Source organism: Grampus griseus (genome assembly GCF_964374135.1).
Source record: "Grampus griseus genome assembly, chromosome: 1".
Taxonomy (NCBI): domain Eukaryota; kingdom Metazoa; phylum Chordata; class Mammalia; order Artiodactyla; family Delphinidae; genus Grampus; species Grampus griseus.
In genome coordinates, this window is record NC_139017.1 from 109,141,084 (window position 1) to 109,213,172 (window position 72,089).

Genomic DNA, 72,089 nt, shown 5'->3' on the forward strand with positions numbered 1-72,089 from the left:
AAATAAAAAGTCATCTTAGGAGAATGAATATACACATGTCTGAAAGTTCCAGGTATATAGATGTGTACAGGTTCCAGAGTCAAGGGCCACCTCCGGTCTCCCCCAAGTGCGTTTGTATTAATTTACGAAGAGTAGAGGTGAGGAACGCTAGAATAAGATGAGACTGCTGGTGGAATAGAAATGAGTTTATTCCTGACCTCCCTCCCCCCAGTGCCTTGAGCCCCCATGCTTCTTTGTCTACTCAGTGACTAAGTCTAGCTTGTGTCCCCAGGGTCTAAAGGTCATCTGCCATTATAGCATCTCCACCTAGGTTGCAGTCTGCAGAGCTGCTTGGAGAGTAGCACTTATCCAGCATCTCCCACGGCTGGCCCTGCCACTGGAAATGCCACTGTGGAGGATGGATCAGTAGTGCCACCAAAAGGCAGTCCTCGTAGTGATGGCTGCATGGCCTTGCATCGGGCTGCAGTGTCCCCTTTGGCTCAGGTTGTCATTACCCTGACCCCCTCTGCCCTGCTCTCCTCACAGCACCTTAAGGAAAACTCTACTGCTTCTTTCTCTGCAGTGTCTAGATTCAAACCTGGCTAACCTTAGGTCCCAATAAACACTTCAACCCATGTCATTTATTTCCATGGTATACAAGAGCACAGAGTTGGAAGTGAACCTTGATTACACTGGAGGACACATCTGTGAGGTAGACTTCAACATGCAGGGATCTGTTGGAATCCAGTGCAATCATCTTTATTGTATATAATGCCTCTAACTATGGGCAAATCACTCATTGACTGAATCACTTACTGTGTGTAGTGAAATTTACTAGGGTTCTGGTACTCTAAGGGGACATAGGGGGCATCCAAAGAATTGTGATACTGGCCCATGCCTTTGGGAATACGGTTTATTCCTCTTTCCTTCTCTGAGAGTTGTTACACTTAGAGCCAGGAAATATTATGTGTACTATATCTTACTGAAAGATTTAAGAAAAATCTATAACATAGTAACACCTTACAAATAACACTGTTGTATTACAATGTCCTTGAAGATATCTGTATTGCTCAGAGTTCCACAGGAAACATGATATCGTTAATTTGGTATCTGGAGCAGGGGATGGTAACTTGGTAACTGGGGGAGGGCAGAATTCATGGAAACCAAGAGATGGTACAATGACCCAGAGCTAGAAACAGCAAGGAGCTTTTAACACCCCTCAACCTGGAAGCCAAGGGGAGGGAGAAGGAGAGGCTGCCTGCCAGGTACTAACCCAGCCAACCCGTAGCGACCTGGCAGGGAGGGAGCAGGGGAATCAATGTCTCAGCCTTGCCCCACCCACTCCTCCTCACCTCTCGCTGTACCTCTCAGGGCAGGAGCTGGAGGGCAAGGAAGCCGGTTGATTCAGTCCTGCAGGGAAAAGAGCAAGTGGAGGAGGTTGGAGAGGGAGCTGGAGGGACCAATGGATGAGATCAGGCACAGCGTTCAAATGCCTTTTATATGCATTTCCGTGACCTGGTTACCTTCATACAGATGTGCTGTTTTACTACGAGACATGCATAGGGTGGGAGAGGGGGGCAGGATGGGGATGGCTACGAGTTCCTTGCTTTAGTGATGAAACAGCAGTACCCTCCTTTGGAGCCTCTGAAGCCTTCATTAAAACAACCATTTCCCACTATAGCCACATGCTTTGAAAATATGACTGTCCTTCCTGTATAGAGTTTCAGAATTCAGTCAGGCACTAACCTGAGCTGGTGTGCTTTCCAGAAGCAAGGAGGGGTCACTGCAGATCACTATTCACCTATTGCTGGGAACAGCGGGGGATTATTTAGAACAAGAGGCTGTTGAACATCCTTCTCAGGACTGGTGGCAGGAGACTGAGTCACGAAACGGAGAGTGAGCCAAGGAATGAATGCAGTTCATGGTTAAGTCAGGACAAACAGTTTGGACCCAAATTTTCTCTGTTGTGAATTTTATAATGTAAAGAAATCTAAATTTCTTCTTATGGGAAGTCATTGGCTGTAAGTAGGAACTTTGAAATTTCTGAAAATATATTTGCACAGAATGACGAAGTTCCTTGTACAAGAAGAATACCTCTTTCAGAGATGAATGTCCGCACTTTAAATTTTGGCATTCTCTCCTCCTTCAAACATGTGATTACATGATGATCTAAGGATCATTTGGTATATAATAGAACATATGGGGTTATATTATATATAAATATTATTCATTTTAAGCATTTTGATTAGTGTCTTTACTTTTAAGAGGGTCAAAGGACAAAATGTGTCTGTCATCTTTCCAGCCTAATGAATTAGATGAGATTAAAATCATATACAATTGGTAAAGTAAACACAGTTAAAGATTTACATTACATTTGGATAAGCTGAGTCAGGGAGTTTGCTGATCGTATAAAATCGCTGTCTCACCTCGTTTATTTGGTTTAGTTCTGTATGTTTTCAAGTTTGCCTTCCTGTTTAACCAAGAGGTTTAAGAGGTCTTCAGTCATCAGTGGCATCTGAGGAACAATACATTTGATTATAGTTGTTTATTAAACAAGTCCTAGGGTAGCAGCTGTTTGTATATACCATGGCCTCTTGTAAATCCACCCACTCAATGGAGAGAGAGAAAGCAGTGGTTGAAACAGCTGACATGCAACAGGCTGTCCTCCCTACCTACAGGACTCAGAAACGTGCCCTGGCACAATAACCTGTTTATCCTGCTGAGCTCTGACTGCATTTGCCCCTGTGTGTCATTGAGCTGAAGATGACTTGAGGCATGGAAGTTTCTCATTTCCCAAGCGCACTGGGTGTGTGCCTGCTTCTCCTCTGTGGCTGCTGTCTTGGGAACTTTACTACCAGTAGAAGCACTCGGTGTGCCGTGGGACCTTGTTGCTGTGTGGCGAGCAGGGGGTCACAATCAGAACAATTTTATGTGCGTGAGTTTACTATTCGTTCTTAAGAAACAGAGTGATGAAACTTTAACAAAGTTGAGTTCAGCTTTCTTAAGAGAAATGGTCTAGTGTATTAAGATAGGGTAGCAGACCTGTAAAAGCCCTACACTTAACAGGTACCCCTAAAGTAAACGTATTAGCTTTACCCAAGAATATCGAGGATCTCAATACCCTGTCATAGATAATATCTGTTTAAGTTGAATCTCCAATAGGTGGCTACTCCTTTGTGTTATTTTACCACAGCAAAGAGTAAAATAACTGCTTATGAAACCTGCAGGCTTTATTTATTTTGAAATTACTGTGGTATAGTAGAATTGATAACATCCTCTCCCCTCTCTCTTTTTAAAATCTATTTTTAATATTTATTTATTTATAAGACCGTTTTATATTTACAGAAAAATTGAGCAGATAGAATAGAGAGTTCCCATGTTATGCTCCCACTCCTACACATGGTTTCCCCTCCTATTATTAACATCTTGCAGTAATATGGTACATTTGTTACAGCTAATGAAGTGATATAGATTCATCACTATTAACTAAAGTCCCACTTTATTCAGATTTTCTTACTTTCTACATAATGTTCCTTCTCTGTTCCAGGATCTGAGATACACATTATATTCAGATGTTATGTCTCCTTAGGTTCCTCTTAGCTGTGACAGTTTCTCAGATTTTCTTTGTTTTCGATGACCTTGATGGTTTTTGAGAATGTCTCCCAACTGGGATGTGTCTGAGGTTTTTCTCAGATTAGGCTGGGGTTATGGGTTTTGGGAAGGAAGATTACAGAGTAAAGTGCCATTCTTAACATATTTTATCAAGGTTACAGACTAGCAACATGACTTATCACTGTTGATGTTGACCTTGATCACCTGGCCGAAGTCATGTTTGTCAAGTTTCTCCACTGAAAAGTGAGCCCCGCCCCCTTTCATACTCTCCTCTTTGGGAGGCAGTCACCATGCACAGTCCACACTTATGGAGTGGGAGATATGTTCCCCTCCTTTAGAGTGGAATATCTACATAATTTATTTGGAATTTTTCTGTATGGGAGATATGTCTCTTCTTTTTCATTTATTATTTTTTTCAGTCATTTACTTCCAACAATATGGACTAATAGATTTTTAAAAATACATTGGGTTATATAGTCCAATCCTACTTTATTTATTTTGTTGCTCAAATTGTTCTACCTTGACCATTGGGTCTCCCTTTCTTTGGAAGTTATGTTCAAAGAGAAGTCATAATTTCTGATGTCCATACAGACAGGGGGTTGGGGGTCTGTACGGTGGGGCCGCCCTTCAGACCACCCTGTCTTGTCTGCTCTGGTAAAGCCCCTGTTCAAGGGTGGCAAACACCACTCCTCACACTTCTCAGCCAGCAGGGCTTGGATCCAAGTCTACAGAAGAAAATGAAAGAGTTCTGAGACCCAAATTAGAGAGTATGCAGCAGTAGAAGAAAGTAAGAATGCTCAGTTTGGGTAGGGGGCACGTGTGCCCAAGGCTACTTAATTTAATTCTACATTTAACTAGTATTTACTGAGTGCCTACTGTGTGCTGGGCATTGTTCCATGTGCTGTGGATGTGCTACAACAGCACAAAGGCCCTGACTTCCTAAGCACACGGTGGGGACAGACCATAACCCCAAGCAGATGGTGTCAGGTAGTGAGAAATGCTGTAGAGAAGAATAAAGCAGAGGAAAGGGCGCTAGTGCCTGAGGGCAGGGGTTTGGGTGAGGTGCTTTTTTTACAAAGGGGCAGGGAAGAGAATCTCTGGTGAAGTGACCTTTGGGCTGGAATGAGGTGGCAAAGTGAGCCCTGAAGGTATCTGGGGGAAGAGGCTCCTGGCAGGAGGAGCAGTTTAAGGGCCTTGAAACTAATGGCTAGAATGAACCTCGAGGATCATATGTGGACTTACATCTCCCATGCGATCCTAATTTTTCCGTTAACGTGAATTATTAAAAGAATTCAGTGAGCAAACGTGATTGCTTAGAAGGAGTGGTCTCTTCTGGTCGTTAGCCTACCAACTAACCTAATCTCCAACTCCCATCTGGCTGGAGTTTCCAGAGAGGGGAGGATAGTTCTACATTTGTAGACCACAGGAAAAGAAAATGTGCACAGCACCAAATGATCTTGTTTCGATGCACCCTGTTTCGTCCTAAGGGGAAAAAGAAAGTGTTATTGAAAGTCAACTAAAAGGCCAGCAGTAACTTGTCTCGTAAGATGTAGCTCGAAATAAGCTGCTTGAGTGGTCTGCACATGTCTTAATTTTCATAATTGTTTCCACATTATGGGCTGGCTGGACAGTTTTTCAGAGAATCAAGTTTGGGAGAGTCTAAATGAAAGCTTTGCTCCTGAAGTTTTCATTTGGATTCCACATATAGACTTTCTAAACCATCATTTTATGAAGTCTTAAATTACTGAAGTTTGAAGTTGTGGTAATACCTCCAAAGTTTAACATCTTTTGTTTCTGGGTCAGAACTATTCAAACCCTCTAAACCTTAAGTATAAAAAAAGAAAAAGAAAAAAGAAAACAGCTTGCGATTTGGCAGAATTAAAGTTTAGCAACGTTAAGTCTTGAAATTGTATTGTGTGCCCTGCTTACAGTAAAATTTGAAAACATATTTTCAGAAAAAAATGCCTTTTCTGTACTTCTCAGGGCTTTTAAAACAAAATAAAAAAACCCGAAGTGTATTTAGAATGCCCAACTTTTTTTATAGTGCATGACAGTCTTTGTACGTGATTTGATGGGATCCGTCTATTTTGGTAATCCCATGGTTATTGTTAAGTATGACTATAGTTCTTGTTCTGTCTGGTGTTTCATTTGTCTGTAGAGAGAAAATGTAGTGTTGTAGAGAAGCACACAAGCCTGGGAGCAGAGCTGCCTGAAGAGAAGCCAGGATCTTCTACTTACTAGTTGTGCAACCTTAGGCAAGGTTGCTTCAGTTTCCTCACCTGCAAAATGGATATGCTAGTAGTATCTACATCACTGTGGGGAGGATTAAATGAGATGACGTACATAAAATGCTTAGTCCAACACCAGGCACAAAGTAATCACTCAAATATTAGCAATTAAAAATAGTAATAATGAAGTCAAGATATTAAGTAACTAACCCAAGAACACATAGTTAATTAGTGAAGTTCTCTAATTCGCATATTTAATGGGTGATGTGTACGTTATCAAAGACATTTAACTGAACCTCTTCATTTTAGTGGGGGAAGAGATAGTGTCGGGTGCAGATTCATTTTTTTCCTTCCACACATGCTGATGCTATAGACATGAGCATAAAAGGCAAGGTCCCTGCTCTCCTGGAGCGAAATGGTCTAGCAGTGGGGGGTGAATAATAAAGGCAAACACACACACAAAAAAATACGTCACAACTGGTAGAGAAAATGAAGCTCTCTGATAGCGAGACCTGGGGGTTACTTTCGATTGGTCAGAGAGGGGTATCTCTGTGGAGGGGATGTTTAGGCTTAGATAATAGAATCATACTTTAAGGTTTGAGAGAGGTCGAGGAACTATGTTGATAATTTGTTATAAGCTCACTAAAGTTTTTGGTAATTTCCAGCTAAGAGAATATGGTGATCTGTAGTTAATATGTACTGGGGACTGTCAACAAGCTTGATAGCATATGGCAGAGAGAAAAAATCAAAAGTACTAATTCAGAAACTTCTAGTTATTCATATTTGGGGCTCTGGAGCAATTGTGTTAGGAAATGTTTTATAAGAGAGTTGGGGAAAGTGACGTCTTGATTTGATCAGTTGTCAGCATATAAGGTTTTGTGGTTACATGAAGTTTTAAGTAGAAAACCATTTTATTTTCATTAACACTGGAAAATGCTAAAGTGCGCTGTGCTGGTAAGAGTAGTAATAACGAACATAAGTGAATCCTTGAGGCTTTTCCTTTGAGCATTAATTTTGATTTTTCATTGTTGTAGTTGTCAAAGAAAGGTAGATGAAGTAGAATGTGTGCTCCTAAGACAGAATTTGTAGACTAGCATTTAAAAGTCTATTTATTTATTTATTACAGAAAATGTGGAACATAGAAAAAACTGGAAAGAATTTTTAAAAAATGACCCACAATTCTACCATTCTTAATTAACTATTTACACTTTGAGTTTTTTTCCTTATTTTCTTTTTATATCTTTTAAAAATCGTTAAGACATACAAACACAAGCACATTTGTCTGTGTTTATATGTATGTTATATATGTATGTATACCTAAATATCTGTATATGTATACATACGTATATATTTATAATTAAAATAATGGAATATGCTTTTCCTCATATCACTACAACTTCATAGTAAACATGGTTTTCAATGGCTGTATAATATGCCATCCCGTGGAATCTTTTTCATCAATTCCCTATATGAACTTTTAATATTCTCATTGTCTGTTCCTCCCAAAAGTAGAATTTGAGGCTTGGAGGTAGGGAACTGTGTGGTGGGAGTTCTGGTTAATCATGGTTTTCCTGTGGTTTTCAACTTTGGAAGACAAAACTGCTTCTCATTCCCAGGACGAATTTTGCTAAAATGTGTCGAAGAACATGCCATTTTGGTTTTGATGGGGGAAAGTTGAACTTGAAGATTTTTTTTTTTTAACATCTTTATTGGGGTATAATTGCTTTACAATGGTGTGTTAGTTTCTGCTTTATAACAAAGTGAATCAGTCATACATAAACATATGTTCCCATATGTCTTCCCTCTTGCATCTCCCTCCCTCCCACCCTCCCTATCCCACCCCTCCAGGCTGTCACTAAGCACCGAGCCAATATCCCTGTGCCATGTGGCTGCTTCCCACTAGCTATCTACCTTACTACGTTTTGAACTTGAAGATCTTTGAAGTAGAATCATTGAGGTTTTAGGGCATCATCTGATTACAAATTCAACCAAATTTATGAACCAAAATAAATGTTAAGACCCCTTTAAAAGGAAATTAGGATCCATAAAGAAGACGAAAAGACAACCCTCAGAATGGGAGAAAATATTTGCAAATGAAGCAACTGACAAAGGATTAATCTCCAAAATTTACAAGCAGCTCATGCAGCTCAATATCAAACAAACAACCCAATACAAAAATGCGCAGAAGACCTAAGTTGACATTTCTTCAAAGAAGATATACAGACTGCCAACAAACACATGAAAGGATGCTCAACATCACTAATCATTAGAGAAATGCAAATCAAAACTACAATGAGATGTCATCTCACACCAGTCAGAATGGCCATCATCAAAAAATCTAGAAACAATAAATGCTGGAGAGGGTGTGGAGAAAAGGGAACACTCTTGCACTGCTGGTGGGAATGTAAATTGATACAGCCACTATGGAGAACAGTATGGAGGTTCCTTAGAAAACTAAAAATAGAACTACCATATGACCCAGCAATCCCACTACTGGGCATATACACTGAGAAAACCATAATTCAAAAAGAGTCATGTACCAAAATGTTCACTGCAGCTCTATTTACAATAGCCAGGACATGGAAGCAACCTAAGTGTCCATCAACAGATGAATGGATAAAGAAGATGTGGCACATATATACAATGGAATATTACTCAGTCATGAAAAGGAACAAAATTGAGTTATTTGTAGTGAGGTGGATGGACCTAGAGTCTGTCATACAGAGTGAAGTAAGTCAGAAAGAGAAAAACAAATACCGTATGCTAACACATATATATGGAATCTAAAAAAAGAAAAAGGTCATGAAGAACCTAGGGGCAGGACGGGAATAAAGATACAGACCTACTAGAGAATAGACTTGAGGACACGGGGAGGGGGAAGGGTAAGCTGGAACAAAGTGAGAGAGTGGCATCGGCATATATACACTACCAAATGTAAAACTGATAGCTAGTGAGAAGCAGCTGCATAGCACAGGAAGATCAGCTCGATGCTTTGTGACCACCTAGAGGGGTGGGATAGGGAGAGTGGCAGGGAGGGAGACACAAGAGGGAAGAGATATGGAGATTCACTTTGTTATAAAGCAGAAACTAACACACCATTTTAAAGCAATTATACTCCAATAAAGATGTCTAAAAAAAAAAGGAAGTTAGGAAAATTTAAAGTTTTTTGGTAGTATGTTAATTCCTACATCTGTCTGACAATTTAATCTTGATTAAACTGATGAGTTAATCAAGAATAATATAATTTTAAAATTAGAAATGTGCTTCTCTTAGCTGTCTAAAACATATAGCAAAATAAAAAGGATTTTTCATTTGTGATAGGACACATAATAATTGCATACATAGGGACTTCCCTGGTGGCGCAGTGGTTAAGAATCCACCTACCAGTGCAGGGGACATGGGTTCGAGCCCTGGTCCGGGAAGATCCCACATGCCGCAGAGCAACTAAGCCTGTGTGCCACAGCTACTGAGCCTGTGCTCTAGAGCCGATGAGCCACAATTACTGAGCCTACGTGCTGCAACTACTGAAACCTGCAAACCTAGAGCCCATGCTCCGCAACAAGAGAAGCCACTGCAGTGAGAAGACCACACACCGCAACAAAGAGTAGCCCCCACTCGCTGCAACCAGAGAAAGCCCGTGCGCAGCAACGAAGACCCAGTGCAGCCAAAAATAAATAAATTTATTAAAAAAAAAATTGCACACATGAGAAGACACATAATCATTAAAATTTCTTATGTGGTTTTCGGATTTTTTTGTCTTGAATTTCTGTGTACTTTCAATACTGTTGAAAGCTACATTTTCTCCTTGGATATTAAAATTGAATTTCACTAGATTAGTATCTGCTATTCAACTCTTATATGTGCTGGTGGGATTAGAAATATGATCTGTCTCAAGGGCAGTTCAACAACATGTATCAGAAATCTTTAAATAAATTTATATTCTTTACTTTAAAAAAAGTAAAGAATAATTAAAAAAAATTATATTCTTTACTTCATCAACTTAGGATTAATCCATGGATTAATCCTAAGGAAATAATTGGCCAAATGTGTAAAGATTAATGCATAAGAATGTAGCCTTGCTTGTAAAAGTGAAATATTGGAAACAAGCTAAATATGCAACAGTTAGGGATTAGTTAAGTAAAGTGTGGTATGTTCATACTGGAATATTATGAAGCTATTAAAATTATCATGTAGATCTATAGTTTTAATTTGGGAAAATTATCAAGATGTAGTGTAGATATATTGCCCTGCTGTATCTTTGTTTTGTCCTTATTAAAATTGAATCCCCCTTCCTTGTAATTGAAAGGCACTAGAACCATTTGTCTCTTGAGACCACTCCCATTTTGTTTATTTTAAGCATATAAAATGATATTTTGCCTTTCATTATTTACAGCAGGGATGCATATATCTAATTCATTAAAAATATCATAATACCACTAAAATATGAATATATAAAAAGAAGACTGTCTATGATAAATTTCTATTTTGTACTACTTCAAGCTGATATTTGATCCACTTATCCTGATTCTGGATGTGGTATTGGACTGTAGAATTTATAAGAGCCTTAAGAGCTGGGGATTTCTAGTAAGCGTTTACTGTTAGAGCCACTTCATTCCCACCAGTGGACTGCTCAGTGCCTGGGCCTTCTGGATCTCCAGCTTTCCAGCAAAAAAGTTGTAGCCTTGTTTCTTGAGAGAGAGCCCGTGGTCATTCTCTCCTGAAGCTAGATTTTCTGGCCTTCAACCCCAGTCTCCATTGATTGGACACTTCATGGCTATAGCCAGACTACTGTGAGGCAGAACACCTGGTCTCCCTAATAAGCATAGATGGATGGGCATTGTTTGAGTCCTTGCCCAGCCCCTCCTTGGCCAGAATCCCTCACTTTTGGGCTGCAAGAGATCTTGTCCTGAGATTAGTGTCTTGCCTGTCTGTTTGATACCCCATTTTGGGGTCTACTTTCAGACATATGTCTGGAGGACTTTCCCCTCCTTGGCAGGAGTGTTCTCACACCCTTGGACTCCAGATCCTAGTCTTACCCATGGAGGCCTGGCCTTCTACTACCATCAGTGTTGAAGAGAGCCCAGGGAAGGAAACTGACTTGAAGTGATTGAGGTGGAAAATCCAATATGCAAACTCACACTGGTACAATTTGGATTAGGAGAATAAGAAAGAAGTGAACAAAAAGGTAAGGAAGGAGGATTGAGGCCAAAGTCGCCAGCCCTGCACCACATGCTTAACAAGTGTTGTCATTGTAGTTTGAAACTAAAAGATGGCAAAAGGAGATCAGGATTGGAATCAGAAGTGGTAGAAAATTAATCTCTTGGGGAAGCCATTTGGTCATGTGAAGAGTAACTCAACACCTGTTATCTGGGCAAGAATGTGCCTGGCATTACCAACCTGCCCTTGATTAATGAACAGAACCTATAAGTAAGAAATGAGCTGGAAACCACCAGGAGAAGCCTTAACGTGCTATGCTATAATCGTTACCAGTGCGGGGGGGATTATTGCAAGGCTCAGAATATTTGACCTATTCCTGCCTCCATGACCATTCATTCATTCAGCCAACCAGCCAGCCAGCCATTCAGCAAATACCTGTCTTGAGGCAGCCAGGGCAGATGGGTCCTGGGGTTATCATGGTGAACAAAATAGACACAGACCCTCCCTCACTGCGTTTGCACCTAACCTGGGAAACAGACAACGATGACTGATATGAGATAAATGCTGTGATAGGTGGTCGGGGGCCAGGGTCCTGGAGCAAAGGACATTTACACTGAGATTTGAAGGATGAACAGGGGTTGACTAGAACAAGGGGCTTAGCAATGGCACTTGGTGATTTAGTGATTGACTTTTCCAAAGAGTGATATTTGTTTCTTCTTTAAATTTCTTTCTAGGATGTTCAGTTCTTCTCCACAATGAATGAGTGCTACTATGATAAGCAGATGGACTTTTTTTATAATAGGAGCAACACTGACACTGCCGATGAGTGGACAGGAACGAAGCTTGTAATTGTTTTGTGTGTTGGAACATTTTTCTGCCTGTTTATCTTTTTTTCTAATTCTCTGGTCATCGCAGCAGTAATCAAAAACAGGAAGTTTCATTTCCCCTTCTACTACCTGTTGGCTAACCTCGCCGCTGCAGATTTCTTTGCTGGAATTGCCTATGTATACCTGATGTTTAACACTGGCCCAGTTTCAAAAACTCTGACTGTCAACCGCTGGTTTCTCCGCCAGGGGCTTCTGGACACTAGCTTAACAGCCTCCCTGACCAATTTGTTGGTTATTGCCGTGGAGAGGCACATGTCAATCATGAGGATGCGAGTCCACAGCAACCTGACCAAAAAGAGAGTGACGCTGCTCATCTTGTTCGTCTGGGCCATTGCCATCTTTATGGGGGCTGTCCCCACACTGGGCTGGAATTGCCTCTGTGACATCTCTGCCTGCTCTTCCCTGGCCCCCATTTATAGCAGGAGTTACCTCATTTTCTGGAGTGTGTCCAACCTCATGGCCTTCTTCATTATGGTCGTGGTGTACCTGCGGATCTACATGTACGTAAAGAGGAAAACCAACGTCTTATCTCCGCACACAAGTGGGTCCATCAGCCACCGGAGGACACCCATGAAGCTAATGAAGACGGTGATGACTGTCTTAGGTAAGAGGAACCAAGTCAGCCATTATTCCCCTTCATTCAGCAAATATTTGTTGAGCACCTGCCGTATACAAGGAACTTACTAGGTAGTAGGAATGCAGCAGTGAACATGAACAGACCTAAACCCTCACCTGTCTGGAGCTTATACTCTAATAGGGGAAGACAATATAAGTATTCTAATGGGGACAAGCAAAATAATTTTATAGTATATTTTATTATAAAATTTGTAAAATAAGATGTTGAGTGGTCTAATGGGGAAAAATAAAGCAGGGAAGAGAGATAAAGCGTGCACTAAGCTGGTATAGTTTGCAATTTTAAAAAGTGTTGTGAGGGACAGCTTCATCTAGAAGGTGACGTTTTAGCCGAGATGGGAAAGTGATGAGGGAGTGAACCATGTGGGTGTGGGGGGAAGGGTGTTCCAGGCAGGAGATTCAGTGAGCGTAGGAGGCTGAACAGCAAGGGGGCCAGTGTGGCTGGAGTGGAGTGGAGGGAGGGTGGGAGGTGATGAGGTCAGAGAGTTGAGGTGGTATAGGTGGAGTGACTCAGATTCAGTCAGGCTGCACAGTTAATCACAAAGCCTTTGCTTTTCTGAGGGAGAGGAGGAGAAGCCATTGGAAGGTTTTGAACGAGGGAGTGACGTGATCTGACTTGAATTTTTTTTTTTTAACATCTTTACTGGAGTATAATTGCTTTACAATGGTGTGTTAGTTTCTGCTTTATAACAAAGTGAATTAGCTATACGTATACATATATCCCCATATCTCTTCCCTCTTGCGTCTCCCTCCCTCCCACCCTCCTTATCCCACCCCTCTAGGTGGTCACAAAGCACTGAGCTGACCTTGTGCTATGCGGCTGCTTCCCATGACTTGAATTTTAATGGCATCTCTCTGGCTGCTGTTTTGAGGAAGTACTGTAGTGGGGCAAAGGTAAAAACAGAGAACTGCTTAAGAGGGTATTTCAGTACTCAAGAGAGATGGAAATGACTAGGACCAGAGGGCAGTCTAGAGGTGATGCAACAAGGTTGCATTCTGAATTTTTTTTTGCGGTACGCGGGCCCCGTTGCGGAGCACAGGCTCCGGATGCGCAGGCTCAGCAACCATGGCTCACGGGCCCAGGTGCTCCGCGGCATGTGGGATCTTCCCGGACCGGGGCACCAATCCGCGTCCCCTGCATCGGCAGGCGGACTCTCAACCACTGCGCTACCAGGGAAGCCCCTGAAATTTTTTTACATGGTAGAGTCAATAGGATTTGCTGAGCAGTAAGGTATGAAGAAAGGCGGGAGGAGGAGGGGAGGGTGGAGCACGTCATTTGTGGAGATGCGGAAGACGGAAGAGGAGATTTGGAGGGAAGGTTGGGAGTCTGGCTTTGGACTAGCTAAGTTTAGGATTTTATTAGACAGTGAATTGAATTTCTCCTATTGAATTGATCCTATTGAATCAAGAGTTGAGGATTTAGGTCTGGGCTGGAGATCTCTATTTGAGAGTCGTTTGGGGAAAAAAAATGATATTTTAAACCACAAGACTGGACGAGCCCACCATGGAGGTGAGTGTGGATGGAAGAGAGAAGAGGACCGAGGAACAAGTCCTGGGGTACTCCAACGTAGGGAGGGTGGGAAGGCGGGAAGCAATGTCACGAGAGCCCAGGAAAAGGAGAAGCCTGAAAACCCAGGAGAATACGGTGGCCTGGAAGCTGTGAGAAGGAAAGGGTGTATCAGCAATGCTAATACTCCTGAGAGGTGGAGCCAGATGCAGCCTTAGCAGAGTGGTAGTTGTTTGGTGACCTTGAGAAGATCAAAACTAGTGTAGCCAAGAGCCTGATGAGAAGGAAATGAAGAAACGGAGGGAGGAGAGTCTTTAAGACAGAGTTTAAACAGCTCTGAGGGGTTTTGCTCTCCACTGTGAGCCCTGGACCAAGAAGACACTTTTGGGGCAAAGAATTTTCCCTTCATTTTGTTTTCTCTGTGGCAGGTAGCCAGTTGTGCCCCAATTCCAGTCCCGGGTTACAGGTAGAATTTGTGATATGTGGGCAAACAAGAACTTCTGTGGCTTCACAGACCTTGTGTTCTACATTAGAGAGGTCATTTTCTCACCATGTGTGGTGACTGCAGCCATGGGGACCATTACTGAGAGAGAGCCAGGAGTATATTCCTTTTAATTCCCAATGTGAAGGAACTATAAAATGAATTCTTGGGGAACAATTCATAACGGAGGATGCAGGGTATATATGGTGTGGTATGGGAGCCATCGTGATATCTGTAGGTCCTGAAACTGCTAATAAGATTTGGAGGTCAGCAGACACATAGTGTGATAGTTAAAATAATTTCAAACTGAGGATTTATTTTCATTAACAAATATTTATGTAGGGTTTAATATGTGTCAAACATTGTCCTAAGTGTTTTACAGATATTAACTTATTTAATTCCCATGGCAACCCTGTGAGATAGGTGCTACTGTCATCCCCCTACCAGATGAAGAAACTGAGTGGAGAGTTTAAGCAAGTATGCCCAAGGTCATTTGTTGTTAATGGTGGAAGTAAGACTGACCAGTTGGCCTTTGGAGTCCACATGTTTATTACCACACTCTGTAGCTAGTTTTGCTTTATTTGGACATTGTACTGGCCTCCTCTTTGTCCTGTCTTCTGCTTTGACCGCCTCTTTCTCGTTCTAGTGTCTTGACAAGAACATAGACAACAGTAAGAAAAAGAGTAATCACATGAATCCATTTTTCCACACTTGAGCTAGAGCTATTGATGTTTTTGGTATTTATTGGTAGTGTCAGCAGCTCTGCTGCTTTCCCTGCTTAACTTGCAAGCATAATCATTTGCTTAGCTATGTATCTTGAGAAACTACCTGCCTAATTAAAGAGAAAACCTTTTTTCCAGCATGTTCTGTATTATATACAGCACAAGATGGCAAAAAACCTTCTGTCATCCTAGGTAGGACTTTTTGTGAGATGGTCATCACGGTCACCAGCTTCAGGGTCATATGTAACTTTGTCTGGAATGTATGGAAGGGCTTAAAACAGCTGTGTGGTTTGGGCGGGTGTGGTGTTGGATAAAGGCAAAACCAGAAGAAACAGTGAAATTGCCGAGTGGGTTAAGAGAAGTCAGGGCATCAAGATGAAACAACATTGGGGAATTGGTTAACATCAGGAAGACAGTTTGGTGTGGAGGACCTGGGGAAGTTCCTCAGTGGTGAGACAGAGGGATCCGGTGGAAGACAAGAAGTTTGGGGACGGGGGAAATGAAACCGAAGAGCTAGGTGGTATGAGGTTTTTAGGCTTCCAGCTCCTGACTTCTTCAGATAACAGATTTGGGTTTTAGCCCCACCTCTGGGATTTTCTACAGGGGTGATCTGAAGCACATTAGCTCACCTTTTCTTGGTTAAATTTCCTCATCTGAGGTTGAATAGGTAAACTTTAAATTCTTTCAAAGTTATGAAATTCAGTAATCCTACCATGACGGTAAGTAGCCAAAGCCAACACAGAGTTCATGGATTGACTGTGTATCAAAGCACAGAGTCCCCTTCCATGAGAGCATCTTTCATGGTGCTCCTTAGGAAGGAAGCCCCTTAGTTGCTCTATCTGGTACATGTAAGAATTTGGTTGCCTAATACAGGTGTCTCTCATATGATAGTATATGCATTAGAAAAATCAACAGGACTGGCAGGACCTACCATCACTGTAGTCATTGGTTCTGAGTATATGGAAATTAATAGCTTAATACTTATTTCATTAATGATTACCTGATTTAAATATCTTCATGATAAAATGCTAAACCTTTCTATTTGCTCCTTGATATATATTTTGTAGGAAAGGTTAATTTAAGATTAAAGATTCTTATATATGTAACTTCTTTTAAGTCTTAGAAAGTTAATCAATAAATATACATCAACTGTCTGTTAAATAGCATCTAAGAGGCAAAGGGCTGCATGTATTCAGTGAGCTTAATCTGATTTCAGAGAATGAGAATGGATGGAAGAATGGATAATTAGGGGCTGTAGAGTTTGGGGAAGGCTTCTTAGGGAGCTTGGGGTGTGATCTGGAAGGATGGGTGGGATTTGTATTGGCAGGAGGGAAAGAATTCTATGTAGGAGAAACAGTATAATCAGAAGTGTGATGGCAGAGACATGTAAAGCTTGTGCAGTAACACAAGGAAGGCCCCGTGGACTCAGATGCATGTTGAGGTACAAGGGGAAATAACTCAGCTATGAGCCAGAAAAGTTTAGTTGGCCATGCTCTTTGGAAGGAGAGGGGTAGACCAGATGACCTTTGTGTTTCTTTCTGGCTTTAGGATTTTGGTTGAACACAAAAAGCATACAGAGCTGGATGGGTGGTAGTGATGATGGGGGGGTGGATTTTAAATCTGTGTGTGACTGGAAAGGCATCTAAGCATTGTGTTCCCATTTCAGCAGCCCTGAGGCAGAATGCTGCTCACTTCTGGGTTATAATATGTGATGGGCCTTTTACGTGAAAGAAGTTGCTTATTTTTTAATTTAATTAATTAATTTGTTTATTGGCTGCATTGGGTCTTTGTTGCTGCGTGCAGGCTTTCTCCAGTTGCAGCAAGCTGGGGCCACTTTTCGCTGCGGTGAGCAGGCCTCCCATTGCGGTGGCCTCTCTCGTTGCGGAGCACAGGCTCCAGGAGTGTGGCCTCAGCAGTTGCAGCACGCGGGCTTAGCAGCTGTGGTTCACGGACTCCAGAGCTCAAGCTCAGCAGCTGTGGCGCACAGGCCCAGCTGCTCCGAGGCATTTGGGATCTTCCCGGACCAGGGCTCGAACCCATGTCCCCTGCATTGGCAGGCAGACTCCCAACCACTGCACCACCAGTTGCTTGTTGAATGTTCTCATCGAAAAGACATTGGAGACATGTGATCCTACTTTCCACAGGGCACCAAGGCCCTGCCTAAGAGAGACTCCTGTATTTTGAAATCTTACCTGTCAGCCAGCCTAATCAGTCACAGCAACCCCAAACACACAAGATACCCCGTGTGGAAACCTCTTATTTATTGTCAAGCAACATACGATGTGAACTGTGCACACATGGATGTTTTATTTTCCAGGAAATGGGCTGGGCTTTCTTTTATTCTGCAGTATCTTGAAATGCAAAAGAAAAGAAAGATTCAAAGGATTTGTGAACCATACTTTTGAAATCTTTCATAAACCTTCCTGTCTCTTAGGATGGTGATTTTCAAATTGCAAGTTGTGACCTACTAGCAAGTAGTGAACTCAATTAGGAGATTGTTACTGACACTTTTAAAAAATGACATAAAGTAGAAAAGAAGGGAAAATATCAGAGTGCATTGCATATAGTAGGTATAAGTGTATTTCATAATGTTAGTGTGTGTGTGAGACTGGATTATGGTGTGTGTGTATATATATCTTACTATGGGTTATAGTGAAGAACATTTGAAAAGCCATGGTCTTAGGGTCCAGGTTACTTTTTTGGCCAATAAGGATAGAGCTTTTCAAAAATATGAGCAACATTACAGTTAAGGGACTTTGAAAAGGTTTGTGGTCATTGAAACAAAGAGCTGGAATTTTTTATTTCTCCCTTCTACTTTTCCACTCCGATCAATGCTGAATCCACCTTGCCTTCTCTCAGGGGAGAGGGGAGGGAGACAAAGTGGTGGTAAGAGAATAAACAGTACCAGGAGTTCTCATGCTAGGAAATGGGTGAAAATTTAGTGCCATATAAGCCTTGCTAGAGTACTACTAACAATCATACATGACATTTCTGCGACACTATGTCTTTTTCAGTGTTTTAATACATTATTCTCATTTGGTCTCATGGACATTCTGTATGGTAAGTGGGGAAGATAACATTATTCTATTTTCTTCCTACTCCCCTAAATGCACCCTCTACTCAGCTATAAGTAATTATTTACAGTTTTTCACTTTGCATTGCTAGGCCTTTGCTTCAGCTGGAATACCTTTCCTGTTTTGCCTGGGAAACTTGCATTCATCTTGTAAGATTCAACTCAAGGGCTTATCTTCTCTGAATCTTGCCTAGATGAATCTGATCCTACCTCCTTTGGGCCACTCTCTGTCTTGTCCATACCTCAATCAGTGTACTTCATTTGTTTACATGCCTTTATCTTGAACTAGGGTGTACATTCTTTGAAGTTGAGGGTGTACATTCTTTGAAGTTTACATGCCTTTATCTTGAACTAGGGTGTACATTCTTTGAAGTTGAGGTCTGTACCTTATTTATCTACCTTTGCCTATCTAACATGTAGCACGCTGTCTGGAACACACTTGTTGAGGTTGTAACAGAAGGAATAAGTGAGGAAATCAAGGTTTAGAGGAGTGGCTTTTCAAAAGCTGGAAATAAAAGTAGAACCCAGGTGTGCAGCCTGACCTTTGGCAGGCTCTGGCTGTGACATGCCTGTGAGGTAAACAATGGCATGAGAGGAGTGAGTGGGTATCCCATTTCATAGGGTAGGAAACAGAGGTATCTCTTGGGAAGAGGAAAACAAATGAACATTTGTTGAGTGCTTACTATGAGGAGGTCTGCATCTTACACTCTTTTAGGATTTTATTTCATTTAACCCTCATAACAACTCTCTGCAGATCTGTTTAATAGATGAGGAAACTCGGATGGACTTAAGCATCTTCCCCATAGACCCATACTGGAAAAAATAATAATAGTTAATATTCACTGTGTGCAATACATGGTTCCTGAGACACGTTTTATTGCATTTAATCTTCATGACAACCCTATGAGGGAGGTTCTGTTATTATTACCAGGAAACTGAGGCCCAGAGATGTTCAGTGTCTTGCCCAAGATTAGTAGCAGAGCTGAGATTCAAATCCAAGCAGATTGGCTCCAGGAACCAATTTTTCAAGGTTAATTAGTAGCCTCTTGAAAGTGATAGGGCTAGAACAACATCTACCCACGTAATGATGTTTATAACTTGTATCCCCCTTAATTTCTAGTTAAATTTATTTCAGTAAAGGTACTTGATCTCTCGATGTTTACCTTGCTCTTGTTTTAAAGATTCTGCAGCTTGGTGACAGTTATGACAACATCTCCCAGGGAATGACAGCTCCACATTCTTCAAACTTTATGTTCATTAAAGTATATGGCAAGAGTAGGGGCTTTGGAATAGGGAGGGAACCAGATTTAAATCCTGGCTTTGCAGCTTCCAAGTTGCATAACCCTGAGCAATTCACCTGACCTCCCTGTGACTTAGTTTTCCCATCTGTAAAATGGGGATAATATCAGTACCCCTGGCATGGCACGTTTTTACGGAAACAATGAGACAATGCACATAAAATACCTAGTGTAGTGCTTGACACATAGAAAGTACTAAACAATTTACATAGTAAGTACTAAGAAGAGTTAGGTAATCTGAAGAGCCTTGCCCTGTATTCAAGCAGAGTGCGCTTGTTCCCCAGTAATGTCGCAGGTACTGTGGAGAGGGGAACTAGGGACCTACTGTTGGCACCATCATAACGGCAGGTTTTGTATTGTGGACGAGTAGCCAGGAGGAAGCTAACTGGATGTGCTTTGCAAAGGCTATCCGACAGCAGACAAATGGCACAAGTTAAGTTCCTGGAGACCCAGGCCAATCTGAAAACACAGTCACCACAGATCTGAAAAGCTCTGTGCTTGCATTGCTAGTCCCTATAAACCATCTTCTACCACCACCCCCCGCCCCACGGCCCCCAGTGCCGGTGAAATTCTGTTAATGATTCCTATCTCTGCCAAATGATCTTTGCATTAATAATTCATTTTGCTTTTGCAACATTTATGAATAAACCATGATAAGTGAGACCCTGACTATCAAGTGTTAGCTTAATAAGACTCCTGTAATATAGCACCAACATCTTGTGTGTGGATCTATAAAACATTCCTCATGAGAAACTGTCCCCATCTTGCTAATGAATCCTACCAGGATTCCCAGTTAACCAAATACTATTACCACCTTTACTAGGATTGGGAAATTTGCCCTTTGTCTGAAAAGAATTGGGAACACACACACGCACGCACGCACACACACAGAAACCAGGAGTGAAGAGAAACTAACTGTGGTCCCCAGGAATTCTGAAACGTTTGTTTTTAGCTTCTGTGACCTTGTAGTGGCTTCTACATCACAGAAGCCTGCTTTCAATGTTTGCTGCCTTGCATGCCTTTGTAATCAAATATCTGTTAAAAAAAAAAAAAGTTAAAGCTTTGCTTTAAGAAACGCTGAGTGAAACGATCAGATTTTTGGCACTCAAGAGTTCGCTTGTTGCTGTGCAGTCATATCAGAATGACTAATTCTTTTCAGAGTCAAGCCACCCAGGCACCACTACTCAGTACGTTTTGTCCAGGGGTGTTTGTACTTTTGTCTTGAAAACAGCTAATCAAAGGAGCACCTTCATGGCACACGCTTTTCCTCTGGGCTTCATGTCCTTGCAGCAGGGGCCTTCGGGAGAGGGACCTTTGCTTCCAGGCAAGCTGGGAATGAATGAGGGCAAAAATGTAATCGCTCCCCAGGTGCTGCCCCCAACAACACAGTGTGACAGACCGCTCCATTCTGAGGGGGAACGTGGTGATTGAGAAAACCTCAACGTCTGATGTTAGAGGGAAGATAGCTTCAAATTTAAAAAAATCTATCACTGTATGCCTCTCCATCCCACCTTTTCAAATTGTCTGCACTTCTTGATATCTTTTCTTAACCCCACATTTTTAGGAGTCTGTTCCTCCCCTTCTGCCTCTGCTGTATGTAGCCCTTTGTTATCTCGAGTCTGGCTTTTGTTTCTTTTATTTTTTTCCTGCTTTACTCTTTCAGATGCCTTCCTTTGCAGTCAGTTCAAAAGTCATTTTACCAGATCTTTGTCGTTGTTTCCAGTGTAATCACTGCTCTGCCTTCTCTGCTTCTGTTTCCTCCATATACCCCTTCAGTTCTGTTCTTCTAAATCCATTCAGCTTCTTTTATTTCCCTATCACACTCCCTCCTTCAGAACTGTTTTTTTCTGGTTTTTCATCTTTTCAGCAACCTGAAACCTTCCTCTTCAGCCGGAACAATTATTGAATATTTCCTGAGTACAAGGTACAGGAACACTTCTCAAGTTCTACCTCTTTGTTTGTTTTCCCCCAACTTTATTGAGGAATAATTGTCAAATATAATTGTATATTTTTAAAGTACACAACATGATGATTTGATAGACATACACATTGAGGAATGATTACCAAGATCAAGATAATTAACACATTTCATCTGTCACATAGTTAACTCTGTTCCTTTTTTGTGGTGAGAATGCTTAAGAGACACTCTCAGAAACTTTCAAGTATACAGTACTTCAAGTACTGTATTATTAACTACAGTCATCATGCTATACATTAGATCCTCAGAACTTACACTTCTTCTAACTGAAAATTTGTACCTTTGACCTACATCTCTCATTCCTCCTCCCCCTGCCTCTGGTACCCACCATTCTGTTTCATTTCTGTGAACTCAGCCTTTTGTTTTTTTTTTTAAAGATTCCACATATATGTGGTGTGTACAGCATTTGTCTTTCTCTGTCTGACTTATTTCACTTAACAGAGAAGTTTCATTACCCAACTACATCCAACTCTCCTGCACCCAGCCTCCTGGAAGGGTTAGAGTTCCAGAACTCAGTCAGGCCCTCTCTCAGGGCCTTGACTTCTGCCAAAGGAGAATGTAGTTGTTACCTGTCACATCACTTGACTAACTTAACACCTGGAACAGCATGGTGTATGTTGATCCATGGTAGACTTTTTACCAAATCCGTGTTAACATTGTTTGTACTTTTAAAATTTCCACTGGAGACTGCATTCATTGTGTAGCTAAAGCAAACATTTTGGGGAGGAATTAGGAGTAAAGGGTGTTTGCTGGAATCAGAGCCTGTCACAGACCTAGGGGTCAACATGGAAGCTGGGATAAAGGGTGGGCAAACCAGGCAGTATTGGCAGGGGTACACCAGGTGGGCAGCCCTTCCCCCTGCTGTAGTCCAGGTACTTACTCTTTCTCCCTCCTCACCAGACTGGTATCATAGCTCTGCAGAGTGTGAGAAGGAAAGATCCCATTACCTAGAAAATCAATATCTGTTGAGAGATTTACCCAAGTTCATCTTGTAAATCATTGCTAGTGTTGGGGCCAGAGCTCCGGATTTCCTAGTTTCTGCTGCTTCTTGTGGGTCTCTCTTCTTGCTTTGGTGAAAGACACCTGTGCTTGGGTGCCTGAGTGGCAGTGATAAACAATAAGTTGTTTATTTCCATCAAGTCAGAGAGTTTACAGTGGGCCTATTTTATCCTTTACATTTTCTTAACAAGAAGAGATTTCTGCATTTATTGAGTACCTACTTGATTTTAGGCAGTATACTAACTATAAGACATGGCCTCTGTCCTGAAGGCTACGAATCTGTGCTGCTCTGAAGTTTTATGGTTGTCAGGAGATAGCCATGGTTTGAGTCAATGGTTGGGTTACGTATGAGATAAATTACACAACGGCAGATCTGCTCTGTGTGGCTTTTTGGGCAAATGACTTATAGTCATTTATAGACATATAAATGACTATTTATAGGCTTATCTGAGGAATGAAGAAGCTTACCAAAAAAAAAAGATAAAAAGAAATATAGAAAAAAAGAAATATAGATAAAAAGAAACAAAGAAATGTATACAAGAGCCAAGTGAAAGGTCCAGGCAAATAGTGCTGTGGGTTTGGATGGTCTTTGGAGGCCTGCTTGAAGAGAGGGGATATGAGTGGATCTCAGTGTGACAAGTGGAGAGGAGAGGGTAAGGCCTTACCGATAGGGGGAAAGATAGGGTAGGAGACAGGCATACATACATCTAGGGAGACCATGCCAGGGCCGGGACAGGGAGGAGGGGTGGGGACAGGGCGGAGGCAGGTTTCTGGAATAAGGGCTTTGCATGGTTTGAGAAGTGACTGGACCAGAGATTGGAAGGCCTTGAATCCTGAGATTGTGTGGACTTTATTGTCAAGTGTCTACAGAGACTGAGTAGAACACCTTGGTGTGTGGATTGGGCCTAGGGTAGGAATAAGGCACTAGGGAGGGGTGGCACCTGTGGCTAACGGGACAGTTCAACTTTTGTTAAAAGCCCTGCAGGCGAAGTTAAATAGGTCTGTGGCCAGTCATAAGCCCATAGCTAAGTTGCCTCATCTGGCAGCGGACAGCCCCTGTAGGATCTTGGGGTATTGGTGGGTTGAGAAGAAGGTGGGAGTTGCGAGGTGGGCTGGAGAGGGAGAGATCACTTAGGGAACTGCTGGGATTGGCCCAGGGCTCTGTGGGCGGTAGGTAGCTCAGATGCCCGAGAGAGACAGAGCTGACTCGTCATAGTAGGTGCTTCAGGAAAGCACATCTGTCACCAGCAGGCCCAGTCTACATGGGGAGGGAGGAGCAGCCAGGGAGGACCAACGGGGACTGCAGGGGAGCAGAAGGGGAGCAGTCCAGTGGAGCATGAGCTTGTGGAAATCTGGTAGGAGACAAAGGTGGAATAAGCAGGTGGCCAAGGTCAGAGAGATCTGGAAGCAGGAATCCATCATGGGAACTGAACTAGGATTCAGGGCCAGGGGACTGGCAAAAACAAGATTGGACCTAATCAAGCTTTTCCCACTTTCCTTAAGGCTTTTCAGCTTTGCCCTTCCCCCCCCTCCCAGCTGACCTCTCCTTCCTTGCTTCCTTCTAACCAAGAAGATAGAAGTTACCTGGCATGAATTCCCCTAATTTCCCTCCCTTCACCGGCTTAGCCAACCTACAAAGGCCCCCCCTGTAACCTTCTAGCTTTTCTGTGAGAATCATTTCCCACCTCCCCAGGGGCCTCATCCTTATTCTTGCTTTCCTATGCTCTATTTTTGGTCATTAAAAAGTATAACCCTTGATCTTACCTCCCTTTTCTAACTACTGCTCTGTGTCCTTCCATTTATTATCCTGTTTTCTTAATACCTTAAATCATGATAAGCTAGCTCTGACCCTGCCACTCTACTAAGACCGTGCTGATGAAGCCGTTCTGTTGCTTAACATTGAGTCTGTCTGGATTCCTTCGTCCCTGTTTTCCCTGCCCCAGGCCTTCCTCCATACCACCAGCTGAGGGATCTTCCTAAAAAGCACAATTAACTCTGATCTTTTCTCTCTCCTCCTACATATTACGTAAATCTCAAATGCCTTAGCTGGAATTGCAAGGCCCCTTTCACAGCTCTGTTCCCAGTCTTCTTTTCCAAATGCCTCTTCACCGCCCCCACCCCGCCACCACCCCCACCCTGCCCCAGCCCATGCTTCCGTTGTGTCAGACTTCTCACCACCACTCTGGAGGAATGCAGGGATGGCTTGATACTCCTTGTGGTTTTTCTTAGCAGGGCAAACTCCTGTCCATCTTTCAGGATCCTTCTCTGTGATATGGTCTGACTCTCTCAGGCAGAGTTAATTATGCAGTGCTTCTATAGCACACTATTTATATGCATAAAAGTATTTAGCTCACTTTATTACAATTTATTTACTAAATGCCCTTACCTCTTACTAGACTTGGGAGCTTGTCAAAATCAGGACTGTGTCTACCTTCATTCTGCAGTGCCTGGCACACAGTAGGTACTCAACAAATGTTTATGTAATATTTACTGGATGGGTCACTGGAAGGCAGCTGTCCCAGCCTCCATCCTTGTCCTTGTCATAACCACAGGGATGGTCCTACTGCCACTCAGGATCCTTCTTACTAACCCTAGGGTATCTTAACATGATTTCTTCCTGGAATGCAGGCCCCCTATGTCCTGCTTCTCACCAGTGGTCTTGTTTTGAGCTGGGGGGAATTTGAAGAGGGTAGCAAGTAAAGCTGGGATGGGAATTGACTTGTGTGAGGAGTGACCCTAGGCATCAAAGGAGATTTCTTTGGGAGGCATGGGACTAGAGGTTGAGGGAGCTCCAGAAAATACCTGGAGTTTATGTTACTTGGGAAGCAATTACGTCAGGGCTGCTGACAGGTCCAGCTACATAATTTGTGGACCTCTTGTAAAGAAGGCAGGAAAGGGGAGGATTGAGAGTGGATTGAGAGTTTAGGGTTAGCAGATGCAACCTATTATATATAGACTGGATAAACAGCAAGGTCCTACTGTATAGCACAGGGAACTATATTCAATATCCTGTGATAAGCCATCATGGAAAAGAATATAAAAAAGAATGTATATATATGTATAACTGAATCACTTTGCTGTACAGCAGAAATTAACACAACATTGTAAATCAACTATACTTCAAAAAAAATTTTTTTTAAAATATAACAAAAAGGCAGGGGAAAGAATTGCTACTTTCCTTCCTCCTGCACATCTCCTCTACTCACACTCATGCTCATTGTCCTGTAAAACTTTACTTACAAAAATATAAGTTCAAAGGTACACTTAGGATTTCAAGGCGGCCACAGCAGAGCTTTAAGCCAGGCTCAGGGCCCTTGTGAGTGACTTGTGACTGCACAGGCTTCATGCCCACGAGGCTGGCCCTGGCTGCTGAGTTTGACCCCTTGACCTTAACTAGCCCAGGACCCAGCACTTTGAACGACTTAGGTCTCGTTGAATTTGCTCCTTCAGTTTTATGAGGACCAGCCATGTGTGTCGTTTCGTGATGTCTCCTCGATTGCGAGAGAGGTGTTTTCTTAGAGGCTTCCTTGTCTTCACTAGGGCCTGTGCCTGTTTCCAGGGTCCTGTTTCAAGGGTGAGGCTCCTTATCACCAGGCTTGAGTACTGACGGGAGGTAGAGTGGGGCTGCGTGACTGACACAGGCCCAGCCAGGGCTCCCGCTTAGAGCTTATATGTTACTGGGCTTTCAGATCTGGACTCATCCATGAGTCAGGGAACGGTCTGTTCCTGCTCTGTATCTGCTCTGAGTCGCCTGTCTGGGTCCAGGGCAAGGCTTATGAGATAAGTGCTGTATTCAGAGCACTCCACCTCATGACTGGGTCACCTCAAGAACCCTGCAAATGGACCTTGTGCGAAAGGTCAGGACTTGTCACTCGAACAATTCCTCCTTTGAGAGGTCCGTGTTTTCCTCCCCAGGACACGTTCCAAGCTCCTCGATCCTGGGGCTCCTCATTGCTAGGTCTGATGTTCTGTGGAAGGCTCTGGGTTCCAACGGAGTTGTAGTGAGTTTATTCCTGAGGGTCCAGATGCTGGAAAGCATGTAGCCAAGTTCCTAGGATCTGCATGGCCGCTTAGGTATCTCGCTGTTTCTCCAGAGACACATGGCAAGCCTTTTTGTTTAGGCTTACAAACACATTTATTTTCTCACAGTTTGGAGGCTGGAAGTCTAAGATCAAGCAGGGCTGGGTTTTACTGAGACCTGTCTCCTTGGCTTATAGGTGGATGTCTCCTTGCTGTGTCCTCACACGGCCTTTTCTCTAACCATGACATGGCAGACGTTTGAAAGCCATCTCCGAGTGGAGTTCAGTGCTGTCACCGAGACTAGGGAACGTAAGGATGTTGAAGTGGTACAGCAGAGCTGAGTGGTTCTGGGCGCTCCATTGACTCTCTGTGCAGCTCGGAAGCTGAAAGTGTGTCTCTTCAGTAGCATGGAATGGACCCTCAGAAGGACATTGACGTGGTCCTACAAGAGGTTAATGCTAATTTATGGGGTAATAACTGGACTCTCCTCATTTGGAGGGGAAATCTTGTTCCTCTGCTTTAAGGCAACCTGCAGTTCAGAGACGGCAGCATTGGCATGAGCCTGGAGAATCTTTAGGATTCCTGATTCTTCTTTGTTGGCCTCTGTATAACAAGGGGCCATGTAGACCCTCCTGACTCAGGGAGTCTCGCTGAATGCAGTCGCCAGGGACAATGCCAAGAACCAACCCCTGAATTCTGGATTTCTGTCATTTGGGAGAAATATTGGCTAGCCTGGGGGCCCTGCAGGGACAGTCTGGAAGTTCTTAAGTTGAGGGCTTTCTTGGATTCCCTCAATCTCAGGAATGACGTAACATAGGAGACTTCGCTGTTAGGTGGGAGAATTAGGCCTAAACCTCCCCAGATGGAAAAGTGATGCTTGGGCTCAGCCTGGGGGTGGTCTCAGTGATTATAGAGTGGAGGAGCCGTGGCCTTCAGGGTCTGGCAAAGAAGGATGGGGATCTCTAAACCGAGGAGTTCCCTGGGATCTGGCTCTGCAGCTCCTCCGAAGCCCCCACGGTTAGGCTCCGGGAAGCTGGGATTTCAGAGCAGCCTCAAGAAGCTTCAGGGTCTCAGGAGAGAGTGGCCTCCTTGGATCGTTTAGAGGCGCTGGCCATTCAGAGAACACAGCCAAGCCAGAGCTCATCAGCCAGAGGCAGCCCTGGACAATGGAAAAGAGAGTAGGCTAGGGACCGAGGGGTCTGTAGGAGAGGCCTCATTCTCTTAAGGTCCCTTGAAGACTTTTTGGAGCACAATAATGCCTGTCCCACATTTGTAGGTCAAGGGCATAGGCTGAGACCACCCTTCCTATGCTGAGCAAGGAAGGCTGGGTGCAAAGCTCGCTGGATTCATGTCTCCATGGGAGATAAAGTTCTCTGGCAGCTGTGGGCTCCTCTGGAGTTTCCTAGGGAGCTCTCTGGGCATTCCCTTGGCATGGGAAGTGGATGCCTGGAGACCTGAGAGGGCAGATGGTCCCCTGCGGTCCGGTGGCCACCTAGGTGGAGCTTTTCCCACACTTCCAGACCAGGATAGGGTCACAGAGTGATGGCAGGAGCCCCGTGTAGGGTTGAGGAAGTAGTGCAGGTGGGGGCTGGCCACGTTCAGGTGGAGACCACTGTTCCCTTCAAGCTGCCACTGTCCGAGCTCTGTAGCAGGTGCAGTCTGGGGCGGCTGGCAGGCGGGGCTGGGCTGTAGGGGTCATAGTGGAGGGAGGGAGCTGACTCTGGGCCTGTGCCTGTTGTTAAAGGAGGTACTGAGGGAGTGCCACAGAGTAAAGTGTAAAGTGGCAGGTCCTTAATGGCAGCATGGGCCCGAGAATAGTGCCCAGGAGCCACCAAGGAAGGGTTTGGGATCCAGCCAGGAGAGCTGGCGACAACAGATGCCACTTCCTGCAGCAGCCAGGTACAGGCAGCCCTCTTGGGAGCAGCAGCTGGAAGTCAGGGTCAGGGAAACCTGGCTGTGGATAACGGGAACCTGATCATCGACCCAGACCCAGCTGGGATCACCATGGGTGGATGGATTCATGATGGGCGGGGGGCCGGAAGGTCCCTGACAGGAGGTGGGGAGAGGCCCAGCCTCAGCAGACCTTGAGTGTCAGGTCACCATGGAGACCTAATTAGTGGGGCAGGGATATAAGGCAGACACCACGGTTAAGGCTGAACTGAGGCTTGGGGCTCTTCACATTCCTCCTGATCAGAGATAGGCTCTAACTGGTTCCAAGTGCTTGGTTTGGAGGGTTGAGGAAAGAGGGCCCAGACAATTCGTTACAGAATGTGGTGGTACTTTGCATCAAGAGCTCCCGGGCAACATTTTCCACATACGCGGAGCTCTCTCTCCCCTCCTACACACACACACCAGTTTCTACTTCAGTGGTGTGCTGCCACAGCTCTGACATGCATGTTTTGAAAAAACTACCAGGGTGTTCTGAATGCCCTCATCCCATGCATAAACACTTCAGAGGCAAGAGTTCCTGTGATGGCAGTGAGAAAAGGAAAGGAAAGATGGAATTAAAAGGCATTAAAATGATAGATGCCTCAGAAGGTGGAGACATATCGACATGAGGGGAGCAGCAAAAGGATGATTTCAGCTTCAGAATTTTACATTTGGATGACTGAAAGAACAAAGAAAATGCTGGTTTAGAGATGGGAGAAGTTCAGTGAAATAGAGAGACCCAAACCCAAATCTCTGATAGAAAATATCATTTCTTTAAAAACCTTTAGAAAATACGTGCTCCCCCAAGCCCAATCTCTTGGAGAATGACCTGCAGGGTAGACCCTCACAACTTCCAGGTACCACATCAAAGCTGCATCATTTGCTCTGATAGGACCCATCTATTTAATACATTTCTTCCCTTCTGCCTCTATATCATGGAGACTTAACACATTTTTTGTCCTTGTCTTGTTCTTTTCTCTATAGGAATAAACTATTTTGTTAGGTTGAAATTAGCCAGCATGAATTTGTGTCAGATCTCATTTGCCCTGACACAAATAACCCCTTTGTGGGTAATGAAAACAATTTAATGGTGTGGTCTAAAGGAGAAGACAATATTACTCAAGCGATTAACACCAGGGGACTTCTCGCTGACCTCTCACGATGACCTGCAAACTGTGCTTCCAGTATTATTGCACTCTTGAGGAAGCATGGAGTGAAAGCTTGCCCCCAAATATTTTAGAGAGTGCTTTATGTGGAAAAAGTCATAAAATACAGACAGAGAAAGATAAGTAGCTATAAGTGAGAGGGGAGGAGGGACTTCGGGAATTAACCTGATGACAAGGTCAACTCGTTTGGAGCAGCACGTCTTCAACACCAGTATGTCTGAATTGGGCACAGGACCCCGTTACTATAACATCTTGAAGACGAAAACTGCACGGGGTTCTGCAGTATTGCGTTTTGCGATTCTCTAATAGGACTGCAACTTTCAAGGAAGTGCAGATTAGGCCTAGCATCTCTAGCCTTAATTATTTTTTTTTCTTTTAATATTTCTTTATTTTATTTCTTTATTTTCTTTATTTTTTTGGCTGCATCGGGTCTTAGTTGTGGCACATGGGATCTTTCATTGCGGCGCGGGTTTCACTGTTCTCCATTGTGGCATGTGGGCTTCTCTCTAGTTGTGGCGTGAGGGCTTAGTTGCTCCGCCGCATGTGGGATCTTAGTTCCACCACCAGGTATCGAACCCGCATCCTCTGCATTGGAAGGAGGATTCTTTACCACTGGACCACGAGGGAAGTCCCTAGCCTTAATTCTGAGTGTCGGGTGAACGCCTTTGAGGCAGGGAGTGGTGCCTCTGTTCATCTTTATATTGTACTGTGAACTACACACAGTTGGGCTCAAGAAATGTTTGTTGACTTGAATTATCCAAGCAAAGAAATCTTTAAGAAGACAGTCTTTTCCTGCCTTGAGACATGGATGATACTCCCAAGGAATAGAGGAATAATAATTATTATTTAAAACTAATGTCTAGGAGCAGTGTAATTGGTAGTTGTTTACTGTTTAGTTATATAGCTGAATCATCTTTAAAATGCCTGTTTTAACACTTAGGAAAATTTATCTGGGAAGTCTTTTTGACAGTCTTTTATGATCAATAAACATACTATCTCAAATTTGGTTTTTAGACCCATAGTAGTGGGAAATTGATAGAACTTTGTAACATTGATTAAAATTTGCTTGCTTAGGCAGAAATAGAGGTACAGATGTAGAGAACAAACGTATGGACGCCAAGGGGGAAAAGCGCGATGGGGGGTAGGATGAATTGGGAGACTGGGATTGACATATATACACTAATATGTATAAAATAGATAACGAATAAGAACCTACTGTATAAAAGAAAATTCAAAGAAAAAGCAGAAAATCAATATACCAATAACCATGTAATAAATTGAAACACTTGTAAAAGAGGTATTCTCTGAAAAGGTATGAAGCTCAGATGGTTTTAGCAAGAAGTTCTTCCAAATTCTGAGAAAGAATGACATTTTTGTCCTGTTTAAACTGTTATAAAGCATGGAAGACATGCAAAATGTCACAGTTCATGTTATCAAATTATGTTGCTGTTCTTTATAACTACTCTTCCCCACACCCCACTCAGCCCCAAGCTTTATGATTTGTCATTTGCTGCCTCAAGGATTTTTGAACAATTATCACTCCTCTTTTGCAAAAACTCCATTGAAGAGATCAGTTTAAGTATTTTCATGGTGGAGACCAGTTTTTCCTTAGAGGAAAGCCACGAAGAAGTTCCCTTGAACTGGTAAGAAAGAAAGATTTATAATTCCCTAAAACATCAGGGACCTGTACTGTGTTCTCTGGTATATTCTAGAAAGCAGTAAAACCTCTGGGGAAAATGGCAGCACAGGGATCTAGGACTGAATAATAGGTGGCTTGGGAGCAACTGAGGAGCAGAGGTGACTGATGACAAGGGTTTCCTCCAATGCCTTGGTACTTTGTAAGACCCCAGAAGCTTTATACTACCTCAGTAATAGGAAGGGGACTCAAGGATAACTAACTGAATTTCCTGCCAACCTAGGGGCATATGTGCTTGAAGTTGGAAGTAAATTGATTTAAAAGTAATAAAAACTGTGATATTTCTGTAACAATTGAGTTTGTACATTAAGATCATACCCACTACATACAGATTAAAATTTTTAAAAATATATTTCTGGTGAATTAAATCTGGGAGAATAATTTAAAAAATCACACTGGGATAATTCTACAAATATAAGAATGGTTAAATATTGAAAAAAAAATTTGCTTGCTTGAGGGAATTCCCTGGCAGTCCAGTGGTTAGGACTCCACACTTTCACTGCTGAGGGCCCGGGTTCAATCCCTGGTCAGGGAACTAAGATCCCACAAGCCGCACGGCACAGACAAACAAAAAAAAAAAAAAAAAAAAAAAATGCTTGCTTGAAGCTGAGGGAATTGGAGCCCACACACCTTATTTAGAAGTGAGCCCTCTTATCTATTGAAGCCTTGGCAAGAGTTATAACTTACGGGACGATGGCTGGGTGGGACAGGTAGGACATGTCCCGCCCACTTGTTTGTACACCGTTTGTATATAATGGTAGCAGTGCCACAACAAGCAAACCTTCAGAAACTTCCCAGTGACTGCAGTATCCCTTTCTGCAATTTGGTGGAATCAGTGTCCCTGCTTTTTTCTAAGTCTTATTTTTCCTCCAGGTAAATGCATGTTTGAATCAAGACCTACATTTTCTTCTTTTTTAAAATCCTGAATATTTATTCTGAAGAAGTTTTCCTAAACTGCTCTGGTTTTAGGTACAGAAAAGCATTTATTTGAGCATAATTCAAAAGGTTAATTGGCCTTGGTGAAGATGGAACAACACACTTTGCAGGAAAAGAAACATACGGGGTTTTTTTCGCTGCAGTTGTATTTTATTTTATAGTTCCAAAGGTGCTTATTACTGCTCCTGACTAGACCCAGTCCCTTTCACCTTGGAGGGAATCATAGTCTACAGAGTCTATTCACCTATGTTCTCTCTGAGTAATGCATGGGATGAAGCGGGGGTTTAACCTCAGAGCATTTGATTCTAGTTCTGCAATCTACGGGGGAAATTTAATTTCTCTCTGCCCAAATTTCTTCACCTGGAAAAGTCATAACACAGATCCTTCCTAGAGTGTATCCTTAGGAATAAATGATAGCATGCTAATAAGAAGCTTAAACAATATACATAATGGCTTCTTGGAATTTAAAATGTTTTTAAAACTCATGCCATCATTTTGATTTAGCTACCCAATAACCCTGAGCAGTAGCCTCATTTTATGGGTCAGGAATAAATAAAGCCTAGAGAGGTGATAGAATTTGTTAATCTGAATGTTGGCGACGAGAGCTCAGAATGTAAATAATTTTATAAATATTAAAGTGTTCCAGCTCCAGAATTTAAATGATGTTTAAAACGTTTATTATTTTTGTTATTAGGAATGTGGCATTTGCTTGTTGCTAAAATGTACACATTACAAATGTATTATATTTAGAAAGTGAAAGTCCCACTCAGCCCTCTCTTTAGAGCAGTCAGCACCACTGTTAACAGTTTGATGTGTCGTCTTGGAGACATTTTCCCTGCAAATAAAAGTGTGTGATACACACATATAGTGATGATTTTTGTACAGAAAGGTGTTGGGTTTTTTTGCGGTACGCGGACCTCTCACTGTTGTGGCCTCTCCCGTTGCGGAGCACAGGTTCCGGACGTGCAGGCTCAGCGGCCATGGCTCACGGGCCCAGCCGCTCTGCGGCATGTGGGATCTTCCCGGACTGGGGCACGAACCCATGTCCCCTGCATCGGCAGGCAGACTCTCAACCACTGCACCACCAGGGAAGCCCCCAGAAAGGTGTTCTTGACACTCATAATAGTTCTCTAACTTGCTTTGTTCCCTTGACCATAATATCTTGGATTTTTTTTTTGTTTTTTGGGGGTTTTTTTGGTCATGTCAGTATCAACATATGTATCTAATTCTCTTTGGTGACTATATAAGATTACATTGTATTCCATACTGAATTGTTGATAATTTACAGGCTACTTCTAATTTTTCACCCTTATCAATAATGCTGCAGTGAACACCTTGTATATACATCTCCGAAGATTTGTGGGACTATTTTGTGGACTATATTATTTGAGAATTAACAGGTCAAGAAAATACCTGTTTAAAATTTTGTTAGATATTTCTAAATTGTCCTCCAATGGATTATATCAAACCACACTCCCACAAACCGTGCGGTATTCTTTCTTCTCATGCTTTCCATCAGTACCAGGCTTATATAATTCACATACCTTTAAATGAAGTGTTCCTGCTTTAGCACAAGGCGTGTGAAAGGGTGAGAGCTATCCATCTCCCAACTCCTGTCAGCAAACCAAGGGCAGAAAGCACAGAGTAAATCAAAGCTGACAGGGAGCTAGAAATGGAGAGACTTGGCTTCCATTCCCATTCATTCATTCAAATAGCCTTTATTGAGGGCCGTTATGGGCCAGGCCCTACTTAGGCCTTGGGAATAGAGTGATAAAAGACAAAGTACCTACCTTTGTGAACTTACATTCTAGTGGACGTGAACCATAAGTAAATTAGAATATTATCTCAAATAGTGTGAAGCTCTCTGATGAAAAATAAAGCAGGGGAAGGGATAAAGAGTGACAGGGAAGGGATAAAGTGTGGCAGGGCAGAGGCGGGCGGAGGGGAGGGGGGTGGTCCTGGAAGTTTCTCTGCTGATGTGACACCTGAATAGAACCCCCGATGCAGTGAGGGCTGAGCCCAGCGCTTATCAGAGAGGGTCCACCCAGACAGAGCTGGCAGCAGCAAGAGAAAAAGCCCGAGAAAGGAGCAGTTTGGTGGGTTCCAGAAATAGCCCTAAAGCTTCACTGACTCTTGATCTTCCAGAAGAGGATAATTGAGCTACTTACTTTCTTTATAGAAGGCCATGTTTAGGTGAAGGAACTTGGAAATGCTTATGTCTCTTTAGTAAAGCAATGCTCTTAGTGTAGACTGGGATTCTAACCGCTAAAATCCACCAGCAAGTCTCTGCCAGGGTCCAGCAGATGTGGAGTTTTCACACAGTCTCTCTCCCTAGCAGTAAGACTACCTGTGTTGAAACATAAAAGTGTAAAACGGACCCACTGCCCCTCCAGCCTGGAGAAGGTTAGACCAACATACTTTTATGACTGACATAGCCTTCCTCCCGCTTTCTTGCTTCCTAAGAACCCAGTTCTTTGTTAAAGTGTTTTAACACCACCAGAGAGAAGAAATCATAATCAAAAAGCAAGTTTGTTTGGAAGATGGTTGCAGAAAGAAGCTTCCACTCTCCAGGCCTAGGAAGTTACTCCTGTGTCTAAGGATGGGTCACCCCTGCCCCCCCTCCTCTGACTCAGGCAAAGGTTGAGGGCAGCAGCCAGGAGATTGAGGGGTAGCTGTGTGGGGCATGAAAGAGGATGTGCTGAAAGCAAAAACGCAGCAGCACTTGGTCCCCTCCTTTTAGAGCTCATCTTTTAAGGAAAGGATGAAGCTGCCTGGCCATAAGGCTTATAGAGGCCAAAGCCTTGCTTATTGGATGGTTTATGTCGACTGCGTACCAGTTCCTCTATGTCTCAACATGTGGCGAATCTTTTTTTTTCTTTCTTTGCCCTTCTCCAAGAGTCTTACATAAGAAGCCTCAAACAAGAAAAACCTCCCTGTGAACAAAGCAGCACCGCTGGAAGATTTTGATATTCATGCCAAATGTGATACTGAACTTGAAATTCAAACATAGGACTGTTATTATTATCTTCTACTTCTAAAAGGAACTCCCAAGTCTACCCTCATTTACCTGCATGAAGAAAAAATGTGCTTACTCAGAAGTGCTTTAACAGATAATTTTTTTAAATGACAAGTTTGTAAGAGTGCTATGAATAAACAGACTGATGAGGTTTAAAATCTGCACGAATACTTTGCATTTTATAGAAATGAAAACTAATCTACTTAAGGTCATTTCTTTAATACATCTCTTCAAAGCTCTAACTTATGAAGCTAAAGGAAATGTAGGAAAATAGTTTCTGCAAGTTAATTTACATCATTAAAACCACTTGTGTGGCCATACATTATGTTCCCCCCATCCCAAACTCTTTGGGAACTTTTTGGCTTTTGACCAATGACTGAACTCCTTTTGTCTGCGACTCCAAAATTACAGCAAATGATTGATCTGATTGTGGTGGTTATGAAATATCTGGAAGAAACTATATATTTCAGTTTCTGGCCCTATGCTTAAATTTAGAATTCCATTCATTTGTTAACTATCCTCTTAATTGCAAAAACAGGGACCAACTCATGTCAGCTGAAGTGAAAAAGAGAGGAACAGCAGTGCCATAGAACCAAGGATGTGTAGGTCACCAGACCTAAGGAATGGCCTGGAACCAGGTCTTGGAAAGCCCTGTGTTCTCCAGGAAATTCTATTCCCTTTTCATCTGAGTTTCTCCTATGTGCTTATTTTATTCTTATCTCCCTCTGCAAACTGCTTTTTATTGTTCAGCTACTTCTATCTAGATTGTGCAAAATGTAGCAGCCAGTAGCTCCTATGTGTGTATATCAAGGTCCCTCTCTCCTATTGACATATTCTCTGGGATGGAACTCAACTGGCCCAGCCTGAAATCAGATGCTAAACCTTAGACCATTCACATCTGGCCAGAAGCTGGGGTCTGTGGATGGGATTTTGATTGGTCCAGTCTGAGTCAGGTGTTTCAAAGGAACCAATTTTGGTCAGAAGTAGAATCAGGTATGCCAGGAACCTCACCTGTGTAACCATGTGGATGGAGTGTGTGAAGGAGAGTGAGAAAGAGAGAATGACAGAGAGAGACAGAGGCAGAGAGGGATAAGGGATGTGATACTTAATTACTACAGATCTGAGGCACAGACAGAGAGATCGAGAGGGATATGCAGTCACCAGAGAAGAGGGAATCTTTGACTTGTAGGTGTCCATTTTAATCCCAAAACATGATGCCCTACACACTGCATAACTTGAAAGTGTAGAGGTGGGTACTTGGAGAATGACAGAAGAGCCACTGAGAATTTCCTAGAATCTTATGCGGGGAGGGGGGGGTCTTCCATTTTTCTTTACCACTAAAGGACAAACTCCACTTCAGTGAAATCTAAGGACTCTGCAGATTTTTAGTTGTAGTGGGGTTTTATTGTTACAAAAATTTTTTATTAAATTAATGAATAAAACAAACATTATCTGTCCTAAGGCACCATTGGTTGTTCTTCCAAACCTCTCAGGCAAATAAAGAATTTCATGATTATGCTACATTTTAAGTAGGATTTAATCTCCATCACAAAAATGGGAAATGGAGTTTCAGGAATTCATTTTTGACTTGGGATCTAGAAAGAAAAGATAGGAACCTCAGTGAATACTGTATTATTTTCATTGCCAAGCATTGGCAAAGAATGGATCATTGTTGAGAACTGAAGGATAACGTTTATAGTAAAAGTTCTGCTGTTTCTTCACAGGGAAATTCCAGTGAGTATTTAAATGGGTCACGGACGTGAGGACCAAGGCTTTGGATTGCTCAGCAGAGGGTCTACTCCGAATGAAACTTTTCTCTATTTATGTGTCTCTTTTGGTGAAAACCAGCCACTGTTTCAGCAAATGGGGTCTCCATTCCAGTATTCTCTAAGCAAAGACACTGTCCCTAACAAGGGATGCAATACTCAGTTACTCCACAAAATCCTGGCACAGTGTCTATTCCTTTGGTTATATCTTTTCTTAGATCAAATTATTGTTTTAATAAGACATCTGCTTTGTTTTTAAGAGCAAACAATTAAATCCCTGTTGAGATCTGAGGATTAAAGTTTTTTCACTGTCAGTGAGTAAATTGTTCAGGAAATTTTCCCCGTAAAATGGAATTTCTTTGGTCCTAACCATTCTCACAGATCTGAGCTTGTCCTATTAGTTAGTCTTAGGAAACATTTCCCAAAAGCTTTCTTATAAATTTGTTCCTCAGATGTAGGAGTTTTATCTTTTATGTAAGTAAGTGGTGTGCTCTGAAACTTCTAGATCATTTCCTCTTTAGAGTTGGTTAGAGCCGACTCATTCATCTGCTGTTTTTGTTAGTTAGTTAGTTGTTTTTGTTGTTTTTTAAAAAGTCTACTGATGAGATTATTTTGTAAGGAATCCATCCTTAAGCTGTTTCCTTGATGCTTTGTAACAAGTATTTGGGCAGTGATGTTTAATTCTAGGACGAGCATATTTTTGAGGTTTGTCACTTTATCTTAGTTACTCTTGCCTGTAAAGTTGAACTAATGATATTCATTCCATTTTACAAGCGCTTTTAGTTTCTTCCTTAACGTGAATGCTAATAATAGCAAACACTTGTATAGTCCTTCTGTGTTCCAGGAACTCATCTAAGCACTCTACAGCTATCAACTTATTTAACTCTTACCTGAACTGTGTATTATCATTATCCCCATTCTAGGCAGAGAAGTTAAGTGACTTGCTCAAGGTTACACAGTTAGTCATTGGAAGAGCTGAGATCTGAATGCAGATTGCTCCTGGCATGTGCTTCTAACCCTATACTATATCACCAAGCTCTGTCATCACTTATTAATTCAGCAGTCATTCACCGAGCTTCATCTAGGAGACCACCAAAAATCAGACATGTCTTTCCTTCTGGACCTGCAGTCTGTGGTGCAGAAGATTGGGAAAATAGATAATTGTAAGTTTTATGATAAACACAGGGGGCTCTGGGAGCACTTAGAAGAGGCACGTAACCCAGCTTTGAGGGATCTCATCTCTAAAAGGGAAACATGATAATCCCTATCTCAAAGGGTTGTTGAGAGGACTCAATGACTGGATGCATAAAATGCCTTGAACAGAACCACTCATATTAAGTGGAAGCTACTGTTTTTATTAAACTGAGCACTGGAAGCTGTGGAGTTGTGTGAGGAACTGGCCCATGGATCTTTAAAGTGTGTTGGAAGCAGAGGGAGCTGCAGGGACAGAGACCCAGAAACGAAAGACAACATGGCCTGTTCAGGGCACTGCCAGTAACACAGAAGGTAGGAACAAGGGGTGAGGGGAGCAAGGAGGCTGGTGGGTCAGTCAGGGAGAGGTCATCAGGGACCTGCTGGTCAGGCTGTAGACTTTGGACTTGTCCTGAAGATGTCCTAAACAAGGAGGCAGCTTTGTCAGACTTGACTCATATAGAGATCTCTGACCACACTTTGCAGAATGTAGAGGCAGGAAGGCCATTTGGAAAGCTATTAAATTAACGCAGGCTTGGGGTGATGGTGAGCCGATCTAAGGGAAGCATAGGATGGTTGGAAAGAAACGAATGCATTAGAGAGATATTAATGAGGTAGAATTGACAGTACTTGGTGATTGTTTGCATGTGAAGGTGGGAGAAGGGAAAAGTCCTTTGGGATGACACCCAAGTTCTGGCCTGGACAACTTAGTGGACAGTGGTCCTATTGCCTGGAACTCATGGCATGTAACCCATATATGAGTGCAGGTTCTGGCAGCACTGAGAAAGGGACCATGAGAGATGGTAGAGTACACAGTGAAAGAGGATGACCTATGAAAGAATCCACCATGGATCTGGCGTCAATACAGGGTGGCACAGATTTCTTAACATTTGTACAGAGAGGCTAATAACCAGACTGTTGGCACAGGGCTGTTGGCAACAGTGATCCTCACCCTCAGATACCTTTTGCTCTGAGGATCCCCACTGGCCCCCTAGCCTCCAGAGCCTGCCCTAGCAGGAGATGAATGCAACTTGTTTCTCAAGGAGTTGGCCTCATGCTCTTTATGCCCCAATACATGTTAGACCTGTGTTTTATAGAGTACTGGTGTTCTAGGGGGAATTTTAAAATCACATGCTATTATGCCAGGAGGGACCTCAAAGGCCATCTAGTTCAACCATCCCTGGAGGATATTTCACAAGCAGATGTGATAATACTGAATTACGTGTATTGTCAGGATACCGTTTCTGAGTCACACCATTTTTCTTCCAGCTCCAAATAAGATTGTTTTCACCCTAGTTTTTGTGCCAATAAGAACATAACTCTCCCCAGCCTCACTACCCTCCTGTTTCTGTATCTTGTTACCTCCATTAGATTTCAGCCTTTCTTTTCAGTGGCAACAAACTGATATATATATGTATGTATATATACCATATTTCCATGTTTTATGATGAGAAACTCCTGCCTAAGTTTGGCATTTCATATACCCTCTGTTAATTCTGTCAGAGTGGATGTCACTTGGGTTTTTTTCTAGAATAGGAAAGGACCCCAGATTCTCCTAACTGGCCCCAACCTGGCTCAGTACCTGCAGGAAGGCGTATCTGCTGACCATGTCAACCTGGGGGAAGTTTCTGTCTTTCTTTAAATAAAGTGCTATGTTCATATCAAGGGAGTTTTTAAATAAATAAGTGATAAAGTAAATGTTTTTCTTTCAGGGATAGAATTATTTTTTTTCTTAAGAATATAGGGCTTTTAATTTGTTAAATAGATCAGCCTTAATTGTATGATTCGCTAGTAAGATTTACTAACCCCTCTGTGTCTCAGTTTCCTCACCTATGAAGTGAAGCAATTAGAAAGCACAGAAATGACTTTATTTTGAGACCTGTGGTTTTAAGATTTTGTTCTAATTTTATAAATAAAGTCCCAAATGAGCAATTATGGCTGACTGTAAATGAAATGTTATTCTTCTTCCCTAGGATGCGGTGTATATGTGGAAAAAAACAACAGTTTTGAACTTTAAAATTTCATTTTCTGACCACCTTTACAAGATCTTTGAGTATTTTACAAAGATGAGCAGTTTTGTATGAAGTCAGAAGATAAGTCATGAATTCATATTGCATAACTAACTACTTTGATGAAGAGTCTTACATGCTCAGCAAAATTGTAGAATAGATTTTTAATTAAAAAACTGAGAAGTGGTGCTTGTAAAACACCACATAAATTAAATAACGGATTAGCTCAGTTTATAATTTGTGATAAGGTTGCTAGAAGAGTAGATAAGAGCATGCTATAGATAGTATGTATATGTGGATGTCAAGAAGTCCTTTGTTAATTGGATGTCGTATTCTGGTGATCAAGAGGAACTGTGGGCAGGATGATAGAATAGTCAGAAGATTCACCAGTACCTGAACAGGTACACCTGAGCCCTGGTGATTAGGGACAGGCTTGATGTCAACCTAGCAAGAATCTCAAGGATGCCAGAGAACTCTGCGCTTGGTCTGTATTTCCCCAGCAAAGTAGCAACGACTTAGAGAGGATGGAAGAAACATTACTTGCAGGTGTCAAAATATGTAGGTAGCAAAAAGAGAGGAGAATAGCTAATATGTCAGGTAGGAGGTTCCTTATTCAAACAGCTGTCAACAGAGTAGAATGATCTGCCAAAGCAAGCGAGAACAGCACTTTATAAGAATAGATATGGTCGTTAGGTTTAGACAAAGCACACACATACACACGTGCACGCGCGCGCGCGCGCACACACACACACACACTGCAGTTATACAACCAAAAAATAAGGAAGATCTTAAAAACAATATATGTATATACGTTTGGGGGAAAAAAAGAACTAAGGGTTTTTTTTTTTTTTTTTTCGGTACGCGGGCCTCTCACTGTTGTGGCCTCTCCCGTTGCAGAGCACAGGGTCCGGACGCGCAGGCCCAGCGGCCATGGCTCACGGGCCCAGCCGCTCCGCGGCATGTGGGATCTTCCCGGACCGGGGCACGAACCCGTGTCCCCTGCATCAGCAGGCGGACTCTCAACCACTGTGCCACCAGGGAAGCATGAACTAAGGGTTTTTACTGACCAGAAGTGCTGCCGTGTTGAGGACATCACACTGTATGACTGTCCCAAAGGGGAGTGTGGTCATAGCCATGCTCATGGAATGTGAAGGATCTGTGCTTAGGAAAGAAAGTGTGCTGCTTTCTCTGGATACAAGGACGTCCACAGTGGTACCGTAAGGCCAGATCTGGACATCACATTTTGAGAGGAATATTGTCAGTGTAGTCAGTACCTACTGGAGAGTGACTGGGGTTTGAAAGGATCCAGAACAGATGAAGGAATGGGAATTGTCACCAAAGAAGAGAAGAAATGAGGACATAACAGTTATTTTAAAACATTATATGTGTTCAAACAAAAGAATTATATTTTAGAAGTTTGGAAGTTAAAGCTAGGATCAAGGGGTAGAAATTAGAGAAAGAATATTTTAACTCATCATCAGAAGAATTTTGTAAAAATTAGAGCTGCTTTCCAATGGAGCTGGCTGCCTAGTGATACAGGTGGGCTTCCCTTTGCTGGAGGTGCTGGGTAACTGATAGATGACTCTCATGTGTAGTGCTGCTTAGGGATTCTTACACAACGTGGGAGGATAGATGGACAAACTGTAAGAACGCTTGTGAATCTCAGAGTCTATGACTCTATAAAAAATGTTTGTTAGATTTATTGACAACATTTTTGTGCAGGTATGGGAAGACGACTTGATCTTATTTGAACTGGGAGCAAGCATTAAATACTTTAGTTGGTTGGGTGTATATCATCTACATAAAGCAAAACAATCTTGCCAAAGCCTCATGCAGTACATTAGCTCTGACTGGGCTAATTAGAATTGCCGAGTAAATGAGAGGATTCATAATAAAACCTCCACACGGTGAAAACTAGGTTCTGTGAAATTGAGGTTCCAGGCTATAGACGTCACTCCTGTTCATTTATCTTCTCGTTTGCTGTTGGCTCCTACCTGGTGATGCAAGAGTCAGATTCTGCTCTGATAGGATGAAAAGATCTTCTTGTACTTGGACAAATATCTACATATATCTTTAGACCATTCTTCTTCAATTCACTCATTTGATCACTCACTCATTAATAAGTATTGGTTAAGTGTCTGCTTTATATCAGGCACTCTGCTAAGAACTGGGAATGCAAAAGTAAATTGGCTGTATCTAGTCATAATCCTTGAGGTACATATGGTCTAGCAGAGAAAACAGACATGAAAATGAAAAATATTTGCAGCATTGCTAGTGCTGTAAAGAGATGTGCTGAATGGATGGGACTCCGCAGGCTACTTCTGTCACTCAGGTCTTTTCACTTAGTTCTTCCTATACAGCTATGTTCTAAAAGACTTAATTTTAAAAAATAAAGATTAAATGTATTGAAAAAAATCATTATCCCTATGGGATTACTTAGGAAATAGCAGCTAGTTACTGCATCTCAAATAACTCTAGTTTCTTAGTATTTTTCTGCATCTTCCCACTCTGGAGTTTGATTCTGACCATCTTTAAACCTGGAAAGCAGGGTCAACAGCAAGAATGACTAACACATCATGTCTCACTCAGTGCTGAGCAATGATCTGGGTATTTTATGTATAATCAGTGATGTAGCCCTTACAGCAATCCCAGGAGGTGGGCGTCCTTATTATCTCCATGTTACAGATAAGGTAACTGAGGTACAGGTGGGTTAAATAGGTTAAATAAGAATCACCCAAGGGTACCCCAAAGCAAGTGTACCTCTGGGATTTGAGCCCAGTAGTTTGGTGCTAGGAGCCGAGCTGTTAACATGCTCCTCTGACCAATGCTGTTTTAGGTTTTCCAAATATCAGATCACAAAAGGAGTACACATAAGAGATGCTGATCACGACGATGTCTTTGTGCTAAATGCTGCACTGAAGGGCCTTGTATCTGTTCTCCCAACTGGGCCTCACCAACCTCACGAGGGGAATTTTAGTGTCTGTTTTACAGATGAGGAAACAAGGCTTAGCAAGTTCAAGCAAATGACCCGAGTTTACCTAACTAGTAAATCCTTCAGTGTATGTATATCATTAGGTTGAAAGACCAAATTACTCACTGTACCCAATAATAAATAAACACATTTGCTTCAGGAAAATAAAAAGGTATATGTTGAAAGAGGAAGTGTTTAATATTTTCCTGTGGGGGAGGGGCTAAAGGATAAGAAGATGAGCTTTCTGTTATTTGAGTATCACGATGTCTTTAGTTCCACAGTTTCAGTGAGACAGTATCTCAGACTTTATTTATTTGCCCTTTATTGAACTTAGGGTATTTGATGTGCCCAATATCCCAGACCAAGGTAAATAGATAGTCTCTAGTTCAAAGATAGACTCCTTTAAACTTTGAACAATCTTTCTCAGCGTCTATATTTATGTGATTTGGATGTTTCGTCTTCACTGATTAACAATTTATAAACTATTTATTGTCATTTACACATTTTGACTTATTAATCTCACTTGATTAATAGGATAGTAAAAGTAACCTTTTAAACAGAGAGTTCTTTCAAGCTATGATATAATATGGCTTAAATGTGTTTGATTAACCCAAATGTGGAAACACTTGGACTGTAAGAAGAACCTCAGACTCTTCTGTTCTAGATTATGATAAACCATCCCAAATCAGAAGAGGAGTCCTTGGTTTCCCAGGTACCTATGATAACATGGTTTATAGTTTCTCTGGGAGAAAAATGCACGGGGGGTTGTCTGAGCTTGCTGGTATTGCAGCACCAAGGTACAGTGCCTGATCTCAAAGGTATTGGTATATTTATATGTCGTGTGTGTGGTCAGTAGGTTAGGGACATTTCAGCTTTCCTTTCCTGCTTCCTTGAAAACTGAGCAACTACTAAGCATCCAGCCCCAATCAGGTGTCAGGAATCCAAGGTGAATATGGCAGCATCTCTGCCCTTCAGGTGCTCTCAACCCAGCTGGCCGGTTGGAGGGATAATCTACTAATGGTGTGTGATTTGACAGTAAGTATGTGGAGAGCCTATGGAAATGTGGGATGGGGACATATGACTCAGCCTGGGAGGAGTGTCTGAGGAAAGCTGCACATAGGAGGTAACAAGGGAGCTGCTTTCAAAGGAGGAAGAGGAGACCCTCAGGCCAGCAGGAGGCAGAGGGGAGAATGTGAATCAAGCATGGAACCACAACCTGTTTGCCTCCTTCCTTCCTCCCTTTGGCCTGTCCTGTCTCTGGATTGGGTGTGTGTGTGTGTGTGTGTGTGTGTGTGTGTGTGTGTGTGTGTGTGTGTGTGTGATTAACTAGAATGCCATCGTATTTATTTGGATGGAGGAAATAAAATTACCCAGAGGTTTAGGTACTCAATACCTGGCAAATCAAGTTACCATTAGATGTTTTTTGTACAGAATCGGAACAATAGAGACATCCCAGCCATGAGAAAGGCTGACCTTGACCAAGAACTCTTCTCCCTCTGAATTACATACAGTCGTTCTAGACATCCCTGGCTCTGAAGACATTCTTTCTTCTGAGATGTTAGTGCCTTCAGTCAGATTTCAGAAAAGGTGTTGCAGGTCTGGGAACTATAATGTCTCTTTAAGATGACTTTGGTATAGGGCTGAACTTAAAAAAACGACCTTTTTCCTCTCATTTCCAGGTTCTTACAGGATACTTTGTTGGCATCTCCTTGTACTTGGCACTCCTGGCAAGTGTACTCCTGGCACTCCTTGTTTGCAGTATCCATCGTCTCTTTCACTGTTATCTGTTATACATATTCTATTTATGTCCTCCAACCTTACTTTGCTTTCTTCTCCTTTCATCCTTACTGTATACTCAAGTCACCCATTCCCTCATATTCCTTCTATCAAGCTTTGAAAGTTTGTTCAATGCAAACTGAGAATATGCTTCCAAATAATGGTTTTTTTTCTTCTTCTGATTACATAGTTTGTTCACTAAGTTATTAAGCAGGTTGTGCTTTACCAATAATTTTCTTTTTCTTGAATATGATGGAGAATGGCTTTTCTTAAATTCCTGTAGGCCTACACCATTCACTGTCACCAAATTACATTTCACAGAGGAGTGCACAGAGTATATCCAAATTGAAGACTTTTCCTTTTCAGTGGAAGGATCCCCAAGTGGGATGTAAGCAGATATGGTCATCAAACTTTAAGACCTAGGTTTGTATAAAATCCAGCACTTCACACATTCATCCTGAGCATGAGACTCCCTTGGGGCATCTGTTAAACATTCAGATTCTTGGGCCCCACTCCAGGCTCCTGGAATCAGAACCTCCAGAAGGGAACTAGAAGGGCCGTATACAAGAAAGGTGTTTGTAGGTGAGTTAAATGGGCAAAGTCCTCATTTTCATGTTTTCTGTCCAACTGGGATGATGGGCAATTAGTAAATGAAGCAACCAACCAGTCAACAAATAAACAAGGTAAGTGCAGAGAGTGATATAAAGAAATCAAACAGAATAATATTTTAGGGAATGGCTGGGCTGGGCTACTTTATATGGCACAAAGGAAAAGCTCTCCAAAGGGTATACCTGGAGCTAAACTATGAGAAGGAACCAGTGAAATCAGGAACTGGGAAAGAGCTAGTATGTCTCACCTTATTTATCTGTGTCCTGGGTAATTAACACAATTATTGGCACCTCTTGGGGCTCAATGAATTTTCGTTGGTTGACGCATGCAGTCCTGGGATAGCAATGCTTATATCACAAATAGGATACAAGCAGAATTCCTGAAGAAAAAGAGAAAATGAAGAAAAGTAGATAAAGGAGAGCATCTGGGATGAATAGGACATGGCTGGGGGTTGGGGAGGGTGGCAGCAGGGCGGCTAAGGAGTTGAGGAATAAAGAAAATTAGAAAACAAGCCTATGTTTGCACCTCTAGCATCACTGTATTGCTAGTTAAAAGGTTCATCAGTAATTATTGCCATATTCTTGGGATTTGAGCACTGTGCTCTGACTAGCCTTGCTTTCTAAATTACAAAGTAAACTGAGAAAAGTCTTTAGAAAACAAAGACGGTGTCACATTACATTCCTTTAAAGCAAATTATGGTAAATATCAATTCCAACAAGCTTAGGGACAAGTTACATGTGATCAAAAGTAGCAAGTTAAAGGTATTCTGACAGATTCTGAATGGCGCTCTGATTCATACACCTGGCAAGTTGAAACTGTCGATGTTTGTCACTTGGATTCTTTTTTTTCCCCACTTGGTAGCGGAAAGCATAACAAACGCAAAATGAGTTATTGGAGAAGCTGGCTACTTCAGAACTAGTGGGGTGGATTTACAGCGGACTATCTACACATCTGCATGTGGAGAAGGAAGCTGTAGGTGAAACTCAGAATCAGCCAGTGTAGGAGCCAGAAGGAAACTTACAGGTCATTATGGTCCAGATCCCTTAATATACAGATGAAGAAACTGGAGGCAGAGACGTAGAATGACATTTTCAAATTACTCTAGTCAGGGTCTGGATTTGAATCAAGATCCCTTACTTCTTCATTTAATAAGCTTCTATTAAGTACCTATTATGTGTATGGCACATGGCCAAGCACTGTGTATCCCAAGCTGAAGAAGGTGCAAAAGGGATCTCCTCTGAGGATGTCAGTGTAGCAGGGTAGCCAAAATAGGATAGAGTGTAATTGTGTATGTGTGTGTGTGTGTGTGTGTGTGTGTGTGCGCGCGCACGCCTACACACAGGTGTGGGCCTACGACAGCGACCAAAGCTTTCACACTTCAGCAAGCTTTCACATGACAGCAACACACCAGATGTGTTCATAAATTGCCTGAGGAAGCACAGCAGGGGAAGTGTCCGACACCATCTGGGCAGTCACAATGAACATTTTCTGAGTGTCTTCTGTGTTAGGCACTCTCCACCCATTATCGCAGTATATCTCCCAAAAAATCCTGTCAGGTCAGTATCCTTCATGCTCATTCCATAAGTGGAGGGAGGCTCAGGAAGGTGAACTGATTTGCCAGTGGGCATAAACCAGGATTTCAACTCTGGGTCTGCTTGATCTTTAGCCTATGCTCTTTTTTTTTTTTTTTTTACCATAATAGGGATGGTAAGTGGATGTCATCCCAAGGGCAAATTCCAGCTGATTGCTAGAGGCTGAGCACTGTGCTGTGAAGGCTTCCAGGCCATATCTGGGCTCAGAAGCTCATGGTGACTTAATGATGGCGGCCATGGGAGTAGGACGGAAAGGGGTAGCCCTGAGTCAGGACTTTGTACTTCCTGAGCTATACCATACCATCACTCTTCCAGGCCCAACTCTCTCTGAGTCAAGTCTCCTACATCCTGTTCCCTTCCTCTGAGCTCAGGATGGTATTTTGTGCCATCTGGATGTCTAGAATGTTGTCTCCTTATCAGGTCAGCTCCCCTGTACATTGTCCCATGCTGCAACCCATTTCAAAATTTTCAACCCCATCAAAGATATCCCTTTTGCATTGCCTCACAACCCTGCTCCATGCTGATGACAGCTTACATGATATGTAGATTATTTCATGCCTACAGCTTAATATGTTCATGTCTAGGTAAGGTGCAGGCCTTCCTAATTCAAAGGAGTGACTCCAGCAGAAAGAAGTTCAGATCCGTGGGCAGGCTAGCTGGGACCTGTCAGTCTTTAAGATTACACCAGGCAAATAGCTGCTGACCTCACACCTTTTCTTAGATGCTGTAGAGCCCTTGATATAATAGTTAGTGAGGTACTGAGGTACTGTAGGTCCACGCATACGGTGCTTAAAGAGGAATCTGGAGGTGGAGATGGTGTTTTCTTACTATTGCATTTTATGATTTCCAGCTGTAGCCCTGAGTTAGACACTACAATTAGGTCTAGGCTGTGGTTCTAGCTAGTACGCCTCTGCTTTAAATTTTATCTCATAACTCCTTGGCAGCAAAGAATTTCAACTTTCCAAAGCTGGCCACAAATTTGAAACAAGTATCTAAAAGCAGTTGTTAGAGTCAAAAGATACAGCGGTAGTAACAACTGTGTTAAATGAATCATTTGTGGAATGCTTAACTGCTCATCATCTATTTGAAGTTTCTCAGTGTTTCTTGTTTTCTGCAGTAAAAATAAGTCAGGTTTACTCAAGGTATATATTTTCATTCCTTTCACATATGTGACAATCTATTTTCTGAATTATTGGACTTCTAAAACACTGTGGGTAAATGAGTATGAATTTGAATGCAAACCACATCTGGAGGTGTTATTTTTAAATTATTGAATAAATTCTTTAGTATCATAAGAGCATTTTCACTTGAGTATTCTATTAATATGTAACTTACACATTGTAATACTTCTAACCAAGAATAGCTATTAACTTAAAATTTTACTTTTAAAATTCTTTTCAAATAAGAAGAGAGCTTCCATAGGATGAGGTTCCTAGCCTGATTTTTATATAGAGTTGTAATTTTCTATTTTAGTAAAACAGACAGCCCTGTGGCTTAGTAGGTTAGCATTATTGCTGGTGCCCTGCTGTTTTTTCCTGGATTAAAAACAAAGAATAACAGAGTGAACATATTTAAAATATATCCTCTTGTTTGATGAAATGAGTAGCCCGTGTGCCAAAGTGAGACTATTCTGTGTGAGGGATTGCTTTTATCACTATGGATGTTTTATTTATGTGCCACTCACATGTCAAGTTTTCTTTTTAATTGTATGTGTGAATTTTTAAACAGAGGAAAATAAGGCTAACTAGATGGAATAGAAAAGTATGAGTCCTAAAGAACAGGAGTCATACAACTTGAGGTCTGAATCTTCTATACATCTTGTCTGTCACCTAAACCCCAAGAACTATCTTAAATATATTGCAGTGAGGGGCCCTTCTCCCATATGGACTGGTATTCTTTCCTATAATGTGTATATCTTCTTTCATATAATGTAGCCATGAGGTGTTAACCAGAGTATTGTTTGAAATATTTTGAAAACTTCCAGATAAGGGGGATGGTGGTTGTAGATTATTTCAGCCTAATATTGACTAGGGAATTTGAAAGATTTTTGATTTCACTTGTCACCAATATTTTCAGTTGTAATTGTCTCTTCTAAAGTGTTAGACATTCCTTAACTTGATGTTTCTGATTACCTTAAATTGCAGTCATTAAATATCATTTCAGTACTTAACTGAATATTCTAGTGTATGATTCACTAGACTTTAGAAACTTGTATTGAATTCATGATACTGGTTTTTGAGTACAGCACTGAAACTAGTTGAATTACTAGAGGAAAGCTCAGTGGTAATCTAATTGGACTATTAGTGAGTCTCTTAAACAGGTACTGAAAGAACATAGAATATCATTAAAATAAAAAAAACAATTGCTTCTTATCAACATAACTGACCTGTCACGTGGCACTAGAAGGATGTTATATTTGTTATTCAAATGTAATCATCTGGAAGACATTCACTCTTAGTGGCTGACACATGGCAGGTGGTTGCCTAGTAAGTATTTATTAATGAAAGAACATATGGCTTCAGTTCCACCTACTGCCGATGACTCCCAAGTTAACATTTCAATTTGGAGCTCTCAGAGTTCTGACCCACATTTCTGGCTGCCTTCTCCTCTTCTATGCCTGGAGGAGCCACAGATATTCTAAGTGCCCAATGCCTAAAACTGAATCACCATCTCTTCCTTCTAAGCCTGTCCCTCCTCTCTCTCCCGCTTGGTTATCAGAATCCCACTACCCAGTCACCCTGGATTCTTTCCTCTCCCTCACTTCCTAGATCCAGTTGTTTATACATCAAGTCTTACAGGTTTTCCTCCTTACCACCTTGCTGACCTGGCTACATCTCACCAACTCCATCAGATCCTTAGACTTTCCACCTGAATTTTAGCTGGTCTTCAGAGGAGTCTCTGTGCCTAGGTCAGTGGTCCTATACTTCACCCTACTAAAGCATTCCCCAGGGAGCTCATTAAAACCGGAGATGCCCAGATCATACCTTCATCAGTTTCTCATTTGGTAGGTCTGGGTGGGACCCAGAAATCTGAATTTCAAGCAGTCAGCCCAGGTGACTGTGATGCAGGGGGAGTGTCACATACCTCCATTCCATCCTGAGCACTCAGACACAGCTTTGCTTTAAAATATAAGACTTATCCATGCTCTTGACTAAAAATCTTCCAAGAACTACCATTCTACAGCAGTCATTTTCAAACCTAGGTCAGCGAGGTTCCCAGGGGTTCCTCAGAAGTGCCTCAGTGTATGTATGTGTAGTGGGGGCGGGGGGAGTACTGTAGTGTGAAGGTGGGAGTGAATTCTCCAGGAAGATCTTTAGTCAACTCCCCACACCTCATCTCCTTCTTTAGTCAGAGCAGCTCTGATATTGAAGTTTAACAAGAGATTTTCTTTGGGAAGTCATCCTCTACTTAAAAAGAATAATAATGATCTATAGAAGTAGGTTTCTTTTTTTTTTTTTTTTTGTACACGGGCCTCTCACTGTCGTGGCCTCTCCCCTTGTGGAGCACAGGCTCCGGACGCGCAGGCTCAGCGGCCATGGCTCACGGGCCCAGCCGCTCCGCGGCATGTGGGATCTTCCTGGACCAAGGCACGAACCCTTGTCCCCTGCATCGGCAGGCGGACTCTCAACCACTGTGCCACCAGGGAAGCCCTCAATTTTTATTTTTTAATCAGGACCCCACAGTGAGAAATAATGTACATTCTCTATCATGGCCCAATACATACATATATTTTTGTGTGTAATTGAAACAAGTTTCATGAAACATACCATTACTATACTTGATGTATCCTGATGTTTTCTGTTCTATTTTATTTTTTAGAAAAAAGCTGGTTGCAACCTACTAAACTGATTTCACAAGCCACTGATGAGTTGCAACTGAGCCTGAAAAACCTCAGCTCTTAACCTTTCTCATTAGGTTTCCTTTATGAACTGTGGAACCTAGAAATATTTTCTTAATCCTCCCATGATGGTGTATGACTCATACCATTCTAGGTGCTTGGGAGAGAGGTTAATTCATTACATACCATGGATACCTGAGGGCATTCACCTGATGAACTCCTGGTTGAAAAAGACTTATGGGGTGTGATCTATGCAATAAATCCAAACTCCTGAGCACTGCCCAAAGGGCCCTTCCGGGTCTGACCCATGTTCATCTTTCAGACTTCATCTTACTTCCCTAGTCACCTTCCTGGGTTAAAACCATCCTAAACTGTTTGGAATTCCCCAAGTACATCATTGCTATTTCTCACCTCTGCACAGTCATTCTTGACCTTCAATACTCAGCTCAACTGAGTGTCATTTCACCTGAAACCTTCCTGGACAGTAATCAGAATCATCACATCCTGGTCCCCTGCCTGTCAGTGCCCGAAGGGCAGGACAGCACACTGTTTGCATCAGCAAGTGCTGCAGCTAATGCGTTACCTGGCCCCATGTGGGCTCTTAATAAACTTCAGTTATGTTCAATGGACTCATCTTCTCTGCTACTGAGTATGGAGCTCTATACTTCATTCTGAGGACACAGACAGGTATGAGGCACAGCCTACATGCTTAGGAAGCTTGCAATGGGCCCAAGAGACAGGACATATATATTAAAAACTACCTCAGAACAGCACAACGCTCAAGAGTTTGCATGGGGGAATCAGGCCTGGGTTCAAATTCTGACTCTTCTATTTGTTGGCTTCTGACTAAACCTAGGACAAACTCTTGAGCTGTTCTGAAGTTCAAATTCATCATACGTGAGACGGAAAATAAGAGTGGCAACTTCACAGGGCCATGAGTTTTAAACAATGGGTGTATGTAAAGCTCTAAGCACACTGCCCAGCCCAGAGCTCTTGGGAAATGTTAGAGTGGAATTAAGCAGGTAATATGCCCAGTGCCATGTGGATGTTGTAAGTGGAAAATGCCACGGGAGTTGAGAGGAGGGAATGGTCACTGTGGGCTGGACATATGGGAAAGGTCCAGTGGAGGAGCTAAGCTTAGAATGAAAAGTAGACCTTAGATTAGGAGCCAGGAAGGCATTCCTGGCAGGGCGAACCAGAGCGCCAACCAAGGCCAGTGGAGGACAGTATATGCCTTGCCTGTAGACTAGTTTCCCTGCTAGTGTTTGTACATTTTCATTTATGCATAAGATGTACTCAAACATTCTTTCCAAATAGAAGCTGAAGATATTGATCTGAAGGTGATTTTCTTGTTCTAAAGAATTCTGCCCCCTTTCTGTTTCCATGACTTTTTGCCAAGTATGTATGGAATCTACAGTTTTGCTGACAGTATCAGCTTGATTAAACCATTTTGGTCAGCATAGAAAAATGGTTTGTAAAACTGACCATGTATCATAATCACCCAGGGAACTTTTTAGTCCTACAGATTTCCATGTACCACCCCAGACAGTCTGACCATTGGCTCTGATCTAGGACCAGGGGATCTGCATTATTAAAAAGCTCCCCTGGGAATTTGATGGCCTGCCAGCTTTGGGAACTGGTAGCTCAGAGAATTCATCTTAATCAGTTTTTAGCCATACTGTCTGATACTGGTGTCTGGGAAACAATATGTCGAATTTGTTTGAATTTTATGGGGAGTTGAAACTCATAGTTTGTAGAATTTAGCAGTTTTCTACTTGGAAAAGAGTTCGGAAGCCACTTAACCCTCTCTCTCTCATTTAGGAAAAATCTCTTCCCTTTGTACATCTCAGGATGATCTGGGCAAAATAAATACCCTGGCCGAGGGAGGCTCTCTGTCTGCCGAACAACAAATTCCTCTCCTAATAGCTTCATTTTCTTAAAAAGAAGTCTTACCTTCAAATTCTGCCTTTTGGTACTTTTCCGCTTGTCTCAGGGTGACCTTCAAGGTAAGTCATGCTTCTCTCTATGTGATGGCCCTTCAGGTCTTTGGGGATAGTTAACATAATGTGGTTTTCCTTTGCCTTTTCTTTTCCGAGAGAAACATGCTTGATTTCTTCTATCAGTTCCCAGATAGATACCTTTAGATCTGCTCTTACTTGTTAATGCCTGATTTAGGGGGGAGGGGGGAAGATCCAGGCTTGGCATGTGTCTCTTTGAAAGCCTTGTTTGGTCCCAGCTGTCTTGGTCTGAGCATTGAGTTTAAATACTCAAAAAACATTCATCTTAGTTTTTTCCTCTAGAATTTTTTGGAAATTGATAAGGGACTGACTGGTATATATTTCTCAGGATGTACCCTCTTTTAAGAACTGGGACAGACAGAAACATTTGTATGTTTCTGACATCTTCCACATTCTCCAAGTATTCTCCAAAAAGACGGATTCCCAAGGCCAAAACCATTCCTGACATTTTCTTCTCTTTTAAATGTTTTTGGGGACCTCATATCTGCTGCTGCTGACATACAGTAAAAATCCCCAATGAATGAGATGTTTAGATAAGCTGTGCCCCCGCTCTGAGATGTGTTTGGAGGTAGAGCTTGGCCGCTGGTGGAGGAGTTGGGGAGCTGCAGTTTCCCAGGGTTCCTGCTTGGAGTGCAATCATCACTTCAGACGGCACCGCTGAAGTACCCATCAGCAGCGCAGTGTGTGGCGGCTGTTCTGTCAGAGACTTGCCTTTTGTTGTTCTTGGAAACGGTGTAAAGAAAAGGTCAGCAGATTTTTTTTTTTAATAAATTTTATTTATTTTTGGCTGCGTTGGGTCTTCGTTGCTGCGCGCGGGCTTTCTCTAGTTGCGGCGAGGGGGGGCTGCTCTTCGTTGCGGTGCGGAGGCTTCTCATTGCGGTGGCTTCTCTTGTTGCGGAGCGCGGGCTCTAGGCACGCGAGCTTCCGTAGTTGTGGCACGTGGGCTCAGAAGTTGTGGCCCACGGGCTCTAGAGCGCAGGCTCAGTAGTTGTGGTGCACTGGCTTAGTTGCTCCACGGCACGTGGGATCTTCCCGGACCAGGGCTCGAATCCTTGTCCCCTGCTTTGGCAGGCAGATTCTTAACCACTGCGCCACCAGGGAAACCCCAGGTCAGCAGATTTTTGTTGCTCTTCTTACCTGTATTTTTGTTGAAATTCTTTCTCCTTTCTTTCCTCCCCTTCCCTTCCTTCCTTCTTTCCTTCTTCATCGTTTTCGCTTCCTCCCTCCCTCCCTCCCTTCCTTCCTTCCTTTGCCAGAAATTCTTTCTGTTAGCAAAGCAAAGAATGACTTGGTTGTGATATACTGTATGCAGTTTCACAGTCAGGTATGATATTCTATGAACGGGACTTTAAAGGTCAGAAGTACCCTCCCCCCTTCCCCATCACTTACTTTAGAAATAATATCCTTTGCAGCTCACTGCTGAGCAGCCTAGCATGTGAACAGGAGCACAAGCCCTGGGGCCAGGCTGCCTGTTCAAATCCTGGCCCTTCCACTTATCATGGCTTTGAGCAGGTTACCAATTTCTCTGTGGTTCACTTTCCTCAGGTTTAAAATGAGGGTTATATATATATATATATATATATATATATATATATATATATATTTGTATATTTATATATTTATATATTTATATATATTTATATATACCTATTTCCAAGGGTTGCTATGAGGATTAAATGGTTAATTCATATAAAATGCTTACAACAGTGCCTGGTGTATAACCATTGCTCAGTGAAAAGTGTGTCAGTGTTGACTGAATGAATTATTTTATGAAATTCAATGCAAAAGGAAAGTGTATGTGAAGTACCACATTATGACAAACAGGGCATCAATTTGAAGATTTATTTAGAGTGTTTAGGTCCCCTGATTAATCCAAACTAGAGTTTTATGCTAGGGAAAAAAGCTTTAATGATTTTTAAAAATCCAATTTTAAAAACAGTCTTTAGGAAAACATATTGGCAATTTACTTTTATCCTTTTCTCTGTTGTGTGTGTGTGAAATATATCGTTCAAACAAAATTATATAAGATATATGTAAAGTTTAAAGAATAACACTTAAAAGAATATTAAAAATTTAAAACACCTGTGCACTTGCCACCCAGTTTAATAGAACATTTTCAGTGTCTTTAGAACCTCCTTTGTGCCCTATCCTGGTGGCCCCCTCTCTCTTGTAGAAATAACCATATTATAAATTTCATGTTAATCATCTTGCTTTTCTTCATGGTTTTATCACATATGGTTATAATGTTAGACATCAAATTATTTAGATTCACTTTTTTAACTGTACAATTAACATTGATTTTGTTTATTAGTATACCGTTGACCCTTGAACAACAGGGGTTTTAACTGAGCGGGTCCATTTATGTGCAGATTTTTTTCAGTAAATACATGCTACAGTGCTACATAATCTGATCTGAGGTTGGTTGTATCTACAGATGTGGAATCATAGATACGAGGGCCAAATGTAAAGTTATATACGGATTTTCGACTGTGCAGGGGTCAGCGCCCCTAACCCCTGTGTTGTTCAAGGATCAACTTATCTGGATTCATTTCCAGCATCTTAATTTTTTCTTTATCCCATTTTTCTATGTTTCCCTCCTTTCTTACGCATTGAGACTTTTTTTTTTTCCTTTTCTTTACTTGCATCCTTCCCCCTCCATTGGTTTGGAAGTTATATACACTATTAAATTTTGACATGCGTATTTAACTAAGTATAAAGTTTATCAATATTTCTCCCTCCTACCCATTAAAACAAAAACCTTGGAACACTCCCACTAGGATTTCTTTGGAATTCTGCAGTCTCACACAGAAAGGACTCTTCACGTCAAAGTTGGTAACTACAGCTTTTGATGTCTGCTTTGTTTAGTTCTTCCCTCCTGACAACATAGTAACCCTGTCTCAGAAATGGCAGAGAGAACAAAAGTGTTACTTCTACGGGAAATACAGACCGCTGGAGCTGGATGCAGCCTTAAAGGTTATCTAAATTAGTGTTTTCAAACTTTTTGACTAATCCCAGCAGTCAAAAATAATATTTTATTTTATAACCAATGCACACATAAATATAGTATATAAAACTGAAACAAAAGTTTCAAGAAACAATACTTCTCTTGGTCTGTGTAATATACTCTGAGCTATTCCATTCCATTTGCATTTCCATTCTTTCATTAAAAAAATAAAAAGAAACTTTTCCAAATTCATTAAATTGATTGCATACTCACTAAGGTGCCTTGGCCCACAGTTTGAAAAACCCAGAACTTGCCTAACATCCTCAATTTACAGTTTAGGAAGATGAAGCCCAGACCGATGACATGGATCTCCCAGAGTTGTACAGTAAGTGAAGAATTAGGACCCAAATCCCTGCTATTTTATCTCTAAGTTCACTTCTTTCTTCACATATGTCAGCCAAACCAAAAATAATACAGAATGGAGAAAAAAGGGGGCCATTGGAGAGCTGTAGTTATGAAATGGGAAGTGAAACCCCCTGAGAACTCCTGCACGTCTACTTTTGGCAGATGTCTTTGACAGAGCATCTCATGATAACCACTGCTGAGTGAACCCAACACGGTATTAGACACCACTTTTCATTACCTCTGACTCTTAACAACCACTTCGTAAGTCGGGATCATTATCCTTATTAAACAAGGGAATGAAGGCTCAGAAGAGTAATTTGCCTCACTAGCAGTATGTAAGGTGAGGGGCTGGGCGTAGCTGTCTGACCCCATAGCTCACGGAGTTTCATGGCCTCATACTGCCTCTTTATAATTCTTGACTTGCTTATTATTATATCTCTCAGAAGGAAGCTAAAGCACCAAGAGGAATACTGTCCAGGTCTGACTCTAACCAGGAAGAGTAACTAGTTGGTGATACGGTTCACAGACTCGCTTGTTCATTCTATCTCTCCCATTAGCCCTTTTGTTCCCGCACCGCATGGTCTTCGCCTCATTCACTGTCTAGTACAGTTCTTGGCACATTGAAACCTCACAATGACTATTCAGTGGATAAGTAAGGGCATTCAGAAATCAGAAGGACTTTGGGAGAAAGAAACCACGTCCCAGTATGGAGGCAGGTCCCATAGTGGCCCAGTGTACAGCCTGTGGAGGAAGACTACCTAGGTTCAAACTTCGATGTCCCTGACAAGCTATTGGCCTGTAAGCAAGTTACTGAACTTCTCTTGTGCCTCAGTTTCCTGAGGATGATAATGATGTCTATTTCAGAGTGTGGTTCTATGAGTTAATAAAGGGAAGCGTTGATGTGTTAGCTGTCATTGTTATCTGTTGTTACGATGACTAAGTAGGGAAATTGAACACGTGTCTCATATTTTAGGAAAAACATACCAGAAAGTTTGAGGTAAGCTAAGTATGATCATGTGGGTAGAGACTCAGAACAGACCCCCCTTCATGTGCCATTGGTGCTAAAATTATGCTAAATAAATAAATGTGCTAATAAAAAGCACATTGATATCTCATCGTGAAAGAGAAAGATTTGTTTCTGACAAAAATATCTCGGCCTAGAACAGATTATTAAGCAGATGGCCTATGACTATGTCAAAAAGAATTTAGTGCTTACTCGGCAGCAACATGGATTTGTAAAGAATACAGTTTTTGAGCAGGTGACTTGATTGAAAGACTAAGAGACTCCCATAGATGCAATGCATCTTATTTTCAGGAGAGCATTTGGAACGTCTGATTTGGAGAACAGCAGAGTGCAGGGTTAAGTGTGTGAGGCTTCCCCACATAGACCCTGGGATCTGGCCTCAGTTTTCTCACCTGCAGAGTGTGGATAATGACTGCACAGCCTCCTAGTGTGATTCGGAGAACAAACAGAAATAAGGTCCGTGTTGTGCTCAAGAAGTAAGAGATAAGTGTAAGCCTCTAATTACGGTACCTGGGTAAGCAGATAAGAAGGTGAAGTGGAACGTGGTTAAGAGTCTGTTTGCTTCTAAGAAGCCCAGTCTCAAATGCTCAGAGGAAGGCTGGAAGTTTGCTTTGCAGTTGTCAGAACAAATCCTCAAGGTCCCTTGACACCACTGACCGAAGACCGGGCGAGAAGAAACCCAAATAATTAGCCTGAGGTCTGAGTGCCTGTTGCTTCCTCTCTCTCCCTCCAGGGGCCTTTGTCGTGTGCTGGACACCAGGTCTGGTGGTTCTGCTGCTCGACGGCCTGAACTGCACGTGGTGCAACGTGCAGCATGTGAAAAGGTGGTTCCTGCTGCTGGCGCTGCTTAACTCCGTCATGAACCCCATCATCTACTCCTACAAGGATGAGGACATGTACAGCACCATGAAGAAGATGCTCTGCTGCTTCTCGCAGGAGAAGAACCCAGAGAGGCGGTCCTCCCACATCCCCTCCGTGGTCCTCAGCCAGAGCGACACGGGGGGCAGCCAGTATATGGAGGATAATAGCAACCGAGGCCAGGTCTGCAACAAGAGCAGCTCCTAGGCTTCAATGTCCCTCTGCCTGGCCCAGCCTTCGTCTGGGAGAACTGTTCAGAATGGTTACCTGTCTCCAACTAAGCCCACGTACAGTGTTATTTGAGCCCTGAATGAATCATTGGGAAATTTTTTTTTAAATTGTTTTTCATCATTTAAAAGCATGGGCAGGAAAGAGAGGATACGATGCATTTAGAGAAAACGCACAGAAAGAGGGAAGGCAGCACGGTGGATTCCTGCCTGACATCCTGTGAACCCCTAGGAGCATCGCCCACCAGGCCATGCATCCCGGGCTCTGCCACCGTCTTGTAGCCATTCTCTTTGTGTTTCCAAAGGATGCTGTTAAAGGGCTTAGGCCAAAATAAATAAAAATGTTACTTGAGCCACCGTATGTAGCTGCTTGGAAAGCCTGTGTAGTTCTTTCTGCATGCATTTGAAATTTTAAAAAATGCTTCAGCAGTGATGTTTTTCTCCTCAAACAAATCATGGCCAGTAGCTAGGTGTTCAATAGGAATCTCAGAATAACAAACCAGTCAGGGCTCCAGATTAATTTACTTGATTTTTAACTGAAAGAACATTCTGAGGAAAAAGATTTACTTTGAAGTAATAACAAAAAAGGTAAACGTTAAAAACTCTTCTTGCGGGAAAAAGAAAAAGAGGCTTTGATGTGGTCCTCTCAGTGTGCGTGCGTGTGTATACACACCTGTATATTTACACACTTCGAATTTGTATTTAAAGACATCACAGACAGTGATGGTGAAATAAATTCACTGACCACCCAGACTTTCCAGTCTAGGACTACAGTTGTAGAAATGACCTGTTGTGCTCTAAAATAGAAAGAGGTGATTTGTTTGAAAACAGACATTCAACAGGGTAAAAAAGTATATTAGCATGCGGACTGAGTTCCTTGCATATAGGATCAAATTTGAGCTTAAATGAGTCTTTCCAGTTCCTTCCATGCCACTGGTGACTTGTCAGATTTAGTATTTAGAATAATTTTCACACCTCATATTTTATCCACAATTATTGACATGTTTCCACTACTTGTTTTACTTGTGGATTGAAGTTTGATCTGGGTTCTATTTAAAAGTTTTCTCCTTCAAAGACCTAGGTAGGCAACATGAAAGGCAAGTCAGTAAGAAAAAAAAAAAAAAAATATATACATAGGCTACTGACCAGAGTTTTCTATGTAAAGCATATAGAGTATCTTCTGATTCTAAAATGAGAATAACTTCAAGGCAGATATTATAGTATTTATGTAGTTTGCAAAAGAAGTTTACATTTTTTTTTTTTTGCTATTGTGGTGTAACATTTATGTGCAAGAACTACTTGTAATAAAAGGATTTGAGAAGTCATGCTTTTAGATATAATGGCCTAAAATAGAGAGTAGTATGATTTGAAGGTATAGATTTCACAAACTGTGTAATAAGTGGGTCTATCTGAAGCTTATACCAAAGCACCTATAAAATAAAATAAAAAAAGAGGATCTGTTTTCTATCGTTGGAGGTGCATTATTACCTTGTGTATTTTCTAAGTAAAAATATAGTTTGCGGTAACTATAGCACATGCGTCTATTGCATAAGAAAAATCAGATTTGCCAGGAAGTACATACTCTCAGTGTTTCATGTAAGCATTTTGAATCTACAGCCGGGCAAAGGGTGGAGAATTGAGATTGAATCCCATCCCTGAATAGCTACTAAGGGATCTTTAAAGGTTTTATTTTGAGCAAAGCACCATTTTTAGTACCCTGCAGCAGAGTGTCATGTTCAGAATGGTGTCTGGAGGGGATCCAACTATGGAGACTCGGGGTGGAAATATATAGCTTTTGTTTTTATGCACACACATATCTTAGCACTGGTGCAAGAGTAGAGGAGTCATGTATATTTGCAGATGACAAGTGCCAGCCATCACAGGGCTCACCAAGAACACAGCAAACCCATCTCTTAGTTGGGGAAAAAAAACAAGGAAAGAATGTTCCTATTCAAATCCTAGGACCCCGAGTTTATCTGCAAGTCATTGTGATGATGGTTCTAAAAATTTGATCTAGACCTTTCCAGACCAGCCCTTGACTCAAAGCATGGGCTACTCCCGAGCCAAGCATGATTTCATTCTCTCCTTAGATTTGTAGCACTGTCCAAGGTGTTCTGTTAAATCTATATGGGTGAGAGCGTTTAGTCCTTCGTGAAGACTGCCTGCTTGGAAAGAAAGAATTTTTTGGAAGTAAACTGAAGTTTCTTGGTGACATTTTTTTTTTAAGTGACTGGTAGACTTGAGGCCATAATGTAACTTTTAGAAGAAGCCCTAAGCACTGAAATGATTATGCCTCCATTTGTGTAATTCCAAATAAAAACAATACTTAACCATAGAACAAATGTAAGCCTTGAAAAAAACTCTAATTTCCTTCACAGTTAGCACTTTGATGCTTTATATAAATGTTGATAATCAAAATTTAGCAATTTTGATGCCCCTGCTGCCTTGGCACCCTGAGTTTGGATGGCCCAGGATCCGGGCCTGGGAGAGCCCAGCAGCAGCATCATCAGGCAGTGGGGGGACCAGGGAGGCATGGGGGGTGCAGCTCTTTTCATCTGGTGCTGCCCCACATGGACTACAAGGCATGCCATGCCCCGTGCTTGTAGACTAACTGTAGGAGGTTGAGAGTGTTTTGTTCTTATTAGCTCATCAATTCCCTAATCATTCAGGGAGTGGGGGCAATAAGAATGCTTGGCCCTCTTTTAATTGATTGACTAGGCATAATGAAGGCAAGCCCCATGAAGACATTCATGAAGGTGACTTAACGACAAACACAAGCCCTGTTAGAACTTGGAGTGAAAATAACCAGAGCGTTGTTCTACACGATGATGCATCTCACGGCATACTAAAAAGAATTTAGACACACACAAAAACAGATCTGTTTTCTGGAATGTTTACCAGAGAATTCTATCCCCTTGGTGGACCACTAAATGTGAGCTTAAATTGGAAACTCCTAGAGCTCCTTCCAACTTTACACACTGTCTTTCAGGCATAGGAGTTGGGGTTAGAATCACTTAAAGACATGAAGGAGCTTTAAGAGAAGATGCATTTTGTGAGGGATGCTCTCCTGAACACGTCACATAATTTACAATACTCATAATATAAGACTGGTTTTCACAAAGGAGTAAACATTAGGATGGGAGATGCTGTTGCTGTAGGTTTTTTTTTTTTTTCTTTTCTTTTTGGCCCTAATCCTCTATCTATTTTTACATCATTCTCTCTAGTGCCTTTTAGAGTGTGCTCTCTCCTAAATTAATAGATGGTAAAGTTTTAATGGCAGTGATTATGGGTTCAGAGTATTTTATTATATATAACTTCTGAGCTAAAGGTTTATGGTGCAGACAATAGGACAATGGTCACTAAAATCACATGGGGAGATTCCGGTACACGTGAATAAGAGGGTGGGTCATGTTGTATATATAATGCAGTACCTCTGCCTGTCAATCCATGAACATGGTTTGCAATTTACTGGGTCAGCCAATTTTGGAATTTGCAGTTCTTGCCAGCTTTTTAGAGAGTTGCAACTTTATAAAAAATTTTCTGTATTAGCAACTTCAAGTTTACATAATTCAAATTTCCAAAAACCTCATCTGTATTGTATTTGTTACTGAGATTAGCACTTAGACATTCTTTGTTAGTCGTAAGGTCGTATTGAAGAAAAGGGGGTGGCACCTGTCAGAAGTCCATGTTACATCTTTGTGCATATTAGAAAACACTGTCCCTTCCTCAAGACACTTTACCTGCATCTATTGGAAAGCATCTAATACATTTTGTATTAGAACTTTTGTTAGAACTTTACTACTACTTGTCAGACAACTTCCTAACACATATGCACATTCACAGTATGATTGGCACACATAGAGTCGTTCAGTTCACCACTCACCCAAATGTTATGACAACCATCTTAAAGAAAGCACAAGATTGAAATTCAGAATACCTAGGTTCTGAGTTCTGTTCTGTTCTGTCCTAAACTATCTATGAAATTCTAGAATTCATAGATTTCTGACCTCCTAAATGATAAGCTTCAATGATCTGTAAGGATCTTTTCAGCTCCAAAATTCTGTCATTCTATACATCACCTCCCAGATGTGAATCATGGAAAGCACCCCAAGTCTTTGGATTCGTTGGGTTTTACTCCTTGCATAGGGATTTCAAATAAAACGAGCTCTGTTTCTATCTATTGCAGTGGTTCTCAAGCTTTAGTGTACGTAAGGATCACCTAGGGGAGACCAAATAAAATCTATGAGATTGAGGCAGGTATGAAATGTGTAACTGTAAACCCATCATCAACAAGAGAAGGAATTTCTGGAATAAAATGGAACTGCTAATCAAAATGGAGAACCTAAGAGACTTGAAGATGTGCTTATGTGCGCTAAAGTGAACTTAAATTCAAAGTGTGTGAGTCGATGTTTACTCCATCAAGGCAAATGGGAGCCCACAAATTTACTTTTACATGTAATTTAACCAAAATCTTTGAATAGTCCCTAGGTGCTAGGGAACAAACAAGCAAAAAGTCCCTGCCGTTAAAAGAATGAACAAAACCATAAATTAAACATACACACAAGTAATTGAAGGGAAATAAAATGAAAAGGAGCTGAAAATATTAAGGATGGACATATGTGGAGGTAGCCATCCTTCAGATATCACTTGGAACATTGTTTGATATTGGTGTTGTATTGTTTAGATCCGGCCTCTGTAATATAATTCTTAATATAGAATTCTCCAAGACCTAGGGGAAGAAAAAGAAATCACATAAAGGGGCTACTCTGGGAGTTAAAATCAGTTTACAATTTATGAGTTGGGGATCTGGTACTGATCATCTAAACTAGACTTGTCTTTTTCTTAAGTGGACACCTGACTACAGGTTTATATAAATTAGGAGATGGGATATTTCAGTCTTCAGTTCGAAAAACAGAAACCACTCTGGGTACTTGAAGCAGGAAGTATTTAAAATAGGCAGTTAGGTGCTTATAAAATAGTTGGAAAGGCTAGAGGAGCAAAGGTGAGGGAAGCCCATTGTTAGCTGTCAGGTTTGCAGCTAACCTGTAGGGAATTATTGCCACACAGGTCAGGAACTTGTGGAAGCTGCTTCCTGAGGGATACTCAGAGGCCACTGCAAAATCTAACATCTGCTGCTAGGGGAAGAATATGGCTCCTGCTTCCCTTCTGTCCTCCTCATCTCTTGTCTTTGGCACTGGCAGAATCTAAACTGGGATATTTGCTGGCTTTGTACTCTGAGAAATAGAATTCCCAGGCCTCCAACCTTTCAGATTCAGGGGAGAGCAGAGAAAGGACCAGCAATCCAGCTGACTGCTGACAGACAATACAGCAGATGGAAAAAGAAAAAAGGAAGGGAGTGGGTCATCTTGGCTTCTGAGACGTTTGCCTTGCGGAGATATGGGTCCTATTAGTTTATCTTGACTGTGGGTAGAGGATAATATAACTAGTTCTAGAGTAAGGGATGAAAATTCTCTAAAAAGTAAAGTGTTGGTATGTGTAACTTATGGGTTCCCCCTTACAGTATATGGGTCTTCTGAAGGCTGAATGGGTAAATAAGACAAAAAAGAGCATAAGAGCATGGTTTACTTATTGGCTATTCATTATCCAAACCTGTGATATCAAAACTGAGATCAGAGCATGAGAAATAAAGTGTGTGGTCACAGTTGATATACAGCCGTGGCAAATTTAGTACTACTTAATCTTTCCTTTAGGTTTCCAGATGATGAGAAGAGGACCTTGAAACAATAATGAGTGAGCCAAGGTAGATGAAAATGCAGATGTGCAAAGTTATTTGAAAGTCAGAACTGTGTGTTCCATGGCCTTAAAAGAGGCCATGGATCAAGCCTTTTCTAGAGTTGAATGGTAATAGATCTAAGTTTCAGAGTTTGTGGTTTTTTGGGGGAAAGTAACACTAAAGTTTCTTCTTTTGATGGAAATAAGGGCCTGATTTATGCATCGTTGTGAGGAAGTTGTAATGTAGGGATTATCTTGATTTTACAAATGAGGAAACTGAAGACCACGAGATTGAATGAGTACTTAAGTGACTGAGGTTTTTCTCTATTAAGAAAAAGTTTCCTACCACTGTATATAACTTCAGATTTCAAAGAGCCCAATGTTTACTAATAATAGGTTAGCCATTTCAGGGACTGAGAACGTTTACGCTCATTGAGCAATTCAACTTCTAAGAATGTATGCTAAAGAAATGACTCTAAATTAAGAAAAGGTTTATTACACAAAGGTGATCAAAACAACATGATTTATAACACTGGAAACTTCTAAACAATGTAAATATTCAAGCATGTGACAAACGTAAGGCATTGTAGTCAAGCACATGGACTCTGGAATCAAATTGCATGCATTCATGTCTCAGCCATTTCACTTACTAGCTCTGTGACTTTGGGCAATTCCTCTGTGCATTAAGTATCTCACCTATAAAGTGGGGATCAAGAGTCTACCTCCCTCACAGAGTTGTAGATTCAGTAAATTATATGTCAAGCACTTAGAACAATGCTGGGCACTGTGTACTTATTGTTATTGATGGAATGCTATTTGGCGATTTTAAGTTATGGGTATGGATAATCTAATAACATTGAAAAATGTGTATGATGTAGGACATGCCAATGGAGTGGATATGGCAACAAGAGATTTGTCTTAAGACAACTTCAAGTATTTTGATCCAAACCACTACAAAAATGGGATTTCTTTTTACGATGGAGAAGGTGGTAGGAGCAGCAGATTCGGGGATGGGTAGGAATCAGGAATTCAGCTTCAGTGTGATACTAGATGTTGCAGAGGTACATGCAGGTGGAGATGTCGAGAAGGCATCTGGAGAAACAAGTCTGCTGCTCAGGGGAGAGGTCCAGGCTGGAGATATTAATCTTGGAGCCACCAGTGTATGAATAGTATTTATAACCACGAGGCTGGACTAAATCACACGGAGAGTAGGTGTAGATGGATTAACAGATTTGAGAACTGACCTGTGGGCATTTGCGATGTTGGAGGTCAGGGAAATGAGGAGTCAGTTGAGGAGACGGGAAGAGCAGCCAGCGGTGTAGGGAGAGAACCAAGAGTCAGTGAGACCCGGGAGTGATCAACTGTATCAAATACTGCGGCTTGAGGCTTGAGAAGTGACTGCTGATTTGGCCTTGGAGGTGTTTGGTGACCTGACAAAGCTGTTTCAGTACTGTGGTGGTGAAAGCCCAATTGGAGGGGGTTCAAGAGAGATTGGGAGGAAAGGATAGGAGACCAGTGAGGACTGTTTTTTTTTCTGGCCACGCCACGCAGTATGCAGGGTCTTAGTTCCCTGACCAGGGATCAAACCCGTGCCCACTGCAGTGGAAGCACGGAGTCTTAACCACTGGACCGCCAGGGAAGTCCCAGGACTAGTTATTTTTAAATTACTGTTTTTATTTTCCTAAAAAGGCACCAGAGAAATGGGGCAGTAGCCAGAGAGGTATGTGAGGTTGGGGGGGTCAGGGGTGGGATTTATTTTCAGATGGGAATTATTACAGCTTATTAGCTGCTGGTGAGAATGCTCCAGGAAAGAGGGAGTAAGTGATGATTCGGGAGAGTCATGGTGATAATTGCTGAAAGGAATGGGCTCTAGGATATAAGTGGAAGTTTTGGCCTTTGACAGCAGTGGGGACATTCCATTCATAGTCAGAGGGGGGAAGGCAAGGTATGCACACAGGGAGCTGGAAGATATGTCGATGGGGGTGTGTTCACTTTTTTTTCCTATCTTATCAATGAGTGAAGGCTTCACATCCTTAGCAGAGAATAAAGATAAGGCAAGAGGAGTTGGAGGTTTGAGTAGAGAAGAGGAGGTGAGAAATCACTGTCCAAGGGAGTAGGCCGGTGAGTGGACCGGGGGATTTAGTAGGGCTGCTGGACCAAGGCCCACCCAGTGAGATTTAAGACCATTCAGAAAGTTCATGTGTTTCCCTTCAGGCTGACTAGTTGCCTGGTTGCAGTCGTGGTGCAGACAGAGAGTCGAATTGTTTGTCAAGTCATGTCTGGGCTCCATCCTAACCAATTAGATCAGAATCTCTGGGACTTGGCCCAAGCTGTGGGTACATCCAAAGGGATTGCCATGTGTAGCCAGAGTTCAGATCCATGGATTAAAGCAAGAAGGTGAAGGGACGGTTCACAGAAGAGCCTGAGATCCAGTACATCCTGCTGTGAAAAAATTCAGTGTCTGTTTAATAACCTAATTGTGGGCTGAAATTTTAACTGAGAAAAGGAGGCAAGATAGGGGAAATTAACACTGATGGAGTACCCATTATGAGTTAGGAATTGTGTTGTGCCCTATATACTTAGTACCTGGAATCAGATAAGAATTAGATAAGAATCTTGGAGATAAGAATTTTAACCTCTATAGTAAATAAGCTGAGATTTAGACAGGTGATGTGAGTTGCCCTCAGCTCCACTGCTAATAAGTCGTCAGGCCAGGATTTAGATCCAGAACCAATTTACTCTAAAGTTTTGTGTAAGATTTTGTGGAAGATGTGAGGCTTGAGCTGTGTGCTAAAGGAGGAGTATGGTTTTGATTTTGGAGAGGCAAGAAGGCTTCCCAGCTAGAGGGATACTGTGAGAAAAAGGGCATGGAGTCAAGAAAGAACATGATGATTACACGGAAAATGCAGGAAGAAAGGCGCCTCCCATGGCCAGGTGGGTTGAAGTAAATGAAGGAACAAATGATTCAACCAACCAACCAAGTGAGGGAGTGTCTGCTCTAAGTGGCCAGACAGCTGGGCAGCCTGCCAACATACTTAGGGCCTCAGGAAGTTGCATTGCAGAACTGCTAAGCAAACGTTCCCTGCATTGTTTGTACAATTCATTATTTTTAAGAAACGTTAGCTGTTGGGCTCCATTGAGATAAAAGATGGCCTCTGAGTATAATCTCATTATCATCTGTCACCCTGGCTGGGGAGATTTATGCGTCTGCAGGATCTTAGAATCTATACTTCTCTAGCTTTAATCTCAGGGTCGATATCCCAACACAGCACTGCTCATAATAAATAGCTAGTAGTAAATGATGAAGTAGGCTACTGTGTTTTATTTTATTTGGTATTCAAGCCAATCAATTTTATAGCTGTCCGTTTGAGTGCTGAAAAAGAATTCTGGAGACAGCAAAGAATCATATGAAAAACTAGAACACACTGACAAAAAGAATCTTTATCTCCCCTGTCTCCCCCATGGAAAGAGGCCCTAGATAGACTGTTGATCATTCATCTAATAAGGCAGCTGCGCATGGAAATGGTCCTTTTGATTGGTTTGCAGAGTAACTATTTTATGCCCCTTTGGCCAGTAATACAGCTTCTCATAGGCACCTGTGTGGTGTACTCAGTGATGACATTGGTTTGCTTGCCTTCTCATAGAGATTTTTTACTTTGAGGATATGGAAAATCATAATTCCTGAAGTGGTAGCAAGAGAGATATGAAAAATAAAATAGCATCTACCCTCAATAGTAGTGCCGATTAGAAAGCTGAATTTCTCCTCTCTCTGCCTAGTTATTGCTTTTGGAAATACATGTGGTTCAGATAAGGTGGAAAGTAGTTTGCCTGCCCTGAGGTAGAAACAAAAGTATAAATGATCCCATCAAAAAGTATGCAATAAATTCCACATAAAAGGCCACATTTAAGCATACTTGTTATGCTCGTCTGACTTTCAGTTTCTGATCAAACTTTTTTTATTTCAAGTCATTCATTAATGCAACATGCTCTCAGTGTTCATTCATTCACTGAGCATGCTTTCAGAGAATCTACCTTAAAGCAGACAGTGTGCTGGGTACTGAGAAAGATACCGAGGAAAATGAGATTGACTCTAAGCTCAAAAAGAGCTTACATTAGTGACTAAGCCTCTTCCAGTAGATATTCATGGGGCAAGAAAGGGGCTAAAATCGGTGGTTGCCCACACTGTCCAAAATGTATCGCCAGAGTTATACCCAGAAGTGCTGTATGGATTGCCATTGCACAACTTACAGGCTATGGCATAAAATTCACTGTTGTTATGGAACTAACTGGAATTTTCCTAAGAACCAGTGACTGCAAGGGCATTTGCACTGTGATGTGCACATTTTATATAGATTATGTGAACAAGTTATAGGCATACTTTAAAAAAATTATTATTGCTATCCCAAGGTGTATCTCTTGATTTTCATTTCCTTTATTATTTTTAAATTATTAAAACCCATTTGATTTCCCCTACAGAAGTCTATGCAGAAAGTCAAAAGATGTCTAGCTAGAGAGGAAGAGTTAGGGGAAACTGGGAGGGCTATGACAGATGTCACATGGACTGTTAAGGGGCTCACTGTCATCGAGTGGAGGGCATTTCAAGTTAAATACAGACTAGCACCGTTGAGGATCAGCCCCTTGCTTCCACGACACCAAGTCTCTTGGTTGCCCCTTCTCAGTCTCTTTTGCTGGTTTCACTCTTCTCCCTGGCTCCGCAATGCTGATGGGCTCTGCCACCGGTCCAGTTCTCTTTTCTATCCACCTCCACTGTGTTGGTCATCTCATCTAGTCACGTGGCTCTAAATACCATACATATGCCGACAGCTCCGAAATTTTTATCTGTAGCCAAGACCTCTCTGTCTCTCTCTCAAACTCTAAACTCATAAAGAAGATTCTCCCTTGAGGGAGAGATAAATTAAGAGTTTGGGAAACATATACACACTACTATGTATAAAATAGGTAAACAACAACAACCTGCTGTATAACACAGGGAATTATACTGTACTCAACATCTTATAATAACCTCTAATAGAAAAGAATCTGAAGAAAGATATATATATGTACAACTGAATCACTTTGCTGTGCACTTGAAACTAACACAACATTGTAAATCAACTATGCTTCAATTTTTAAAAATTGGGAAAAAGAAAGAAAATTCCCGGGACTTCCCTGGTGGCGCAGTGGTTGAGAATCTGCCTGCCAATGCAGGGGACACAGGTTCGAGCCCTGGTCCAGGAAGATCCCACGTGCCGCGGAGCAACTAAGCCCATGCGCCACAACTACTGAGCCTGCGCTCTAGAGCCTGCAAGCCACAACTACTGAGCCTGCGTGCCACAACTACTGAAGTCCGCACACCTAGTGCCCCTGCTCCACAACAAGAGAAGCCACCACAATGAGAAGCCCGCACACCGCAACTAAGAGTAGTCCCTGCTGGCCGCAACTGGAGAAAGCCCCCAGGCATCAACGAAGACCCAACGCAGCCAAAAATAAATTAATTAATTTAAAAAAAGAAAATTCCCCTTTGAATGTCTAGTATACATTCACTCCCACCCCACACCTGATCTACTCACAGCCCACCCTGTCTCAGTTGATGGTAACACAATTCTTCAGGTTGCTCAGGTCAGCAATCTTATTGCCTTCCTTCACTTCTTTTTCCTTCACATCCCACATCCAATATGTCAACAAATTGCCTAAGCTCTTTTTATCATAAAAGCAGAATCTGCCCACTTTTCACCACCTCCAGTGCTACCTCCTGGTCTGAGCTACCTTTGTCTCTTGCCTAGATTCCTACATAGACTCTGATTGGTCTCCCTGCTTCTACCCTTCCCTTCCTCCCATCTATTCTCCACACTGTAGCCACAGTGATCCTTTTAAAATTCAGGTTAAATCATGTCATCCCTCTGCTCTTAACCTTGCAATGGCCTCCCATCTTATTAAACAGATGCTAATGACCTTCAAGATCTAGCCCTGTCACCTCTCTACCTCTTTCCCGTGTACTCCCCCCCTCTCTTACACCACTCCAGTTACATCATCTCTTGCTTGTCCTTGAACGTGTCAGGAATGCTCCCACCTCAGGACCTTTGCACTGTTGGTTTCTCTGCCTGAAATGGTGTCTCCCCATATATCTGAATATCCCTCACCTCCTTCAAGTCCTTACTCAAATGTCTCCTTCTTCATGAGGTCTGCCCTGACCAGCATATCTAACGTGCAGCCCACCCCACCCCTGGCACTGCTCTCCCCGCTTCCCCCACTCCATTTTTTTGGTGGTACTTATCGCCTTCAGTAAGGCTCCTTCCACTAGAACTTAAGCTCCGTGAGGCAGGGATTGGTGCCTGTTTTGTTCAGTGATCCATCCCAAGCACTTAGAACAGTGCCTGGCAGACAGTAGATGCTCAATAAATATTTGAATATAAATAAAGATGAATGAATGTATTATATGCAGGAGGAAACCTCCTTTTAGGGACTATCTCTATCTACGACAATTTGTGTTCATATAGTCCTAAGGGAACATAGGAACACTCTTCTGAACATCTGCTAGACACACAAATTCTAGTATTCTAAACACTAACATTTTTTTGCGTGTTTGTTATAAACTGGGCACCGTGGGAAGTACTCTACATGCACTTCTCTTTTAATCCTCACAACCCAATGAAGAAACTTGGAATGATGTTACCTCCACTTTATAGAGAGGGGTACACCAGCTTAGAAAGACTAAGTAATTTTCTCAAGCCACACAGCTTATACATATAGAATAGTTTCTTAACCACTCTACAAATCCACCTCCTTTAAGTAAAGACCTACTGTCAGAATTCGCTCTTTGAGATTCATTTTTCAATGATTTGTTTAAAGTCCTAAGAGAACTCCTATCCAGGTGTTGGAAATTGGCAGTGGAAAGACCTTAGAAGTGGGACCAATGAGTCAGGCAAAACCGTAACAAGAATGCCAGAATTCAACTGGGTACCGTTTTAATCACTAACCCTAAGAGTTGATGAGCCTAACAGATTGAAAGGATAAGAAAAGAATCCAGGATTCTGAAGTTCAAATGTCTTTAGAGATAACCAGAAAATATATTTTTATATGTTGAGTTAATAAATGCAAAACCTCATCAAGTGAAGTGTGTAGTCCATGTGGGAGGAGGGTTGGTGCAGACTTCTATGAGAAGTTAAACAAATTCAGTAAAACAGAATGTAAACTCAGGGCTTGATTATGAGACAGCCTCATCCGAAGGGCATTGATAGCAATGCTATAAATAGAACGACTATGTCCCAGCAGTGTTGCGATCAGAAAGGCGCCCTTTGACCACCTCTGGGCATTACCGCGTGATTCACTGGAATGACAGCTGCTTTGTGCAGATAGTGGGTTGAACAGTGGTCCCCAGAGAGGCATGTCCATGTCCAAATCCCTGGAATGTGTGCATGTTACCTTATGTGGGAAAAGTCTCTTTGCAGATGTAATAAAATTAAGGATCTTGAAATGAGATCATCCTGGCTGGACTACCTGAGTGGGCCCTAAATCCAGTTGCCAGAGTCCTTATAAGAGACAGAAGAGGAGACACACAGAGAAGGTGATGTGAAGATGGAGGCAAAGATTGGAGTGATGTGGCCGCAAGCCAAAATGCCTGGAGTCACCAAAGTTGCAAGAGGTGAGGAAGGATGCTCCTCTCCAGCCTCCAGAGAGAGCAGGGCCCCGCTGACACCTTGACTTCAGACTCTGAGCTTCCAGAACTGGGAGAGAATAAATGTCTGTTGTCTTAAGCCACCCAGTTTGTGATCATTTGTTACAGCAGCCCTAAGAAAGCAATACAGACCTTA

At 42.0% G+C, this 72,089-nt stretch overlaps 1 protein-coding gene across 1 annotated transcript; it reads left to right on the forward strand.

Annotated features, from left to right (window-relative positions):
- Window positions 1-2,754: 2,754 nt before the first annotated feature.
- On the forward strand, window positions 2,755-58,525 carry LPAR3 (lysophosphatidic acid receptor 3; the record flags this gene model as incomplete). The annotated part of the gene is made up of 3 exons (XM_082662798.1): window positions 2,755-2,910; window positions 11,711-12,467; window positions 58,194-58,525. The coding sequence occupies 3 exons, from the start codon at window positions 2,755-2,757 to the stop codon at window positions 58,523-58,525; spliced, it is 1,245 nt and encodes a 414-aa protein (XP_082518924.1).
- Window positions 58,526-72,089: the final 13,564 nt, after the last annotated feature.